Source organism: Ochotona princeps, chromosome 12 (assembly GCF_030435755.1).
Source record: "Ochotona princeps isolate mOchPri1 chromosome 12, mOchPri1.hap1, whole genome shotgun sequence".
Taxonomy (NCBI): domain Eukaryota; kingdom Metazoa; phylum Chordata; class Mammalia; order Lagomorpha; family Ochotonidae; genus Ochotona; species Ochotona princeps.
In genome coordinates, this window is record NC_080843.1 from 2,655,241 (window position 1) to 2,727,329 (window position 72,089).

At 44.4% G+C, this 72,089-nt stretch overlaps 2 protein-coding genes across 2 annotated transcripts; one reads left to right on the forward strand and one right to left on the reverse strand.

Annotated features, from left to right (window-relative positions):
- Nucleotides 1-531: 531 nt before the first annotated feature.
- ABHD13 (abhydrolase domain containing 13) lies at nucleotides 532-13,428 on the reverse strand. The gene is made up of 2 exons (XM_058670513.1): nucleotides 13,186-13,428; nucleotides 532-2,249 (listed from the first exon to the last, which is right to left on the reverse strand). The coding sequence occupies exon 2, from the start codon at nucleotides 2,227-2,229 to the stop codon at nucleotides 1,216-1,218; it is 1,014 nt and encodes a 337-aa protein (XP_058526496.1). The 5' UTR covers nucleotides 2,230-2,249; nucleotides 13,186-13,428; the 3' UTR covers nucleotides 532-1,215.
- A 2,138-nt stretch (nucleotides 13,429-15,566) lies between these two features.
- Nucleotides 15,567-22,572, forward strand: LIG4 (DNA ligase 4). The gene is made up of 2 exons (XM_004577357.2): nucleotides 15,567-15,717; nucleotides 19,600-22,572. The coding sequence occupies exon 2, from the start codon at nucleotides 19,628-19,630 to the stop codon at nucleotides 22,361-22,363; it is 2,736 nt and encodes a 911-aa protein (XP_004577414.2). The 5' UTR covers nucleotides 15,567-15,717; nucleotides 19,600-19,627; the 3' UTR covers nucleotides 22,364-22,572.
- The last annotated feature ends 49,517 nt before the right edge of the window (nucleotides 22,573-72,089 follow it).

Genomic DNA, 72,089 nt, shown 5'->3' on the forward strand with positions numbered 1-72,089 from the left:
AATTTAACAGTTAAATATGGCAATGGGTTCTGGATCAAAAAGTTCTAGAATTCCTTCCATATTCCTACAATTAAAATATTTTAAAGTAAGTAAATAAATAAGACTTTCTAAAAATTTCTTTTGATACAGGAACTCTATCTTACTATCACTGGAACATCAAGTCAAGAATAAATGATTTTATTTAACTTTTTGTTTTAAAAAGTTCAATGAGTGGTATATCTCATTTTTGGTTGGAGATATCTTAGATGCTGCAACTAAAGAATTACATATAAAAATTTTGTAAAACAGTATATACAGCAATGCAGTAAGACATCCTAACAGGTCTTAAGCGAGTTCTAGCCTCCTCTATGACCGCTATTAGTGTTTTGGCTGTAGACTTACAAAATGGACAGAAGCTAAAATTCTCTTTGCCACCAAAATTACAAATGTTAAAAAGTTCGAATATGCACATCAAAGCTGCAGTAAAATTCTAAATTTCTACTTCTACATGCTGTGGTCCAGAGTGTACCTAACAAAACACGGTACACTGACATCGGAAAACAGGGTCCCATTTATTGGTAAGAAAAAGCTGGGTCTCCGCATCTACCAGAGCTCAACTCAAGGGCAACCTGCACAGAGTTCTTGGGCTCACGTCTTGCCAACGACAAAATAGAATTTACATAAAAATAGATATAACCCAGGTAACCATATACACTGGTATAGAATCAGTGCTATTTACACTAAAAATGTTGCATTGCATAAGTCAAGGAATAAAATACCATCATGCATCTCATTTTAACTTTTAAGGTGAAAAATGCAGTTACAGAGTTCAGTTTGTTTATCATGATTGTCCCAATATTAACTACAGGATTAACGTCCGAAGGCTTCTTGCTTACATATATCCTTCCAAAGAGCCAGAACCCAAGTATAACTTAGATTACACCATTGCAGCAACAAGAAACTTTTGAATCATCTCTATTATAGTGACATAATAAAGATATGGATACATAATGACAGTGGAAGCTTTGATTAAAATGTATGAATTTATCTCAGGAATTACAGTTCTTCAAATTAGAAACAAAAACCATTTGGATCATAATAAAGGAACACTGAGATCCTTGAAGAGTTTAATGTCACTCTTGAGACTCTTACAGATATTAACACACTTCCGGAAGGAAACATTCTTCATCATCCTGCACAAATGAAAACACAACGCCTTAATCCAAAAGGGAAACCTCATATGATCGTGACACTGGATGACGTCTTGGCCATTTCTTCAGGAGAATGGCTCTTCATGACTTCTCTGATGAACTGTTCCAGTGCAGTAAAATAGCCTTGGCACTGCCATGTGTCATTGTGTGTCCCCTCTGGAAAAACAGCCAGTCTCTTAGTCCGCGATGGGGAGAGCTCATAAAGTTGCTTCATCATTACTGGTGGGATTAACTGGTCGGAGAGTCCAGAGATGAAAAGGGAAGGCATTCTGCATTGAGAGATTTTTCTGTAGGACAAGAATTTGTTTTTATAGCACCATAAAGGAAGGTAGCGCATCGGGAAGAATGAAAACAAAGTGCTGGCCATATGTGGTATGCTTAAAAACGTGTTCTCCACCAGAATGGCTGAAATCCTGTGTGAGTTCTCAGAAGCCAAATGAATAGCCACCGCTCCACCCAAGGAACGGCCGAAAAGAAAGATCTTTGTTTTGTCAAGGTCAGGTCTAGTCATCACGTAGTCCAGCACGGCTTCAGAATCTAGGTAGAGCCCTTCCTCGCTTGCTTCTCCTTCACTTTTTCCATACCCTCGGTAGTCGACAAGCAAAAGGTTAACTTTGAGGTTAACCAACATGAGCAATGCATTTGGTAACCTGTGACCTATGTTGCCTGCATTGCCATGAAAATAAATTATAGTTGGGGAATAGGGTGAGCTGTCCCCAGTGTACCTAATCAAAATAAGATTTAGACGTACTCCATCTTTGGTTCTGATGAAAATGTTTTCATGTGGAATTCCAGTAGGCATAGGAACATAAAGCCTTGAAGAGGAAGGTTGTTCTGGAAAATACAGCAAAACATCCTGGAATTTATACAGAATACCTGCTATAGATATGAATATTAACAGAAGCAAGATAATGCCTCCATACAGATGAAAAGTTACTATCAAAGGTAGAAGAGAAATACGGCAGAGCGCCCAAGACCAAGAAGCCAAGGCTACCAGCCATCTTTCCACAAAGCTCCACAGCATCCAGGACTTTTCCATTGTAGCTCTGTGGAAGTACCCTAGAGAGAGAGAGAGGAAGAGAAGGTCAGTAATTGAAGACCTGTGATGTAATAAACCTGTGTCTTCAGGACCGACCTCAATCTATGCTCTCAACCATTTCCTGTCCAGAGAACCCTCCAGAGAAATACCTGAGACATGTAAATACTCATAAAATTTATCCATGTTTAAGAAAGTGCTTTTTGGGTCTGGTGCAGTGGCCTAGTGGCTGAAGTCCTTGCCTTGAATACACCAGGATCCCATATGGGTGCCGGTTCTAATCCCAGCAGCCCCGCTTCCCATCCAGCTCCCTGCTTGTGGCCTGGGAAGGCAGTGGAGGACGGCCCAAAGCCCTGGGACCCTGTGGAGGACCTGTGTGAGACCTGGAGGAAGTTCCTGGTTCCAGAATTTGGATCAGCGCAGCACCGGCCGTGTGGTCACTTGGGGAGTGAATTATCGGATGGAAGATTCCTTTCTGTCGCTCCTCCTCTCTGTATATCTGACTTTGCAATAAAAATAAATAAATCTTTATTTAAAAAAAAGGAAGTGCTTACTGTCAGGTGCCTTCATTCATACGTTTGCACTACATGACAGAAAAACAGTCTATCTCAAAATGCTGACAGATGAACTTCACGTATTTAAATGAATCACTAGATTCTAATATCAGCACAGTGTTCAGAAGAAGTTTAAATTCACCTTTGCATGATTAACATTAATGTTCGCAATGTCAGTGTCACGAGACATGCAACACAACATCAGGTCAGCACCAACTGAGCTGACGTGTTAAACAAGGCCACACACACACTTGGGGTCATGTTCAACAAAGGCACAGGTCATGTCAGAACCAGACGTGAATGGAGCAAAGTTATTTAGAGCAGAAAAGAAAACTGAGAAATAGAAATGAGTTAAAAGATAGACAAAAAGACAAATTTGCAATCAAATGAAACATTTCAGGGGACTGCGCTGTGGCACAGTAGGTGAAGACACTGCCCTCCCAGGCTGTGTGTGTCCTCACTGCTCCACTCGTCCTGTCCTGCTGGAGACCTGGGAAAAGCAGTGGGAGATGACACAAGCGCCTGGGACCCTGCCACCCTCACCAGGACCAGGACCAGGATGAAGCTCCTGGCACTGGGCTGGTGCAGGCCTGGTCACCACGGCCATCAGCCCTCACCAGGACCAGGACCAGCCTTCATCCTGGCACTGGCCTGGAGCAGGCCTGGTCACCATGGCCATCAGCCCTCACCAGGACCAGGATGAAGCTCCTGGCACTGGCCTGGCGCAGGCCTGGTCACCACGGCCATCAGCCCTCACCAGGACCAGGACCAGCCTTCATCCTGGCACTGGCCTGGAGCAGACCTGGTCACCAGGACCATCAGCCCTCACCAGGACCAGGATGAAGCTCCTGGCACTGGCCTGGAGCAGGCCTGGTCACCATGGCCATCAGCCCTCACCAGGACCAGGATGAAGCTCCTGGCACTGGCCTGGCGCAGGCCTGGCCATTGTGGTCATCTGCAGCCATCTGTGAAGCAATCCGAGAAAAGACATCTCTGTCTGTCCTTCTCTTTCTGCAACTCTTTCAAAGAAATCTCCAAAACAAATCATGTGTGTTGCCTTAACAGAATCAAACATCTAAGATAGTATTTACTTACAAGTTTAAAAAACACAAAATTCCCTTTCAGTTACAAAACCACCATGAACAAGCTACTGTTCATTTTAACTATTAGCAACTGATTCTTAGAACATTTTGCTGCTTAACAGATGTGGCTCTTTTGTATGTACTACATTAGATGCACAAAATGAAAACATTAAGTTAAATCAGACTGGTTATAAAGAGACAAGGAGTTCAGTTACAATAAACTTGTTTTTTTCACCATTATTTCACTGAACACTGACATTCACATTTGAGTTCTTATTGAAATGAGTCTCAATATAAACCAACACTATCTTTTCCAGTTTCACAGAAATCAATACTGCCACCCAGTTGTAGCAAATTTTATTACACGGAGAACCACCAGCAATCTGGGCGGAAAAACGCCAACAAAAGCCAAAGGAGCGGCAGCTCAACACTGCAGGTACTAAGCTCGGCTCAAAACATGAGACTAAGAGAAAGTAAAAGACAGCACCCAAGTCAAACACTATACAGAACTGCTATTTGACGTTCTTTTATCACTGTTAACTGTCAAAAGTTCAATCAAGGTCAACTTAAACCCTTCAAGTTACAGACCAATCTCAACATTATCTCTAGTTAGCTAAAACTCTCATCTAATTCTTACCTTTTTTTTTTTTTTAAACTACCAGTGACTTCTGAAAGATTTTGGTTTGGGTGCATAAGTTGCATTGGCAGATCTGAAACCACAGTGATGTTAAATTTATATATTGGAATAAGTGTAATATTAGGGAAAAAAAGGTTTGGGATCCTAAACATGTATTACAGCACTTCAATATTTTGCAAATCAGATATTCTTTAGCAACAAAGTCAGTAATTAATGGTTTTCAGTCAAGTCATTTTTTATGCCAGATGCAGTAGAGGTGAATAATTTAAACATCTTTTATTTGGTAATTTACAGAAAGAAGCATCCAAAGTCCCATCACCCTTCAAGACTTTCCATTGCCATACACTCCCTGAACCACTGCTTGTCACCTGCTTCCAAAGTCAATGTCCGAAACAGCAGGAATTGAAACTGAACAACAGAATTTGTAACAGTGCTAGCTTTATTAACTTCCTTTGCTTTGGTAACTAGTATTTCTGGCTGTATTCTTTCTTAACCATGTTTTACTAAAGCTAACATCAAAAATCAGAATCCAGCAAATACACACATAAGAAAAATCTGCACGTTTTATGAGGACACAGCAAAGCAGTCCTGTAACTGGGTGAACAGGGAGAACCGATTCAGTTTTCAAATCAAATAAAGTCCTCACTACAGAAAGTATTACAAACTGCAAAGCTCCCATGACACAGTGGCCAAAGCAGATTGTGCAATGCAAACCCTTCACTTACATCTGCACAAGTTAATACACTTAGAGCTTCAACTGTTAGAATTTCGCAAACATTTCTTCCAGTGTTGATTTTATCTGTTAAGTTTATTTGTTTTGAGTGTAAATACAGACACACAGATAAACCTTTCATCCGTTGGTTTACTTCCTAAACGCTTACAACAGCAGCAGCTGGCCCAGGCTGAGCTCCCTCCAGACCTCCCAAATGGAGGGCAGGACCCAAGGTGTTGAGGCCTGGTCTGCTGGCCAGGGTGTGCACCACCAGGAAGCTAGACTGCAAGCAGAGCTGGGACTCCACTCACGGTGCTCTGCTTTGAGACGCAGGCAGTAAGAGGTGACTTAGGGGCCCGGCAGCGTGGCCTAGCGGCTAAAGTCCTCGCCTTGAAAGCCCCGGGATCCCATGTGGGCGCCGGTTCTAATCCCGGCAGATCCACTTCCCATCCAGCTCCCTGCTTGTGGCCTGGGAAAGCAGTTGAGGACGGCCCAATGCATTGGGACCCTGCACCCGCGTGGGAGACCCGGAAGAGGTTCCAGGTTCCCGGCTTCGGATCGGCGCGCACCGGCCCGTTGCGGCTCACTTGGGGAGTGAATCATCCGACGGAAGATCTTCCTCTCTGTCTCTCCTCCTCTGTGTATATCTGGCTGTAATAAAATGAATAAATCTTAAAAAAAAAAAAAAAGAGGTGACTTAGGCTGCAATACAATAGCCAGCCTCAATGCTGAATTTAAATCTCTAAATCAAAACCCTACATTCTGGGCCCAGCGTGATAACGTAGTGGTTAAAGTCCTTCCCTTGCACGCGCTGGGATCCCATATGGGCGCCAGTTCTAATCCCGGCACCCCTGCTTCCCATCTAGCTCCCTGCTTTTGGCCTGGGAAAGCAGTCAAGGACAGCCCAAGGCCTTGGGACCCACAAGGGAGACCTGGAAGAGCTCCTGGCTCCTGGCTTCGGACTGGCTCAGCTCCAGCTGTTGCAGCCGCTTGGGGATTGAACCACTGGATGGAAGATCTTCCTCTCTGTCTCTCTTCCTCTCTGTATATCTGCCTTTCCAATAAAAATAAATCTTTATAAAAAAAAAAAAAACCTGCCTTCCCAAGGCATCCTTAAATGGCTGATGACTAAAATGCTTCTTGAACAAATACTCCAACAATACACCCAATTATTCTAAGAAAAACAGGTGGGGGGAGGGGAGAACGCTGTGGCACAGGAAATTGTTTCCACTTGTGGGGCCAGCATCCCATATGGAGCTGGTTCAAATCCCAGCTACTCCACTTCCCGCTCAGCTCCCTGCTAATGCACCCGGGAAAGCAGCAAAGGCAATGCCAGTCCATGATCCACTCCCCCATCTGGGAAAGTCAGCTACGTGTTCCTGACTTCGGACTGGCCCAGCTCTGGCCACGGCAGCCACTTGGGGAGTGCGCCAGCAGATGGAAGACCCCTCTCTCTCCTTCTCTCTGTAACTGTAAGTCCTAGAACAGAGAAGGGAAGGAAAGAAAAAAGAGAGATGCGTATCCTGAACAATTGGGCATATTTAGGACTGGATGCTGGAGAAACACAGAAATAACACAGTAAACTTGGAGTTTTCTACAAAACATTCCTGAAGTCATTTGAGCGTAATGGCTGTGGTAATCACTAAGGAAGTCAGAGAAGTCAGTTCATTTTAAACAACGTCCAGTGAGTTACTGTTAGGAAGAGGCTATGTGGAACCACGCCTTCCCTTTCTAACATGTTCTAGAATACCGACAGTCCACAACACATTGACTCTCAGACAGCCTTTTACTTCTCCAGCTTTCCGATAACTTCCACCCCTCCTCACGACACCTCCAACTCACATGGCCTGAGAACAAACTTGTCCTCAGCAAGGCCTTTTCATTTGCTCGATTCGCTTCAACCGCCCACAAAGCAGCAGGTGTGCGAGCCAGTGCCAGGATGAACCCCGACGTGGTCCCCGAGTGCAGTGGCTGAGGAGGACGGCCTGCACCCAAGTGGCCGGCAGCCATCCCAGCAGCACACGCGGGAACCTTTCACCTACTTCAGCAGTAAGTCCTGAATAAAAGGTTGACAAAATCTTCCACCTTCGGCACATAAAATGACTTCTACTTAACCTTGCAGGGCCGTTTCCCTGGAAACCTCTCATGGGCTGAGATGTCAGCTGTTTATAAGACACAGTGGGCCTCTGACGGGGACATGCCTTGGAATTCAACTTGCTCTTGGCTGGGCAGTGGGTGCCAGTCCACCTACATACTGCTGCTAGGGGTTCTGCTGTCAGTAGGGCAAGGAGTAGCCACGGCAGGGTGCTGCCCACTCCCACCTACATGCCCTCTTTCCACACACCTGTGCCACATCTTTCAATCATCCACAGAGCTTGCTGCCTAGTCCAGTGTTAAGTGCCACCAAGATGGTGCCAAGGAATGAGCAGGCAGTTAGATGTCCCTTAACGGACATCCTGTGCCACAGAGGTTAGGATTATCTGTCAGGCTGCTTTACACGCACGCTGAGACGCACGGGCCGGTAAGCACAGGAACTCAGGGTACGTGTAACTATGGTAGGTTGCTCAGCGGGAAAGAACCTGAGATCTCTTCTCTACTGTTACTGCATTTTTAACCTACCACTACATCTTGAACAAGTAACTGACTTAGTCTAATTTTACTAATTTTGCTTTTGTTGTAGTATAACTTAATCTCTCTAAAACTCACCCATCTGTGGCTTTACTTCAACCACCTCCAACGACTCATTAACACTTACCACCCGAGGAGAGTCTCAAGCTCAGAATGCTCCCTCCTAAAGCAAAGCTCTCTGCTACCGCATCCAAGGACCTTTCTCCACCCACACTGCAACAGCTCACCCCCCAGCGGCCACCCCGCAGGCTCCTCCTCCAGTGATGTCACCCCCACACCTGCACCCCCACACCCCCACAGCCACCACGCCTGCAGCTCCTGCAGGCTCAACTTCACTGACACCCCAAATGCTTCCGAATTAAACCTATCTTAACCCCACACAGTTTTACATTATGTTTTTTTATTAATTATGAAAACTTTTTTTCTAAAAATAGGTTTGATTGTGAAGCTCAACATGTAGATCAGTTTTAGAAATAATTTTCGTGCATTCAAAATGTAGTGGCTTGATGGACACTAGCGATGCTAGTAAATTCTCGAGGAAAAATTTATGGAAAGCACAATTCTTTGATTGTACAATACTTTGACTGTAATATACAAAGATGATACTTACAAGAACTCTAACCCTAGGCAGCAAATCATGTTGAGACGGCCCTCATTACCACCATCACCCAGGGCTCCAGAGGCCGCCCGTCTTCAGACTCACACCCTCACGGGTGAACAATCACCAACTCAGCAAGGAGAATGCAAACGCTCTCCTGCACACCGTGCCGTGGGCCAGCCAGGTGAGCCGTCAGTGGGAGGGCGGCCTCGGGCACCTCACCACTGACCATTTCACATGCGCTTCCCTTACCCGTGGTTGAGGGGCGTTCACAAACTTCCATTTTTATGGAAAAGTGTTTTCATTAATTATTTCATAAACCAGGTCAAAGCTGGCATAGGCCAAGCCCTCCCGTGAGGCCGTCTCAGGACGACTGTATTCCCACAGTGGACCCCAGTAGCGCTCCCATGCTGGGCCTCCGGGTAAGGCTATCAGACCCCAGGGCATCCTGCCACCTGTGGCCATGCCCAGATCTGCTAGGAGAAGCAGTGCCTAAGTTGTGACAAGGTGCTGTAGTTCTTGCTCCCACAGCGCTCGTGGCCTGCCCAGTAACTCCTGAGGAGCAGACGGTGTGGACACGGACAAGCTTCCGTTCCGACGAGAAGTCCACTTAAGCACGGAGGAGACAAAGTCAAAAAAGATCACGACTGTTCTACAATAAAATTCATGCAATGAATTTAACTTTATTTTCCACCAACTTTCTTTTAAACTTTTTTTTTTTTTAACTTGAAGTCAAAGACAGAGGGGGAGAGACAGAAAGAGATCTTTCATCCACTGGTTTACTCTTCAGATGGCTGCAACTGCCAAAGCTGGAACAGGCTCAATCCCAGAGCCAGGAGCTTAAAGTCTCCCACACGGGTGCAGGTGTGCAAAGCCTTGAGCCGTCCTCTGCTGCTTCCCAGGCCATGAGCAGGGAGCTGGATCAGGAAGTGGAGCAGCGGGGACTAGAACCAGCACCCACGTGGGATGCCAGTGCCACAGGATGAGGCAGGAGGGCTACTGAGCTGCGTCACCACTGGCTTCTCCGCCAACTTTTTAAGGCATGTTCATATAGCAAAGAAAAAGCCAAAGCTCAACTACTTCGCCATGTCTGAATTTCACCAAGGCCCAGCACCTGTTGGAACTGCGACTTGTACAAACTCTCTGAAACAGACAACGCCTGTCCCGTGGGTGAGATGTCCTTGCCACTTTTCATCCAGCAGCAGTCTATGCACAATTTATTCTGGAAACTTGAAGGATTCACCCTAGCCTAAGTAAGTACTCGATGAGGGTGGTCCAGAGGAAACGAGTCACAGAGCCACGTGCACTAACAAACCAGAGAACTTTCTATACCAATCACCCCGCCAAGGGGATTCCCTACTGCTCCTGAGCTGTGAGCTCCCTCCTCAGCGCTCAGACCACCCTGAGGGTGCACAGTGGGAACAGGCAGGGCTGGGTGCCTGTTCGGCAGCAGGGCTCACGCTCTTCACGCACGTGGGCTCACGGTGAAGCAGGAGAAGCACGCCCTCCAAGACGCCAGGGCAGACAGCAGGGAGCGCAGGACTGTGCCCTAAGGCCAGGCACCGTGGGCTGAATTCATCAGAGACAACGGACAAAGTCCGGTGATCCAAGTGTTTGGGAAACACTTTCTTAAAAAGGAAGAAATTTCCAACAGCTCCCCAGCACTTTGAGGTGTTTTTTTTGTTTTGTTTTTTATGGAGTTAGGTGGCTTGAGGTTAACCAACCTGACTTTTCACTACATTGTATCTATCTCCTGCTACTTTGAAAAAATCTTTATTAACTTATCAAACCAGTATTTACCAAGTAAGTTGGTAAACCAAATGAAAAGTAAGGGGCGTCACAGCCGTCACTCGGATAGGAGTGAAAATTCATCCTAGGAGGAATCACCAAGTTCTTGGATCTGGAGCTCCAGCGTCACGTGTGACTGCTGGGCGTCCCACAGACCAAAGAACTGTCACACCTCCAAGATCACAAAACACTCCTGCATTTACAACTAGAAATCCGTGTAAGCTTTCATGCATTCCGCCTCAAAGACCCTGAGTGCAGAAGCACACGATCATTTTCTAGTAAGCAGACATTAAATTATTTACAAAATATCAAACATGCCAACTCCTACTGTTTTTCAGTTGGTTGTTTCACATACAATGCTATTTACATATGTATATGTAACGTATTTTTGAATGAATGAAGTAATGTATGAACTGGTTCTATAGAGCACTATACAGGAGCGCACTGGGTCCTCGCTGTCTCCTTCTGAATGTCAGCGTCCACAGCGCAGCTCAGAATCCCTGTTGCCACTGGCCTTTCAAGCGAGGGTGCTGGGCAGGTGCTGCACGCTGGGGCTCCTCCCAGCGCGGCCGCGTTCTACGAAGAGTGCCTGGGCCAGCTGCAGTTCCAACTTCAGCTCCCTCTCAGGGCCCTGGGAGGCAGCAAGCGGCAGTTACCTGGGTCCCTGCGACCCACTCAGGAGACCCGGCTGCAGTTCCTTGTGCCAGCTCCTGGCCCAGGCTGCACTGCTCGGGCACCTGGAGTGAACCAGGTGGGAAATCCGTCTCTGTCTTCCAAAGAAATAACCTTTTTTTTTTCTTTACAAAAGGAATATTTTGTTAATATATTTCTTTCAATCATCTTCAATGTTCTCTGCTCAGCAGCATTTTATCTTAAAATTAAAAGAATGACTACTTAAATATATCTAGAACTGAAACTCAAATTATGGGAAAATATGTATTTTTTACTTACTTGTACCCTAACAAGTGAAAGAGTAAACTGGACAAATCTATTACTCTATCAGAGGTGAAAGTTAAACACAAATTAAATGATATTTTAAGAGAGGTCAGAATTCAATTCTGATTTTCACTGCGGAGCTGCCCACTACACATCTGATTCACCAGGTGCCAGGAGCACAAGCTCAGCCACACATGAACTAACACCAGGCGGTAAGCGGCGCGTCAGCCCTGCTGCTCGGCTCAGGGACCACACGCAGGAAGGCACACCCACGAGGCGCTGGGCACCGGCACGAGCCAGCCCACCCTGGGGCACGCGGGCTCAGGCCAATCACGCCGTGCAACACCCCTCTCCGCCTGCTTCCGCAGCATGCTGGAGACACCACAGAACCGAGTCTCCATTTCCCTAATGGCTGCCCACACGCCATCAATAATGAAAAAGTGTGTATTAATAGTCCCAGGGGACAGATGAACAGTAATTGCCTGTGGACATGCTGTGCAGCAACTCAACAGTTGAGAAAGCATGTGAAGCTGGCTTTGCCAGCGCAGGAGCAGAGCGCTCCAGAGCCATGCCCTTCTGTGCTTCCTGACAAGACGCCACTGCGCCTGCAGGAGCCCGGCCCGCCGCGTGCTGAGCTTCAGCTAAGAAAACACGAGCAAAACCAACCAAGCCACAAGCCTAAAAGCAGATAACGAAACTCAGCAGGTATGAAACGTCACCAACAGGTAATGCTCCACGAACTCCCTACAGCCTAGGTGAGTGAACCTGACACTTGGTCCACACACAGCCAATGCTCCCGCAGCGATGAGGTTCTCGGGCCAGCTCACACACTGGCTGCTGGCCTGAAGCACACTTCTCTTGGAATTTCAGCAGCATGCACTCCTGTGAGCGTTCCCAGCTCCACAGCCAAGTGACATAAAAGTGGCGTCTGCCATCTGAGAGGTCTACCCAAAAAGGGGGCGCAGCGCCCGACTGCTGAGGCCAGGAAGGAGAACACCAGGGTCTCTGAGCAGCGATTCTAGAAGCCTGCCGAGCGGCGGCAGAGGGCTCAGGGGGAGACGGGGCTCCTGCGGGCTCCTGTACCTGCTTGGCTGCAGCCGAGCAACCTGGCAACCTGTTCCGGGACGGCACAGCAGCAGAGGGGATGGCGGTGCCCGGGCACAGCTGCTGGCTCTGCCGGTCCCCCGCAGCTTCCTAGAGGGAGTCCTGCCCGAAGGAAGCCAGCAGGCTCGGGGCGTGGTCTGCTAATAGCCAGGTAGCTCTTAGAACCCACAGCCTTCCCAAATACGTTTCTCTCAAGAAACAAGCCCGAAATCTGCTGAGACCAGGCTTTTTTTTTTTTAAATGCGGCACATGCGTCGACTGTTTGATTAGGTAGTAGTGAAGATAAGCCAAAGTGGAAATCTTGCCACTGGGCAGCGATGCCTGGGCGGCCCAGCGGGTAAGAATTAGGGCAGATGCCTCAGTTTTATTTCAAAACCAAGTTCCCTGGATCGCTTTCCTGGGGCGCTTCCTCGCTGAGCACCCCATGCTCTGTGGCTCCTGCCCCACCGCGTCCAGCCGTGAGTTCCCAGGACGGAGCTGGGCTCCTAACAACGCACGGTGACTGTCCTCGCACCCGAGGGTCCGGGACCTGCTCGGGCGTCAGGCGTTCACGCCCACGGGCTCCCGTCTCCCCCTGCTGCTCCGCCGCCCTCAGCCTTCCAGAAAAGGGCTGCAAAAACGAGCACTTTATTTCCAGTCACCACACTCGGCCAGCCACCACACCGCAAATGCAGCGAGCGCCCAAGGAACGATGGGGAGGGCAGGGAACTCTGCAACCCGGACTGCCAACTCCGGGGGCTGCCCTCCTGCTGCTTCTTGAAGACACAGAGCCCAGAAGTTGCGTCCGGCGCCCCGTGCGTGGGAGGGCGCGGGGCAGCGGGTCGCTCCCGCACGGCCGCTCCCGCACCTGCCGCCCGCGCCCGCCCGGGAGGACGCCCGGCGAGCCGAGTTCGCCGCCCGGCCCGGGAGGCCGCACTTACTCAGACCGCAGGGCAGGCTGCGCCGTGGGCCGCGGACACGCGAGCGGGCCCCGCGCCGCTGCCGTCGCTCCTCATCGTCCCCCGCCAGCCCAGGGGCCGTCGCCGCGTCTAGCCCGGAGCCCCGGCGGCGCCGCTCGGGGCCGCCCCACTTCCGGCCTGCGCTCCGGTGTCGCCGGCAAATGCCCCCGCCGGCGGCCACATCACCTGCTCGCCGTCTTCCTCCGCCGCCTGGGAGCGCGGCCCGCCCTCGCGAGCATGCGCGGAAGCCGCGGCGCGCAGTGCTCCCGCGACGGTGGCCCGGCCGGGAAAAGGCAACGGCGGGGCGCTGTGGGGCCGGCTCCCAGCTCGGCGGCCGAGGGCTGGGGGAGCCCGGCCGTCCCGGGGCCGGATGGCTCCGGGGGACGCGGTTTTTAAGGAGGAAATGAGCGATGGCTTCTGTGCCTGGTTGGCACCGTCCACAGCAAATGCGGCCCTCGTCAGGGCCATTCGGAAACTGAATTTACCTATGGGGGATTTGAACCCACGCTTCAGGTCCCCGAGCCCAGGAGGTGGTCTCACAAGGAGGTCCTGCTCCCGGGAACCTGGGGCTTCCAGAAACCAAATGACCGGACTCTGTTGGCCTGCGTTTGTCTGCCTTCCGCCCTTGTCGCCCGGAGTAGCATTGGGGCGCTCCCCTCACCCTGGAAAACAGCCCCTCAGGGACTGGGTGTGCAGGGAACTCCGCCTGCCCCGGAGACCTCCTCGGGCTTGAGCTTGAGGCGTTGGCGGCACCCCAGGAGAGTGGGTCCCTGTGACCCGGCAACACCCTCCCTTAGCCATTCCCTATTGCAGGTACGCTATATTATCATTAAAGATGCCTTTAGAGAGTTACGGAGAGGGGCGACAGGAGTTCCATCTGCTGCTTCACTTCCCAAATGGCTGTACTGCCGAGAGCTGAGCTGAGCCGAAGTCAGGAGCTTCTTCCAGGCCTCCTTCGTGGGTGCAGGGTCTCAAGGCTTTGGGCCGTCCTCAACTGCTTTCCCAGGCCACAGGCAGGGAGCAGGATGGGAAGTGGAGCAGCTGGGACGAGAACCCGTGCCTATATAGGATGCCAGCTCTGCTGGGACTACACCACGGCGCATGCCGAATGTGCATTTCTTTATAGGTACAAGGTATTTCATACTTTTTGTTGTTTCTAAGCTCACTTGTCTTACAGACCCGAGAGCTCCTGGTGCAAGCTAGACTCTTGATACGCTACTGAACTTGCAAACTAGAACGTGTGTAAGTCATAGTAGCAGCAGCGCTACCAGGCACTTGGGCGACGGGAAGACGCGCCTTGTGTCCTGTGCACGGAGCAGGCAGAATCACCGGCTAACTCAGAGACCGTCTCGCGGTGTTGGCCTGCTCTCCTGAGTCGGCGGTTCCTCCCCTGCAGGGCAGGAGCCTACTGGAGGTCCAGCAAGCCCGATACACCCAGGCACCAAGGGTGCCTCAGAGCTGCTGGTGCTGCTCTGGTGAAGTTGAACAGCAACTTACAGGAATAATTTGCAAACTGCCATTTTAAGTGACTTCAGAGGGGGAAAACAACCTTAATTATGACTATCTCAATAAACCCCAGTTGCCCAGGAAATAGTCAAGGATTGAAGGTTGTTGGGCCAGCGGGCACGAAGGCCCTCCCACTGTGAATTACACCCCTTGAGTGAGCAGTGCTGGTTTCCTTGGTCAGACAACCTGTCAGCAGTGAGCAGGATCTGTTGCAGCAAGTTTAAACCAAGAGTTTCACACTCAAAGGGAACAGTTCTAGAAGCTGTTGTCCCCATGCTTCACGGGCAGTTTTCAGTTGTCCAGAGAGGCCACGGCAACATTCCTGTGGGAACCAGCAGGTCCCGGGGCGTGGGGCTGGGCTCGTTCTCATCCCTCCAATCCAGAGCCTCCTGCTCTGGGCGCTCACACAAAACTCAGCACATTTTATTCGGCGTCGTCGGGCCGGCTCTGGGAGAGGCTGTGACAGACGCGTGCACATGCGACTCCTCTGTATTATAAAGTATGATTATGGGCTGCGTCGTGGCCGCAGAGAACTAAACTCAGACCACAGGGTCCCATATGGAAAAAAGCCTTAGTCCATCCTGTAAAAGCTCACTTTCCCGTCTCAGAGAAACTGCAGACGTTCACAACTGACCAGCGCCGAGAGTGTAAGCGCTCCCGAGCCTAACGTGCCCAAAGTTGCGCTCCACGACGCACTCCCTGGCGCGTGTGGTCCCACTGCCGGCCAAAGCACCTACAGCGGCAGCCATGCACGGCCAGCCCGGTAACCGCGCCTGCGCGAGACGGCCGCTGACGTCACGGCCGGCCCTCCGCTCGCCGCTGCGCGCGCGCGGCGGACGGCTGGCGGAACCGGCCTCGGGGAGTGCGGGCTTCCGGCCTGGTGGCCGCGCCTCCGGCTTGACGTCGAGTGGGAGTCTGTGGTGGTGGATCTGTCCGGGAGCTGCGCGCGCGCGGCGGACAGCTGGCGGAACCGGCCTCGGGGAGTGCACGCTTCCGGCTTGATGTCAGGTGGGAGTGTGTGCGGGGTCTGCGCGTGGACGCGGCCGTGGCTGCCGGGGAGCGAGCCCTGGGCGCGGGCGGCGTATCTGAGGAGGACTCGGCTCTTTCCCACGCCGTCCAGGGCTGACTGGAAAGTTCGATTCTGTCCCGAAAGCTCGGGCTCTCTGCCTCCCGGGGAAGGGGTCGAGCCCGACCCCAGGTGCGCGCTGGGCCGCAGGGTGGGCTGCCGGCTTGCGTGTCCGCGTGGGGACCGTGTGCGGCTCGGGTCCTCGGCGTCCGGGTGCCCTCGTTGGCTCCCGCATCTCTGGAGGGTGGCGGGGACCCCGGGGTGCGGCTGTCGCCTCGCCAGGGATTGCAGGCGTGCAAGGAGCTGCGTGGGTTCGGTCCGCGTGTCCTCCCGGTGCCTGCCGGACCCCCGTTCCTTTCGGGGAGGTTCTCCCCAAGCTGCTGTCAGGATCGCATGGAGCAGTTCCCGTTTTCAGTTAATTATCCGTCCTGTGCATGGAGTGAATCCTGGTTTGTTGGTTGTCTCCTCGGGATGGGTGACAGGTCGTTATCTTACCGCTCTGCTCATCGCCGTTGAGTAATGAATTCTCCCCTTGACTCTGTCCCCATCTGCTTAGTAAATTCAACTGTTTATATCTGTATGTATTTTGTGGACAGTACGCATTGCGAGTGTAGCAACCAATGCATTAAAAACTTAATAAGGCCATGTAGTTTTCTCCCCATAGACATCTGCTTGTTGGTCCAACTGCAGATAGCTTCAGCTAAAAATTTCAAAATTCGAATAGTAAGGTTCCAGGTCAGGTGAATATTAGATATGCCGACCACCCGGAAAAGTATTACCAGGCAAATACAAAGGCCTTTATTATGCAAAGAGAAGTCCGATCCTGGGCGTTTCGAATGAACAGAGAAAGGACCGCAGTGGGAAGGACAAGCTGGGTGGCGCCAGATGTTGGGGTTCAGTGAGTCCGAGCGAGTCTCCAAGGCGAGTGAGATGATTTTATTGTCTAGTCCAAGGGGCAACCTCTTGCTATAAGCAAGAAGCGCCCCGAATGAAATAATCGTGGGGTTTTTATAGTAAGAGAATCAAAACCTATGTGACAATGAGCAAGTAGATGATTAGGGGCCAGCAGTGACACAAAACAGAAAGCATGGACAGGAATTTACAACATACAGGCTTGGGGGTCCTGATCACATCACTTCAACGCTGACAGTATGCCTCGAAGGTAGCAGTCTTTCCCGCAAATCCACAAACTCCAAGGCTCTCCCTGTCTCCTGCCTGCCTTCCGGTCTTTCAACAGGAGCTTGTAACGGGATGCAAGTGTCTCTTTGGAGAGTCCAGAGTTCCGGTCACCTTTACAGTCAGCGCTGTCAGCGGAGACAAAGGGCGTATATGCCCTCTGACATGGGTGCTGGCATCAGCGCTGCTTGGGTCCCAGAAGGACAGGGAATGTTGGTCTTTGTCTGTCACTGGCCTGTGCATGGCCTTGTCCGCTTTTGGGGCGTGCCAGATCTCTGGCTGAGGTCACTGTGGTGTCCACCCACTTCCTGTAACCACGGAAACCATCAGTGAAAGGCAAGGGAATCCCTACATTTGACTTTTTAGGCACCTGAAAAGAAAAAAATGTGTGTTTTATTCATTTTGTAATGATTTTGGAATCCTCTGTGTAGCCATTTTAGGATGCTTATGTAACCACCCCTAAATTAGGTCATTTTTATGAAGCGATTTGAGTCTTTTCCTAGGAATTGCCGAAGGAGGCTTTGAGCTATCCATACCTACATCTGTATCTGCATCACAGGCCATCCTGCATGCAGTGTCTGGGTTGCACACACAGCACTGTGTGCCGTGGTGGTGCAATGTGACTAAGTGCAGACTGCGTGTCCTCACTGTGGAGAGCAGCAGTACACACAACCAGCTGGTGCCGTCGGTTATACAAGCCAGGTGCAGCTGGGTCCTGCGATCAAGGAGCTCTCAGGGAAGTAGCCTCATGGGGGGTTATAGCTTGATCGCATCTGCTGGGTGGATGGTGGGTTTCCTTTGAAGATAAACAGAGACTTGAGGTGTTCTTTCTCTGTAGGCCACCAAATGGCTGTTGGAGGACAGCTGCTGCAGGCAGAGCTGCAGGGTGTTTTTAAGGTATTCAGTGTCTAGTCTCTGATTTTTTTTTTTTCACTGAAAGGCCCTGCCTCCAGTTATTACACTTATATTCTTTGTCAGACTACTTGACATTTTAGTATAATTAGTTCCCTGGACAGTACTTTCTCTTTACAGAATATATGCTGCTTTGGAGAACAGTCATGCTCTGTTTGCCTGTGGCACAGTAGCTGTATCTTATCTAATTATTACTTGGAGAAAGACTGGCATGGAAATGCTAAAAAAAGAAGTGTACTAATGAATCCCTAGGGCTGTAAGTGACTATGGTAAAGTAAACAGGGAAGTAAGGATGTTTTTTGAGTTGCGTTGGAGTGTTGTGGCACAGCCACCAGTGAAGGCGTGAGAAAGCACAGAGAACGGCCACGAACTTGGCCTGGAAGGTGAGGGGCCTTGGTTTTCTGATCTGATGTCTCAGGTATGGTTGGAGTCTCAAACTTCCCAGAAAGTCAGAATTCAGTTTAGTGAGCATGTGACTCACTGAAAACATGTTTTTACAAGGTTATTTCTCATGGAAGGTGGTAACATACAGAAGGGGTTATGCACGAAGGATTTTAACTCAGAACCTTTAATTAAATTTTTTGATTTATTTATATTACTTGAAAGGGTCACACAGCAAGAGAGAAAAACAGAGAGATTGTGCATCTGCTGGTTTACTTCCCAGATAGCTTCAGCAGCCAGAGCTGGGGAGCCAGGAGCCTGTCCTGGATCTCCCACGCACAGGTGGGGGCCCAAGGACTTGGGTGTCCCCCACTGCTTCTCCAGGCCACAAACAAGGAGCTGGGCCGGAACCTGAGACATGAAGTGACTCCTACCCAGTTCTCTTTTTCGTCCCTATTAATGATGTTGTTTTGCACTAATGGTACTATTTTGCATTTCTGCTAAATAATTAAAAAGTAAAATAAGTCAGTGAATGTTGAAGTTAAGGAAGAAAAATAATAGATTTTTTGAATGTTATGAGAAATAAGGATAATGGCTCTTTGCAATTTTTTGTATTTATTTTTCTAAGAGTTATTTAGCTTTATTTTAAAGGCAGATTTACAGAGAGAAGAGACAGAAAGGTCTTTCATCCACTGGTTCACTCTCTAAATGGCTGCAATGACCAGAGCAGGACCAGGTTGAAGCCAGGAGCTTCTTCCAGGTCTCCCACATGGGTGCAGGAACTCAAGAACTTGCGCCATCTTTCGTGCCTTTCCCAGACCATAAATAGGGAGCTGCATAGAAGTGGAGCAGCCTCTGTGGGAGCTGCTGCCTCGATGGAATCCCAGCATTAGCAGGTGTAAGATTAGCCTGTTGAGCCACCAGGACAGCCCCAGTGGTGGCCCTTTAGATCAGGAATGAGGAACATTTTGCCAAGGTTCCATTTAGATATGTATGACATCATTAATGGGCCGGACAAACTGATCAACTGAAGAATCACCTCCTGCAGATGGACTGAATTTCCAGTACCCCCTGTGATGGGTCACCTTTGCAGGGCCAGACCGGTTGATTTTGCAGGCCTTACACAGCATTGGGGCTGGCGCTCCCCACCCTGGCTTTGGATACTAAATACTAATTTGTATTGAAGAACAAAACTTGTTGAAAGTACAGGTTGAAATGATACATCATTTATAGCACTAATATGTTTTCATTTAGCAAACATTAATAAACATTTATTATGATCTACTTGTTGTGAGCTATTCCCATGGAATGATTGAAGTTTGCCTTTTTCTGAAGTTGTTTTCCTTTTGCCTTAGTTAAGCCAAAGGATCCACCAGCGCTTCAATGGCTGCCTCACACACTTCACAAACCGCTGCGTCTCACGTTCCTTTCGCAGATTTATGTTCAACTTTAGAACGAATACAGAGGAGTAAAGGACGTGCAGAGAAAATCAGACATTTTAGTGAGTTTTTAGCTTCTTGGAGGAAATTTCATGATGCCCTTCACAAGAACCAAAAAGACGTCACAGACTCATTTTATCCTGCCATGAGACTCATCCTTCCTCAGCTTGAAAGAGAGAGAATGGCCTATGGCATAAAGGAAACGATGCTTGCCAAGCTTTATATAGAGTTACTCAACCTACCTAGAGAGGGGAGAGACGCCCTGAAGCTGTTGAACTACAGAGCGCCCACTGCAGCACACGGCGATGCGGGGGACTTCGCCATGACCGCGTACTTTGTGTTGAAGCCTAGATGTTCCCAGAAGGGAAGCCTAAGTGTGCAGCAGGTCAACGAGCTTCTGGACTCGGTTGCCAGCAGTAACGCTGCGAGAAGGAAAGACCTCATCAAGAAGAGTCTTCTCCAGCTGATAGTGCAGAGCTCCGCACTGGAGCAGAAGTGGCTCATCCGCATGATCGTCAAGGACTTAAAGCTCGGTGTCAGTCAGCAAACGATATTGAACGCTTTTCACACCGATGCTGTGGAGTTGCATAACGTCACCACGGACCTGGAGAGGGTCTGTAGGCAACTGCATGATCCTTCGGTGGGACTCACTGATATCTCCATCACTCTGTTCTCTGCCTTTAAACCCATGTTAGCCGCTGTCGCCGACGTGGAGCGCATTGAGAAGGACATGAAGCAGCAGAGCTTCTACATTGAGACCAAGCTGGACGGCGAGCGCATGCAGATGCACAAGGATGGGGATGTGTACCGGTACTTCTCCCGCAATGGCTACAACTACACGGAGCAGTTTGGCGCCTCCCCGCAGGAAGGCTCCCTCAGCCCCTTCGTCCACAGTGCCTTCAGAGCAGACGCACAGGTGTGTATCCTGGATGGCGAGATGATGGCCTACAGCCCGCACACGCAGACTTTTATGCAAAAGGGGAATAAGTTTGACATTAAACGGATGGTAGAAGATTCTGATCTGCAGACATGTTACTGTGTGTTTGATGTCTTGATGGTTAACAATAAAAAGCTTGGACGGGAGACCCTGAGAAACAGGTATGAGATTCTTAGTAGTCTTTTTACACCAATACCAGGTAGAATAGAAATCGTGCACAAAGCGCTAGCTCATACCAAGAATGAAGTGATTGATGCATTGAACGAAGCCATAGATAAGAGAGAAGAGGGAATCATGATAAAACATCCGCTGTCCATTTACAAACCGGACAAAAGGGGTGAAGGGTGGCTGAAAATTAAGCCGGAGTATGTCAGCGGCCTGATGGACGAGCTGGACATCCTGATAGTCGGGGGCTACTGGGGGAAGGGCTTGCGGGGTGGAATGATGTCTCATTTTCTGTGTGCAGTCGCAGAGAAGCCCCCTCCTGGTGAAAAGCCATCTGTGTTTCACACTCTGTGTCGTGTTGGCTCAGGATACACCATGAAAGAACTCTATGATCTGGGTTTGAAGTTGAACAAATGCTGGAAGCCATTCTACAGGAAAGCTCCTCCAGGTAGTATTTTATGTGGGACAGAGAAGCCAGAAGTGTACATTGAGCCTTGTAATTCTGTGATTGTCCAAGTTAAAGCAGCTGAGATTGTCCCCAGCAGTATGTATAAAACTGGGTGCACCCTACGTTTTCCACGAATTGAAAAGATCAGAGATGACAAAGAGTGGCACGAGTGCATGACTCTGGATGACTTAGAACAACTTCGGGGGAAGGCGTTGGGGAAGCTCGCCACCAGGCACCTCTGTGTAGGTGCTGATGACGAACCCCAAGAAAAAAAGCGGAAATCGGCCCCCAAAATAAAGAAAGTTATTGGAATTATTGAACATTTAAAAGCACCGAACCTTTCTAATGTAAACAAAGTCTCTAGCGTATTTGAGGATGTCGAGTTTTGTGTCATGAGTGGAACAGACAGCCACCCAAAACCTGACCTAGAGAACAGAATTGCAGAATTGGGTGGTTGTATAACACAGAACCCAGGCCCAGACACGTACTGTGTAATTGCAGGGACTGAGAACATCAGGGTGAAAAACATCATTTCTTCAAATAAGCATGATGTTGTCAAGCCTGCGTGGCTCCTGGAGTGTTTCAGGACCAAAAGCTGTGTGCCTTGGCAGCCACGCTTCATGATCCACATGTGTCCATCAACTAAAGAACATTTTGCCCGTGAGTATGATCGCTATGGAGACAGTTATTTTGTTGACACAGATTTGAACCAACTGAAGGAAGTATTTTCAGGAATGAAGAATTCTCATGAGCAGACTCCTGAAGAAATGGCTTCCGTGATTGCTGAGTTAGAATGTCGCTATTCCTGGGACCAGTCTCCTCTCAGTCTGTTCCGACACCATACTGTTTATTTGGACTTGTATACTGTTATTAATGACCTGAGCACCAAAATCGAGGGAACAAGATTAGCTACGAAGGCCTTGGAGCTTCGATTCCATGGAGCCAGAGTGGTTTCTTGTTTAGCTGAGGGAGTGTCTCATGTCATCATTGGGGAGGATCGTAGCCGAGTTCCAGATTTTAAAGCTTTTAGAAGAACTCTTAAGAGGAAGTTTAAGATCCTGCAAGAAGGTTGGGTGACCGATTCAGTATGCAAGTCTGAACTGCAAGAAGAAAATCAGTATTTGCTTTAAAGTTGGCCGTCACAGTGAGGAAAGCCTGTGTTCTGGTGAAGTCAGTGGTCAGGTGGCAATGACAAAACACTAAACTTTGTAAGCATAGATTTTAAAAGACAAAAAGCATTATTAGATGTAAGAAAATAATTTTATGCCTTAAGATTGAGAAGACAGCATGAACAAAGCAGTAGCATAATATTTGATGATTAAAAATGAGATGAAATAAGTATTTGCACAATGAAGAAAGTAATTGTATAATTATTGTCTAGAAATCTGGAATTTTTAATCATTGAAAATATTAACTTTCTAAACAGTTTTTTGAAGTAAAAAATTCTGATAGTTATTATTCAGTGAAAACACTAAGAAAAAGTTATGAAACATAATTGGATCTGTAAAAATATGGATTTCTTTTTTGTTTACTGAAGGCTGAATTCTATCTTTGGAAAAATGTATAAACCTTTTAAAGCCTTCAGTCAAATGTGTTAAAGCATGTCAATAGTGATTTTTAGCTTAGATCAAGTTTTAACTTTAAATAATTACAAGTGGAAAAAAGCTTGGAACTTAAAAAATGCCCCAAATTAATTTTTTTTTTTCTAAAATAAGGTATTTTAATGTGAATTCGTCCTTGAATTAACTGTATTCCCAAAGAATAGTTGTGCAGGATATAACTCATTGAGCAGGTTTTACAGTGGCATGCACATTGTAACTTTCAAAAAGGAAGGCAAATTGTTTTAGCATTTTAGGGTGACTTTAAAATTAGGTTATTTAAATAAAATGATTGTCTAATAGGCTGAATTTTTATATCAAATTTTAGATTGTAACCTGAACATTTGAAAAATGTATTTTCTTGACAGTATTGAAAAGTAGAGAATTTGGTGCCTAGAAACTGTGGAAATGAGTTGAAAGAAAAAGTTTTAGTTAAGTAGTGGAACAAATATGTTTAATTTTATTATATTTCTTAAATAAAATGTTTAATATATTCTTAACATTTCTTGCGTTGAATCAGGTTTCGCTTTGAGATCCTTTATATTTTACCTCAATAAATGAGCTTTATTGAAAAACTTAAGCTTGTAGATTTTTATGTCTATAAAAGCAGAAATTACAAGTAAGTGTAATGGGGAAAAATGTCTATAATTTTGTTCTCCAAGGCAAAAACATTTCAAATTATCACTGATAAGGAAAGTGCATACTGAGCATTTATTATGACAAATAAGCATAAAGCCAACCATAATGCTTTATTCAGATTTTCTTACCTTAGTGTATTTACATACTGCTAAAATATGTTATTGTTAATTATTTCACCATATCCCACTGAAAACTGTAATAGATCTCACTAGCCCAAAAGTATTTGTCATTTCAACATGCTGCTTCTTAGTTTTTTAATTTTTCCAATAAGCGTCCACTAGCCGCAGCTTTGTTGGATACATTCCCAAAAGTTGTGATTCTGAAGTAACTATTTGTAGTGACTTGATAAACACTGAGAAACCCCGGATTCTCCTGATTCCCTGGGTCTTCCGCATTGCTAGCTGCTGGAGAGCTCATTTGCACATTTCTCTGTTTTTTTACTTTTTTTTTTGTATTCTCACCTTTATGGCTTTTTTCCCTTTATATAAACCAATTTAATGTGTTTTATACACAGTTTTAAGCCCAAAATGGTAATTGCCTCCTTTCTCCTTTCTTTGAATTTTTGTGACAACATACTTTCAGTTTACTTTACAGTTAAAGACGTAATCCTCTCTACATGTGGAATGCATCGAGCAACAGGTGGACTGCTTTCCCACGCGAGTGTAGACGAGGCTGGGGCATCAGGCGGACCTCACGGTGGCAGCCTCTGATTCGCACTGCGTTGTGTTCTGTGTACTAGCTGCCATGGAGAAGACATGATGTTAGTCCTTTTAGGTCTGTGGTGGATCACCGAGCTTAATGGTCTTCAGCTGCATCCATTTTGCTGCAAAATGACCAGAATTCATGATTTTTAATGCTGGAGAATATTTGCTCATGCACATGTACCACACCATTCATCAGTTGGTGGGCATCTGGGTTGTTTCTGTGTCTCGGCTATTGCGAGCGTACAGATAACCCTTTTGTATGCTGATTTCATTCCCAGGAGGCAGATGGTAGATCAGTCTTGAGGTCTTTAAAGAACGCAGAGCCGTCTCTCCTCACAGGGCTTCATTTTCTCTGCCTCCATCTCAGTGTCTGTTATTATGATCAGTATTATTATTGGGTGACAGCCGTTCTAACTAGGCTGGGGTAAAACCTCATCGTGCTTTTTATTCACATTTTCTAGACAGATAGGGATTCTGAGGAATTTTACGTGTATCTGTTGGCTATTTGAATTTTATCCTTTTAAATTCCACCTAATTCCAAGTGAGATTGGCCTACACTCAGTACTCTAGTAACAGTACCTGCTGGCATGGATATGGGGAGTCAAGTGCCCCACGCCGTGTTGTTGGGACTGCCAGCTGTACAGCCTCTGTGGAGATCAGTGTGAAGAGTGCTAAGAGAACTGGAAAGTGATCTGCCATTTAACCCAGCTATTCCACTTCTGGGAATGTACAGAAAGGACATGAAATGTGTATGTGAGAAAGGGGTCTGTAATCCTGTTTACAGCAGCATAATCTACAATTGCGAGGACATGGAAACAACCCAGATGTCCATTGAAAGAGGAATGTATAAAGAAACATCTACCCCCATAGAATAATACTCAGCCATTAAAAAGAATGAGATTTAGCCATTTGCAATCAAATAGTCCCAACCAGAAACCATTATTCTCAGTGAAGTAAGTCAGTCCCAAAAGGGCAATTATCATGTGTTCTCTCTGATATAAAGTAAGTTCCATGCAAAACACAAAACACATATATAAACATGTATATACATGATTCACCTATAGGAACTGTAGAATGGAAACTTGCATGCCGAGAAGCGAAGATATATTGCAATATATTGCAATATAATATTATATATTATATTCTGAATAAAAGATGAACTCCCAATGAAACTGCTAATATATCTTGGTAATAGGATGCTGAATTTTCTACCACTGTCGATAACTTACAATGCCACGATACACTTAAATAGCAGAATGATGTACTTGTGACTTGCTGAAGGTCAGTGCTGTTGTAACAATAGGGGGGAAACAGTGTGAGAGGGAGAATCCCTGAACCTAACTATATCATGAAAAATAAACATAATTTTTTTAAAACAGTAAATTAGGTCATGAATCAGTACTCAAGTGGGCAGCTGGATTCACAGCTGACAGTCCAACTTGCTGTGCCACAAAGTCAGCCCCTACTTATAAAAAATAGCCAACTCTGGGGTCTGCTGTGGTGATACAGCATACCAATCCTCTGCCTGCAGCATCTGCATCCCATGTGGTACTAGTTCATGTTCTGGCTGCCACACTCCTGGTCTAGCTCCCTTTCCCTTAGGGCCTGGGGAAACAGTTGAGAATGAGCCAAGTCTTTGGGCCCCTGTACCCACGAGGGAGACCTGGAGGAGGGGAGAAAGGCTTGTGTACTTTCTTAGCCTCATGGTGTCCACTCTGCTGTTAATTCCCTACCAGTTGGTTTGGGGCAAGACCTGTGATTTTCTCAGAATTATTAGAGAAGTTAGCTCAGTCTCCTCTTTCCCTCAGCCTTCCTCATGGACTCTTACAGAGACCAACAGGCCTGTTTCCTGTGCCTTCCAGGGACAGAAAGCTGCATGGAAGCAGCTGCTTGCCCCGTGGAGCTTCCACGTGAGAATAGTGAGGGACAGCTAACTCGCCTCTCATACTATGTTCCTACTTCAGAGTGTTCCTCACTCTGTATTACATAGGAGGCACCAACGAAATGCTTCTTTGTTTTTGTCCTTTCAGTCTAACCCGATTATAATTTATTTGTGGCTCAACCTCAAGTTAATTTGTCGTTCCTCTATCTCCTGCAGTTAGCCGATCGCAGCTTCATTTCCTGCAGTACCTGCTCACTTTCCTGAATATGCTGTCTCCTCCACACCACAGCCACGGTTGTCCTCAGACTCTGTTTCTGTTCTCTCAATCACTGACCTTGTGCCATTTTTATCCACTCAATCCCTGCCGATATCCTAGTCATGAAAGGCAATCCCCTGCTCTCTGTCACGTGTGAATTCGGATTTGTGTGTGTGTGTACTGCTGAGCCGATTCGAAAATTTCTGCTTCACGGTCTGTTTGTCTAAAGTCTGTTAGTCCTTTTGTGCAGCTAACTCATTTTGGGGATGAGTTTGCCACATAAAGCTGAATACCAGACGCAACTAGGAACCTAGAAGGTCCTTTATTCCAGCAGGAATGGGATAGGAACAGAGATAGAGGGACAGAGAGAGGAGGGGACATCTGCCTGGTGGCAGGAGGGGGCTGCAAGGGAAAGGGGGAGGGCAAGATGAAGGAGGACGGGGAAGAGAGACACATGCAGGAATTTGCCTCTTTTGTGGCCAGGAGCGGGTGTCATGGGGCCTTGAGGGATTAATGGAGAGGGTTGTTGGAGCTGCCGGGGGTTAATAAGTGGGTACGGATCAGTGGGAAGAGCCACCAGGGGTTGGTGGATAGGGTTGGCAGCTACAACCCCATGACCTTACAGCAGATTGGTGAGAGCAGAATTACAAAGTTACAGCGGATTGGCAGGCGTCAAAATTTGAATCTGAAGGGTGAGCAAATCTTAAGGAAGCCAACCTAGGGGAAGCAGATGTTTAAAATAGTACCGAGTCCAAAGTGGCGGGGGCCTTCAGGGCTGATGCTTAAGTCATTCCGCACAGTCATCCCATGTTTATACTCTCTTGTGCTTCAGTACATCTTGTGTGTGCTGCACTTTTGATAAATACCCTTGGAGAATAACTGCACTATGTTGTTTGGCCCATTCCTTCTTAGAATTCTCCTCCTTTCCTCTTCTACAGCACCAGTCTAGTTCCTTATATATTTAATGCCATCACACAAGATTTTTGCCATTCAGCCTGGCGTGGTGGCCTAGCGGCTAAAGTCCTCATCTTGAGCGTGCCAGGATCCCATATGGGCACTGGTTCTAATCATAGCGGCTCTGCTTCCCATCCAGCTCCCTGCTTGTGGCATGGGAAGGCAATCAAGGAAGGCCCAAAGCCTTGGGACCCTGCACCCGCATGGGAGACCCGGAAAAGCTCCTGGCTCCTTGCCTCAGATCAACACAGCACCAGCCGTTGTGGTCACAGGAGGAGTGAATCATCAGACAGAAGATCTTCCTCTCTGCCTCTCCTCCTCTATTGTATATCTGACCTTGCAATAAAAAAAACAAACCTTTTTTTAAGACTTATTTATTTTTATTGGAAAATCAGATATACAGAGAGGAGGAGAGACAGAGAGGAAGATCTTCCATCCAGCTATAATGTCTGGAACTGAACCAATCCAAAGCCAGGAGCCTGGAGCTTTTTCCAGGTCTCCCACATGGGTGCAGGATCAGAAGGTTTGGGCTGTCTTCGACTGCTTCCCAGGCCACAAGCAGGGAGCTGGATGGGAAGTGGGGCTGCCGGGATTAGAACCGGCACCCATATGGAATCCCGGTGTGTTCTAGGCGAGGACTTTAACCATTACACTATCGCACTGGGCCCTAAAATAAATCTTAAAAAAAAAAAGAATCTTTGCCATCTCCAGTAATGGAAATTCCTTTGGTTGCAAACAACAGCATCCCTGCATGGCTTTGTAACTCACTGCTTTGGAGCACGAGCGTGACACCCAAACACCTCGGTTTCACATCTGCCTGTCTGCTTGGGCAAGTTACACGATTTGGCCATGTTTTGACTTCCACTTCCAGCAATAGGATAATAATGGTATCTATTTTATAGAGGTGTTTTGAGGGCTAAATACATGCGTATTAGAATGATGCTTACCTGGAAAGGGGAATGTGGGCTCCCCTGCTGGACAACCACTCCCACTGGAGAGCATGAGTTGGGATGGGGGCAGACCAGACCAGGCAGGGCTACAACACCTGTGGGCCTCATGTGAGCTAGATCAGGGAAAAGCCAGGATGGGCTTACTGTTCTGACTGGTGCAAGCAAAAACTGGAGAGGATGAGGATTGGTTGGGCTTTGCCACAGCATCAGTTGGCAGAGGCTGGCACTGGGGGCTAATTATGTCAAGTTAAACTCCAGAACCACCTGGAGAGTGCATAATCTGGGAGTGGGAGTGACTTAGTAGGGAGATAGTGGGCACCTCCCTCGTGGGTTACCACTCCCACTGGAGAGCATGAAAACCAGGACAGGGGCAGGGGTGGCTAGACAGAAAGGCACCTGCCAGTATGTGTGTGGGCTGGGTTGTACGGTTGGTTGGGTTGAACTAGGCTTCAATGCCCATTGACATGTGTGAGAGCTAAATGGGATGTGGGACAGACTGAATACGTCTGCGGTACATACTGGCATGCATGGGAACCAGGGTAGGGGCAGGCCTGGTGGGTATTATGGGGAGTCGCCCCAACTGGGCTGCAGCTCCCACTGGTTTGTGTGAGGACCGAGTATGAAGTGGGTAGCATCGAGCTGGACTACAACACCCATCGGTTTATGTGGAAGACAGGGCTGGAAACAGAACTGACCCAGTAATTGCAACCACCAGCGTATATATCAGCTGATTGGGGCAACGGACTGTGCCAGACTCTGAACTGGCAAACTTACACAAGAATCAGGTTTGGGATCACCTCAGATGAAGTTTCTTTGGAGATCCCTTCAACTGAACTGCTGATCTCAGAACCCCAACCATGAAGAGACTATGTCAGACAGTGGATTCTGAATAGATTTTATCATGCTTAGAATGGCGAGATTGGCAGCAATTCAGAACTGTTGAACTATCAAAACTGCTTGAGCAGGACCCTCGGAGTATGCCTCACAACGAGTACCTGGGATGGGTGGGAGGCTGGGTGGGCCTTCTCCCTTTGTTTCTCCCCTGACCCCAGATACAGGGGGAAAAAGTGATGATATTAGTGTGGAAACAATGGCATAACCCACTTTCCTGCAAAAAAAAAAAAAGAAAAAGAAAAAAGATTGGCATATATGGCAAAGCACAACTAATGCACCTCTTGAAGCAGGAAGCAGCGTCTGGATAAGCTGAAATGCATCTTTACATGATTAAAAAATTATAGAACAGAGAAAAAAGAAAAACAAGAACAAATCAAATCCAAAGTTACTAGAAGGAAACAAATGATAAAACTGAGAGCATAATAAACAGAAGACTAGAAAATACTCCACATAAATGAAATAAATAGATTGTTCTGTGCAAAACAATTTTTAAAAATGGGACAAAACTTTTAGCTAAACTAAGAAAGAGGGAGGAAGAAAAACTTCAAATAAATAAAATCAGAGACATAGAAAATAAAAAAAAAAGAATGATGCTTACAATGCTGTACTGTAGCCACAATTCTGGAGTGTGGTATGAGAGAAGTGATGGTAGCAGAGGTGCTGTGAGCCATGGTAGTAACACAAGAGGAGATGAAGGGGGAAATGTGACGATCCAGGCTTGCCTGCTTTCCAGACCATGATTCACGAGGAAGGATGACTTTGGATTTTGATTGCCACGATCAGGGTGGCATTCCCACTGAATGCTGTGAACCACCTGGCAGCAAACAGAACAACCCCCCACAGCAAGACACTCTCCGGACACAAGCTGGAGAAACATGTTCTAGAATGGTCTGGAATGTAATGGGAAAAGACCTTACTTTCAAGTAACCCCTTTAGTCCACGTGTAATCATAACTTTATCGCAGACAATTTTCGTTTCATAAAACAAATGCTAATTCCCACTTACTTTGTTTAAAAGGGTTAGTGTGTGGGTTAATTAGTGTTTACAAAGTGCTTTGAGGATAGGAAGCCTCATGTAAAATGCTACTGATTATTAGTTCCCCTTTTGGCAGAGCCAAGCTGTGACCCTGCTTGTTAACAGTCAAGCCTCAAGCCTGAGCAATATTAAATAATTTTTGATAAGCTGGATGTTTAGACACAAGGACTTGCAGCCAATTTTATGCAGCTAGGATATGACTGTATATAAATTGACTCATTAAGATCTGGAAAATTATCGGACCTGCTGTGAAACATTTTTGCTACTTTGGAGTACATTTTTTTCAGATTTCGTTTATCATATGTATGTATGAAAAGGAGAGATCAAGAATACATGATCTACTTTTAAATGATTATAATAAAATGAATAATTCACAAGAATTTATTCCTGTTACTTTTAAGTTGACTTACTCTGGTTAACAAATCATGTTAATTGGATCATCTGGTAAAGATAATTTAGAAAAACCTGGAAAAATATTGGCAGTGATACGATATTTTTTATCTGGATGTGAATCACGTGCTGTAAGTACAATTTTATATTGGTATAAATGCCTCTGATCCTTAACATACTCTGATCAGGATGTTTTCCTGCTAAGGTTAACAACAGCACTTCCGCAGGGTTCTTCTGAAACTCGTGTAGTGTTGTCTTTAACTCTGTGTCAGCCTGGAGAAGCATTTACTGGTGATGTACTGCGGGAGATCTCAACTGGCTGGCCTTGTGCGGTTGCCTTGGAGAGATTCTGAACAACTCACAAATGAGCAACAGCTTCCCGTCCACACTGCAGTCTTCACCTTCACTGCAGGTGCCTCGTTCTGGGAGTGACATTTAGTTAATTGAAAAGACTGAAAAGTTAACTGAAAAGATGGGAGTTGCCTGGGAAGCGCTGAGGCTCGGGATGCCTGCCAAGTGCGGTCCTGAAGCTTGGGGGCAGGCACTGTTTGCTAACTTAGCAGTGATGCATGCTTCTCCACCAGTGTCTGTGTCCACCTGCGCTGCTGCTCACTCGGTGAATCCTCCAAGTGATCTGGAAGTTAATCTGTTTGGTAGGAAGTTAAGGATCACAAGGAAAGGAAGCCCAGCAGGTCCGAAGCACACCGTAGCAGGAGCTGGATTTTGCACCACCAAATCCTGCCCTCAGCCTGACAGCGTGCCCGGAGGAAGGTACTCTGGGAATCCTTCCTGCCAAGGAGCTCCTCAGTAAGATAATACTGAGTAATAAACCCGGGCAGCAGATTTTTACCTGTTTTACACTCAGCAAACCTGTTGTCTAGGAGGAAGGAGGAAGGGGGAATGGTGGGAAGAACTGAGCTCCAGTCTGAATACAGCCCGTGCACGCCAGCGTCAGCTCTTTGCTCAGACCCCTGCCTCGTCCGTCCGTCTGCGTATTTCTCACATTCAGCACGCGACCGTTCTTTCCCCACTGGGAATGGGCAGACACTGGCTCTCAGGTTCCGTCTGCGGATGTGCCCATCCGTCCCTGGTGGATGCCCCACGGTCCTGCTCTTTGGAACCCTGGGAACTTGCTTCTTCCACAACTCCCTCCATGTGTGAGCAGATGAGATAGCCATTCTGTTTTAGTAGTTGGTTGAAAAAGGAAAGCTACAGAAACTCCTACACCTGACAGGCCAGCCGTCATCTCAGAGACTGGGCGCCCAGGCTGTACCCAGGCTGTGAGCCTGGGTCCGTGGTCCTCTTCCTGCTCCCTCTCAGTGCTGCTGCTGGGTAGAGGGCTGTCCTTCCTGTACTTCTCAGCATGGAGGAGTTTCCTCTGAGCTACCCCCAGGCAGAGAGGGCTGACACCTGGGGTACAGGGTTAAGAAGCCAGGTCAGTTGCGACAGATGCAGAATTGCCCTGGGCAAAAGATACTGGCCATCCTTCAGTCCAGTGATCAGAAGCGGAATTCTGTGTCCTTTGGCCTCTCTTACACACACAGACGTCTTCCTGTCATGCTGCCTAACTTGGCCCTCAGATCTGGCTGCTCGACTGACCGTGCCTCCTTGGCTCATGCGGGAGAGGATTCTTTCTTACACCAAGAAAAGAGTCCACCCAGAGAGTGCTCCACCCTCCAATCCTTTCCTCAGGTTTACGCTCCTGGATGGCAGTCACCACGTCTTCACACTTCCACAACTTGGATGAATATTATCGTTTTAGTCAGGAAAAATGAAAGATTTTAAAACGAAGTGATGTGTGTATGTGTAAACTCTAGAAAACAAAATTGAAATATTGGAAAATATTATGGAAGAATATGAAGGAAAATAAATGAAGTGGGTTACTATAAACAAGTTTATACGAAATTGACTTTCTCTAATGAAAACAAGACAGTGTAATGCCTTGGTAACTAAAACAGTGTTTTCTGTTGACTTGGCTAAATCCGAGCGTTGAAAGGTCACAGCAAAGACTCACTCCTCCCTGGCTTCTGTCTGTGAGCAAGGCAGCGCTTGATGTCAAAGTGGGAAACATGGATTACTGCACCGGTTGTCTGGGAACATCTGTGTAGTCACTGAGAAAACTGAATTTGGGGTCATCCAAATAGTTGAAACTGTACAAATAATAAAAGTTTAGTAGAAGACAATTTGAAGGGTTAACAACAACAATAAAAAAGCAAAAAAAAAAAAGGCTGCCAAGAAGTGAAAATATAAAAACTCAGAAAATATGGATAAGTCAAAAGATACAACACATAAGGGGAAGTATTTGCAATAAAACAGAACAATGGTTTCTTCCCTTATAGGTTCTGGGGACTTAATAGAAAAGATATGAGCAAAGGACCAATAGCCAAAATAAGTGTGTATAATGTACAGAAACAAAATATAGAGGTCCAGGGAAGCCAATGGCTCTAAGTTTTCAAGATAGTCACTTCCTGCAAATAAGGTGATTTTTATTTTCAAGTTTGCAAACCAAAACTGGGGCAGTGTTTTGTCTTGGTAATGAGGTGAGTGAATATTCTCGTGAATTTTTGACATTATATTCATATTTTGTTGTGTGTTTCTGGATGCTGTGTATGGGGCACAAGACAACATCTGTCAATTTATTTATTTATTTATTTATTTATTTATTATTATTTTTAAAAAGATTTTATTGTTATTGGAAAGCCGGATATACAGAGAGGAGAGACAGAGAGGAAGATCTTCCATCCGATGTTTCACTCCCCAAGTGAGCCGCAACGGGCCGGTGCGCGCCAATCCGATACCGGGACCAAGAACCTCTTCCGGGTCTCCCACGCGGGTGCAGGGTCCCAAAGCTTTGGGCCGTCCTCGACTGCTTTCCCAGGCCACAAGCAGGGAGCTGGATGGGAAGTGGATCTGCCGGGATTAGAACCGGCGCCCATATGGGATCCCGGGGCTTTCAAGGCGAGGACTTTAGCTGCTAGGCCATGCCACCGGGCCCTATTTATTTATTTTTAAAGATTTATTTATTTTTATAGGAAGGGCAGATATATAGAGAGAGGAGGAGAGACAGAGAACAAGATCTGTCTGATGATTCACTCCCCAAGTGACTGCAATGGCCAGTGCTGTGCCGATCTGAAGCCAGGAGCCAGGAAATTCTTTCCAGGTCTCCCACGTGAGTGCAGGGTCCCAATCCTCTGGGCCGTCCTTGACTGCTTACCCAGACCACAAGCAGGGAGCTCGAGAGGAAGTGGAGCTGCTGGAATTAGAACTGGGGCCCATATGGGAGCCTGGTGTGTTCAAGGTGAGGACCCTAACTGCTGTGCTATCACACCGGTCCCCAGAAATTGTATCTTTGTATTGGTTTTCATATTACAGTAATATGAAATGTGGCTATTCTAGAAATGGGAATTAAAATGATAAAATGTGTTTATCACATAGAAAATCTGCTGGGTTTGAGGATGTCATTTGATTGGACAGTCAAGTAACAAAGTCTGGACTGTATTCTTGATATAGTTCACAGTGATTCAATTTGTCTGGCATTCATATTTGGTGTGAGAACAAACTAAATTATCTTGCCTTTGTTTTCTAAGAACTTAGACCAATTACAGCAGAGATTATTCACTTTCTTGTTATTACACCAACATCAAACCTCATGGGCTGTTGGTCCTCGAATTGCACACATGAATACTAAGCTGAGATAGCATGTCCAAAATGGGTTCTTATGCCTAAACAGAGTTAAAGAGTTCAGCCCTTGTGAACAATCAGTACTGCTGTTTGCCTAGCCAGAGTGAGTTGCCTCAGCTGTACCATCACAAATGGATTTCTTCCACAGTGGCCTTTTTTTTTTTTTTAATACAAATTTGTCAATTAAAGGACCTTCCCCTTTTGCATAGAAAATGCCATTGAAAAACTTAACTTGAGCCTTTTTTAAAAAAAATAAAGAAGTTTAGTGATGTGTTTCTTATAATAACGTCTTCAAGCAATGAGTTATTAGAAGATAAGTAGCAGGAGGCCGGTGTCGTGGCTCAACAAGCTAATCGTCCCTTTGCAGTGTTGGCCTCCATGGGTGCTCGTCCCCCTCACAGAGGCTCCACTTCTGATCCAGCTCCTTGCTGATGGTCGGGAAAAGCAGTGTAGAATGGCTCATGTCCTGGGACCCTTGCCCCCAGGTGGGAGACCCAGAGGAAGCTCCTGGTTTGTGGTCATTTGGGGAGAGCACCAGCAGAGGGAAGATCTCTCGTTTTCTGTGTCTCCTTTCTGTAAATCTGCCTTTCAAATAAAAATGAATAAATCTTTTAAAGAAGAAGCAGCACAATGCCTTTTTCTGACATTCTGGTGACAGGCAGAAATGCTTGCCCTGGTCGTAACAGCTGTGAGACTCACGAGTCACTGAACGGGACAATGAATTTCAACCTGATTTGATTTTGTTAGTTAGTGTAAATGAGATCATGGTAGGTGCAGTTGCTAATTATCAGTTACTACCAAATTCCTGATGGGAGAGGTGGAGATGATATGCATAATTTTAATTATATTCATTTACTTGAATATAATGAAATGAAGGAGTGATAGTTTTCATAGTCATGGTTAACATCAATGTTTAAAGAGAAACTGCACTTCAGTGGAAAGAAGTGTAAACAGGATGTTGGCCTCTGTATTACAGTTGAGGAAGATTTGGTGATGTGAAATGTATGTAAAAGTATTAATTGAACATATGGTTTAAAAAAGCATAGTCTAAATGTATGGCAGAATAACCTTGTATGTCATATATGAAGATGTGCACATCGATTACGTGTAAGTGGAGTAGTTATGAGTAGTGTCTCTCCTTTGCGTGTGTCTGAGTTCCTCCAGTACTTTTGTACCAAGAAGAGAGTTGTAATGAAAAGGGAACGACATGAATTTAAAAGGAATTTATTTACAAAGAGCGATCAAATATGAAACCTTAATTTGTGTTCCTGATGGAACTTATGAGATATGTCGGTCTTTTCCCTTTGACTAATTTTAATTTTGCTCAGGTGTGTCCCTGTCATTCGCTCACTAGCTTCAAGGTCAGTACCAATGGTAAAGGGGGCGTTGTGCTCTCATGTAAGTGTAAGTCTGGTATAATGTAGCTCCACTTCTTCGCTCGTCTCACCAACACGGAGTAGATTGGAGTTTGACAGATCCTCACACAGTTCCCTTTGCAAAGTTACTGTTCACAAGGCAGCACTGTGGGAATGAGGCCTGGGGCACATGTGTTCCTACAGCCTTTAAAAGCAAGGTTACAAGGAACAATTCACCAGATGTGTGTGACTTGGCAATCTGGCAGCATGTTCGTTGGAACTGATACGCGTGATGACAGGTTTCTTCCGTGCTCCTTCAGGAGTGGCGTTGACAGCTAGTTGGCTCCACATCCCAGTCCCTTGTGTACATCATACATCTTGGTGTGGACTTGTACCTAATAAGGAGAACAAAAGCATGGAGCCAAGAGAACGGAGAAGCTCGTCTCCCAGTGTAAATAAAAGCTACCCCTGGTTCCTCCATGATCTCCACCCCTCCTCTAATCCTCAAATCATGTTCCCATCTGTCAGCAAAGCATCTTTACTCTTATCCTATTGTAAGTTGCTTCCAGGAAAGAAGCAGGAATATCCATGTTGTTGCTAGTTGTTCCTCGCCTGTATTCACGATGTGTCCCAAGTGTCCCCTACCCACTTGAGCGTTAGTGGTGTTTTATGCTGCTCATTCTGGCCTCATATGTTTTATATGTACCCGCCAGTCTTTCCGTTCTTTGAATTCCTACTTCTGAACTGTAGTATAGCCATGTAATATGGTACTGAATTATAATTTTTCGCTAGTCTTAATAGTTCTTTCAGGGAAAATCAACTTCTTAGCCATAGTTTTACAGTTTCCGCCCACTTCAATTATACTTTCTGTAATTTTTGGTAAATATCTGTCAGCGAGTTGATTGGATGCATTGTATTATTGGACTTTATGCTTGTATTTTTGCTTAGCAATGTTTCAGTAAAACTAGAACCAGTGCTGTAAAGTTGGTAAGCAAATATTTCCTTGGATTGCTGGTGAATAATTTGTGTAAACGATCATTGCTTTAATGGATGTTTGGAAGAAAGAGAGCAGAGCCATGGCGGGCGATCACTTCTGCTTTTGAAAGAAAACACGCCCAGACTCAGCAAAAGTGGGCGAGGGGAGAACTGAGACCGCCTCTAGAAGACATGCAAATCCCAGTGGCAGGAAGCGTTGGCAGCATTTCCAGCTGTCGTCTGTGAGCTGGGACCTTGGAGTCCGAGTGCCTGACTCACAGGGCTGGCTGGCTGACCTTGCATTGCCCACTGAGGAAGTTGTCATGACTTTGAGCTGTCAGCTTGGTAACCCTGATCTTAAGTCCACTTCTAGATAAAACTGTGATCATGCGAGTTCTCCCTTGTGAGATTGGGCTAAAGATTAAGTAGTTAATATCTGTAAAGGACTGATTGGTTGGCTCTGGAGACAGGTACGCTTTAGTGATACCTGAAGGTTATATAACGATTTCCCAGCACTTCTGTAAGAAAAGCATACTTTCAAAATTGAGAATGCAGAATTGAATTAAGAGATTGGGGGGAAAAGTGAACTGCACATTTCAAAAATACTTTTTTTCCATGAAAGTAATAATAATAATAATGATGAAAATAGCAGAACTTGTCAGAATCAGCTTTTTGATTAGTCTAATAATTAACTGAAGGCTCACAACTGCCCAGAGATGTTTATTCAAGACAACCGAGTCTTGGCCAGCTCGTGGTGCTGAGCTGCCCTGTTGCTATTCTGCTCTCCCTGATTCTGAGTTAGCCTTGACAAGCCACAGCTTGCAGTTAGTTCTTAGAAAAACTCCTCAAACTGTGTGAGACAATATGCCTCATATTTTTAGAACAAAGTGAAGTCTTCAAGGGTTACATTTTGCACTGTTACACAGGAAGGGGGAGACTGGCATTACAGGGGTGAGGCTGGCAAGCCAGTCCGGTCGAGGACTAAGATCAACAGCAGTGTGATGACCTCTGATGGACGTCTTCCTTCTGTGGCCTTCCTCCAAAACCTCAAGGAAAAGGTGAGACAGATCCCAGCACACAGACATCCCGACCCCACCAGTGGCATCGAAGAGGAGACGGGGAAGAGGGCCACAGCCTCAGGAGACACGAGGAGTCGCTGACATGTGTGTGACATGGAATCTGGAACACAAGACCTTCTGGGAAGAACTAAGATAATTCAGATGAAGCATAAAAGTCAATAGAAATGTCTCAACCTAGGTTCATCAGTTCTGAAGATTAATATCACTGTCAATAGCATCATACTAGTGTAATATGCTCATAACAGGAATATTGAATTTTGGGTTGTGGAGACTCTGTACTAACTTTGCACATTTTCTGTAAGCCTTTTTAAGCTTATTGTTATAAGTATGGTTGAGATGAAACTGAGATTCATAATCACAGACTGTGCAGTGTCCTGGGGCTGCACAGGACATGCTGGGTCTAAGCTACGGAGACTTCCTGTCCACAGTGCTGGAGAGGAGATTCCATGGTCGAGGTCTTGGTGGGTTTGTTTACATTCGCAGCCCTTCTCCTTGGCTCACAGGCCCTCCTTTTCTCTCTGCACACCCCTGCCATCCCTCTGTGTGGAAATTCCCTGTCAGATTAGTTTAAGGACCACCCTTTTCATCACCTCTGCAGAGCCCCTGAATCCAAATACAATCATATGCAATCAAATACAACCGTGTTTTGGGGCAATGGGCTTGATTGAGGGAAACAACTCGGTCTGTAATATTGAGGGATAAATCGTGTATATTTGAGCATTTTCTGAGATATAATTCCGGTTTTCTCTTTAAAGGGGATGAGGATAGGTAGTTCGATGGGGATTAGGTCACACTTGGGGAGCAGAAGGCATTCCGTGCTCGACTGCACTGCACGGTGATCATGGATAAAGATAATGAATGTTCTATGTATATTTTTAAAGCTGGAAGAGTGGATTTTGAATATTTTTTCCTCAAAGAAATAATAAATGTTACTCATTTGAACATCACACAACACAAATTTTGAAATATCACATGTGTCCATACAAATGTTCCCGACATTACTAATGTTCCCATATGGGATGCGTGCATTGTGGATGGTGACTTAACTCTACACAACACTGGTCCTATGTTTCTGCAATGCCTATGGGTCAATATAAACAACTAATTAACATTTCTCTGGGAAGGGTGATACATTTGGCACATCTAAGAGAACAGAACTCTTACCTGGGGCAGCAGTTCCTGATTTTTTTTCCTGTGAAGTGCCTGTTAACTTGTGGGTCTCTTCTTCAATCCTGCAGCTCCCACCTGGCCTCAGATGCTTAGCCCCACACCTCAGGCCCCCAGGTTCCCTTCTTTCCTACTACACACACAGTTTCATTTCTATTACCTTTCCTCTCCCGTTTGGTTGTATTTGCATTTACTATCTGAAGCCTGGCCTGTAAGGAAGGCATATAAATAAACCTTCTTTTCTAATTTCAGTCTTCTTTTCTTGAACTCTACAGGTTAGTCATGAATAGGCATTTATTATTATTTTTTGCTTTTCTAAATTAATTGATTAATATGGATGGAAAGAGGGATAGAGATAGAATGGGAGAAGGAGAACTTTCAGATTTTCCATTCTTGGCTCGACTCCCCAAATGGCAACTTACACACGATGCTAGATCTCCAACTACTGGAATTATCTCCCCCAATGTTCTTTTTTAAAAAATAGTTATTTCTACTTGAAAGTGAGAGGGAGGGTGGAAGGTAGGATGGAAGGGAAAGAGGCAGAGATCTTCGTGATCGTCAGGCTCTTCTGTGGTTTACTCTGCTAGCACCTGTAAGAGCCAGGGCTGGGCCAGCCTGAAGCCAAGAGCCCAGAACTCCATGCAGATCTCCAGTGTGTATGACAGGGGCCCAAGAACCGAGCCACTGTCCCCTGCTTCCCACGGTGCACTTTAGCAGGCATCTGGAATGGAGGTGGAGGAACCAGTATTCCAACTGGCACTCCAGTATGGGATGATGGCTTCTCAACTGGTTGTTTCACACACTTGCCTTTAATTCCTTTAAAGGTTAGTATGTTATAGCAGTTTTCAAAAATTTTTTGGAAATAGTAATGACCTTTTTATGATAATGTAATTATTTTCTTCCCTTGCCCTAAGTCCTTGATATCAATTCAAAGAGTCACCATCATCCATTTTTTAGAATAGGCCAGAGATAGCACCTTGGCACTTTTTTCTGATATCCTAATATTTTAGAAGTGGTCACCACAAGGCAATGTTAATAGGGAAATAAAAGAATCAAATGATTTAATTTAGCCAATAACAATTTGAGCCAGGGACTGTTTTAGTTAAGTTTTAAAAACATGTCATCTAAATCAATTACATGGTATGAATGTGCAATAAGTTACTCCTAAACAGCTAAGAAATTTTCAGAGGGAATGACGTCTCTAATTAAAGTGATAAATCTTTAAATAAGGAGTAAATTATGCATAAGATCTTGAAGAACCTGTTGGAAATAAAGATGATTCAGGGGTTAGGTTATAGACGCTAATGAGGTGTGTGTAGGCATACACTGTTTGGCTGGGCAAGTGTTTGAAATGCTAAAGATATTAAAGATTTAAAAATCACTATAAAGTTATTACATAGGAGACAGTAGAATACATTACGTATGTATTTCAAGAAGACTTAGTCACTGCAATTTCTTAGTGACTCTAAATTTCATAAATAAGAAGTGGGACACCTGAGAGATTATATACATTTCACAAATGAAGCAAACATATTTCCAAGCCTCATATGTTTCCTATTATGAGAGCAATAGTCAAGTGAAAGCAAAAGAGATCTACAAAAATTCAACTTGACATATGTGGCCAGTAATATAAAGGAAAAATCAACATTAATACTTTAGTGCTTGCACCCCTCCCCACCCCTCTATCCAGGTGTGTCTTCTCACAGGTGTTAGCTAACTGGGGGTCCAGGAAAGCTCTGTCAGCCTTGACATACTGTTGGGAGGAAGAGTCTGTTTTTCTTTCTCTGAAACTTGGCTAGCCTATAGTAGCCTTGACAACTGGAATTTGCTTTGGTTCTGGGACCTGAGCCACCACATGAGGTGTCCAGGGAGACCGTGAAGTGTAGAATGAAAAGAAGTGCAGAGTAAGCTTGATTTTCTAGCCGCTGCCTCTTGACTGTCCACAGGAAGCCACCTGGGAATCTCCAGCCCAGATTAGCGGCCACTGTGACATTGTGCGATGGAGTGAAATTATTGCTTAGAAGCCACAGGATTATGAGAAATATGTGACAATAGATAACAATACTACATTTAGGATCAACTTCAGAAGACATACATAGTGCTAACTTCAGGAAACAATTTTTAACAGAAATTAGCACGAGAACTCAGTTAAGTTAAGATATCATTAAAATATATTCATACATCAAGAATCAATCCTAGGTTGTCAGACACCTGCTAGTTTACAGGCACAGATTATATAATTATGTTTGTCCACCTTTTGGAAACAATTGTGGCCCTAGCCCAGCACAAGTGACCTCTTCCTATGCAGCCTGTGCACGCGGGAGCCTTGGTGTCTTCATTGGAGGCAATGGGGCGTTGCTCAAGTAACCATCAGAACATGCAAGCTGCTCTTGGGTGGCGCAGGAAGAGTGTCCCAGGAGTTTTCTTCTTCCTTGCCTGGCAGCTATTATTCTACTCTTGGATGACATTGCTTTCCGCCAATGTCAGAAAATCTTCAAACCACAAATGTTCAAGAACAGGAAAACATGCTTCCAGTCCATGCTATGTATTGTATGTGTCCAAATTAAAGTTTGACTCAGTGAATGAAATACATAAATCTGTTTTTCTCCTTTAAAAAAATAATTTAGGATAGTGTAAAAATAATTCCCACAGGAATATTATGACCTAAAGAATAGTGAAATCAGTTCTGATTTCTGGTGCCAGAGGAGAGGAAGTAAATCTACCAGCACAGTAGGTGACTTTGCTCATGAATAGTAAGCCCAGTAGCTGCCTTCCTGGGCAGGTTTCCAGGGGCCATGCCTTCCACGGTCACCACCTTGTGCTCAAGGAGGTATATTCGTTTGGTCTTCCTGATTTGATCTGTGATTTGTGTATTTCTCTTTCAGCAATTCAGTGCAGTTGACGCTCCAGAAGAACATTAAACTTACAAAGTGTCCCCAGGATCTCACACCGGGGGAGGAGAGGGTGGCAGGAGGGATACAGGTTGGTCTGCAGTAGTGGGGCGGGGAGCTCTGGAAGACTTGGGCACTACAGTCCTGTCAGGACGTTGTGAGAAGTGGCTGAGAGGAAGAGGATGAGGAAGGCCGCACAGTATGTGCCATCTCAGCCCCAGGGAGGAGAGCCTGCTCCTTGTTTAGTGCCCTCACATGATCCCCACATCCTGGGGCTCTGAGACTTGATTTTCTTGAAGACGTTTTGTGTGTGTGTGTGTGTGTAATTTGAATATTTTTGCACCAGGCGAGTTTGTTTCTTTATTTATTTTAAGAAAATACTTATTACAGAGAGACAGGGAAAGAGACAGTTTCCACCCATCACTTCACTCACAGATGCCCCAGTGGTTGGCTGCTGCTGTGCTGGGGCTGAACTCAGGCCAGGGACTCAATCCGGGTCTCCCACAAGCCGTCACTGCTGTTTCCACATCAGTGTTGGCAGGAAACTGAATGGGGAGAGGGAACTGTGAATCCACCCTAGGCACTGGTGCCTTAAGCACCTCTAAACTTACTTTCTAAAGTTGTTTATGAATTTATTTTGGTTTTATTTGAGAAACAGAGCTGCTCCATCTGGTGGCCCACTTATCTTTGAATTCCATTTTGTTTTCATGAGCATTTTGAGATACATTTGTATTTGATACTCCTTGGGGAGGAGAGGGGCTCACCGAGTAATAAGGAGTCCACACCTGGAGCAGCTGTCTCGGGTTGGAAACCCAAGTGGAGTCAGCCCCGAGAAACAGCAACACTAAAGCCAGGTGGGACACGGACGGCGTAGGTGGAGTCCGAGCACAGCGTCTGCTCACCTCTTGGCTTGCTGTCCGAGGGTGCAGAAGGTCTCTGGGAATGAAGGAAGGGGCCTTGCTTTGTGTCTGTTGCTGTTCCTCTGTATGGTTTGGGCAAGTCCGTCAGCGTGTATCTCCTCTGTGCTGTGAGATACACCGTCATTTCTAGCGACATCTGTGCCCATCCCTGCTTCCCACCCAGCTCCCTGCTTGTGGCCTGGGAAAGCAGTTGAGGACGGCCCAAAGCCTTGGGACCCTGCACCCACGTGGGAGACCTGGAAGAGGCTCCTGGCTCCTGGCTTTGGATCAGTGTGGCTCCAGCCACGGTAACCACTTGGAGAGTGAATCATCAGACAGAAGATCTTCCTCTCTGTCCCACCTCATCTCTATATATCTGACTTTCCAATAAAAATAAAATGAATAGTTTTTACAATTGCGAAAAATAAACTTGTCTTTAAAAAAATAAACTTGCTTTTGATTCCATCTTTCCCTTCTGTGTTGCAGTTTGTTTGTGTTACGAGACATTGCGGACTTGGGCCTAGTCACCCATTCTTGAGGACTTGTAGATTCATATAAACACCTCTGACGTTCAGAGTCACAGTGTGCCTGAAGTGCAAAGGTACTTAATTATGGAATTTCATCATCTTAGACATTCAATGGAAGAAAATCATTGTTTTTTAAAAAATTTCGGTTTCCATTAAGTCATCTCATTTAGGCTTTTCTGTATCAACAAATGCACAAAAGCAAATGAAACGTGTTCTTATTAGCTTCAAAGCTGAGTGTTTCAAAATGAGGCCTTGGATGAAATGTAGGCAGTTTGTTTTGAACTGAGCGTTTGCTCAGAGTGCTGGGGTCATCTTGTTTCCCTGGCACTGACTGTGTCACAGGGCTGCAGCGCTCACTGGCCTTGGGCCACTTCCTGTGACACGTGCAAGGTCGGTGTTGACATTGCAAGCTGTGAGGTTAGACTGTGGGTAGAAGAGTGGCCTCATCTAGGAAACGAAGGCAGACCTGTGCTAGAGAATTACTTGGCCGTGAGATCATGTTGGGTCCTAAGGGCACACTCACAGCATGGACTCCAGCTGAACGGTGTGCGGGTCTCTTTGGAATGCTTCATACACTTCCAGGGACTCTGTCCCGGCTGTGTTGATTTGCTGCGTAACCGGAAGGCAGGATCTTGTCTTACTTTCAGTGCCTTCTTCTCATTCTCCTCACCACCACTTCTATATTATTAATACATATATTTCCACTTTGGGGTCTTAGTAACTTGTCTCAAATATAAACAAGATGACCAGTAGGTGTGCAAATTAGTGAGCTTTATGAATCATTTGTAGGATATTGGGAGTGAAACGTCTAAAATTAAAATTTCAGAATTGGCATTTGGCACCGTGAGTAAGACAGTGCTTGGGAGATGCCCACATCCTAAGCTGATGCGTATGGGGTCAAGTCCACACTGTTTCTGATGCAGCTTTTCCTGATGTGCACCTGACGGGAGAGCAAGTGATGCCTCAAGTACTTGTGTCCATGTCACACATGTGGGAGACCAGACTGAATTCCTGGCTCCTGGCTTCAGCCCTCAACCCCGTGCCTAAGGGGTCCAACATGGGACCCTTTAGCAGTTATCACTTATTCTGCTATTTTCAGTCTTATTTTGTTATGCTTAACCTTATCTCTTCCGGGTAATGTAAAAATATGTGGCTTCTTGGTCCTCCCATCGTACCCTGGAGGTATATAATGTCTTTTTGATTGTACAGGTTCACAGCTATGGGTCTCAGATGTGACTTTGTATTTTCGAACTAAATTTGGACTCAGTTAAAACCACTAGACTGTTGGAGATGGAATGTATATTGTATATAAGGAGGAAAGGTGTTTCAAGAAGCTAGGGGGAAATGCTGTGGTTTGAACATATGTTTGATACAGACATTTAAACCCCCATCTTCTATTCAGTTAGTCAGATTAGTTATTTATTGATGAGTTGAGACTGGCCCTTGGTATAATGATGCAGTCTGGGGTGGACCTTCAGTTTGCTCCGGGTTTGAGCTTGGAAGGAAGCTCTTACTGATGTGGTGAGCATGCTGGGGTCCTCCCGTTTCCTGCCGGGCTGTCCTCTGGCAGTCCTCCCCACCCCCCCCCAAATCCTTAAGGCACCACAGCTGGCTGATCTGACACTAAAATAAACCATTCCCTTCCTCCTCTGAGAAAGGACCTCCTATGAGGTATTTTAAAAGTAGTAAAAGGCTACTTTACAGAATACAGAAAGGCACACTGTCCTACTGACACCAACTCAACCCCCATTCTGTGACCCTTGAGGTTATGCTCTTCCTGCTGCATATTACTGCAGAGAGGTGACCCTCCCCAGAAGGCAGAGAAGTCCTAGAACTCACTGAAGCGTTATCCCTATTTGCATAACACTCATTGCATGTTAGGGATTAGCCTAATAGTGGAACCCTACATCAGAAAATCATGTCACCTTTCCTTTGAAATGAGATCTCCATCTTTATTGTAACCACCCTGCTCACACAGGCTGCTGCCTTAGAACCTGCACTCCTGAAGAGGAGGTCTCAAGATGCAGAAAATAGATTTTTCAAATAAAAGGAGAAACCCAGAAATGATGATCTGCCAAAGTCAGCTAAAACTTTAAGCTGAGAGCTTGAGCATTCTTCCCTTCTTCACTGAAATTTCCTTCAATTCCTAAAAGTTAAAAGTGTGTCTCACCTTTCAAATATCTGCTTTCCTATAAAGTGGGAAGGATTCTATGTATTGATTCATTTCCATATCAGTATTCATTTTATTTGTACGTTTGTCTTACTGTGTCTCAGAAGTGTCTCTCGTGTGGGAATTTTCCTCTTGTAGTTGGGAAATGAGATAACCTTGGATACTGCCATTGCCAAGGACTTGGTGTCTCCAGAAAGGGAGGAGTGACTCTCAGTGTCACTACAGAGTGACTCAGGAGCAGAGCGTAGAACTTGGTGCACCTGCTGAGAGGTAATAATAACATCTGCGTTACCACATGCGTCAGGGCTGATCTAGCATGTACTCTCCTGTCTCGGAAAAGTCAGGCTATTACACTTACGTAAGAAAGCCAGAGTGGAAATCAATATTGGAACAAGCAGAAGATGTGTATAACAGAGCCTTTAAAGAGAGTCTCAGGGCAATCTGCCATGTCAAGCGATACATCGTGGAGGCATTTTGCTTCTCACAATACTTGGTCCTTAATCTGAATTTTCACGTTGATTCCATTGCATGGATCTTCTCTTCTGAAATGGAAACAGATCAGTCTCTGCAGTTACAATTGCAGCTGTGATGACGAAAGACAGAAGATTGTTCCCCGGGGGCTTCCAGGATCCAAACACTTAGGGACAGTGGGGAGAAGCTCCCAGGAAACAGAACCTGTCCTGGTGAAGTTCCTACAAGCCACTTTAAATCTGAAACCATGCATCAACATTGGCGCTGCTGGAAAAAGGGATGATTAGCATTGGCTAAGAGAAGCATTTTAGCCAGTTTCTCCAAAATTCACATTTGAAAATGGAACATAGAATAGAATGTGTGACAAAATCAAGCATCCAGTACTGTGAGAGGTCGCTGTGTGGTTCTCGTGCAACTTCTTGCTCTGAGCAGGTGACTGGTACCTTCTGCACTGGAGCTGAAGGAGCAGTGGGACAAGCACACAGAGGAGCTCACTCCTCCAAAGAGCTCAGCTGCTTGGCTGTAGGCGAGGACAGGCTGTGGGAGTGTGGGCACCAGGCTCACCTAGAATACTCCCTAATTCAGCAATTTCCAAATCATTTGACTTCAAGGAGAATGTCAAACACCCTGAGCCCCAGTTTGGTCACTTGTAATAGCTCCTATTAGGATTGTTGTAAGATTTAAAGTTAATATGTGTGCAAATCTATCTGCATCTATTTTGCTTTTCATTATTTATTTATATAAAGTAGATTCACATATTTGAGATGCAGACTGAGAAGCACGGTGATACCTTCCATGCTACCTTCCCTCCTTCTGTCCTGCCTGCATTTCCCATCCTCCCACCTTCCTCCTTCGTTTTTTGTTTTTTATTATTTTTTACAATGGCATATTTTCACTTCACTTTGCAATCACAGATTTGGGTACATCTATCCAAACACAGCAAGCAGAAAACAACCCTGCTACTCCTCGGGAGTGCAGACTAAGCATGTAAACAATGATCGAATCCCAGCATGTCCATCTCACGCCTACTGATTACATCTTTTTTTTGTAACCTGTGTGCTAATCACAGATCAAGAAAAACATATGATGTTTGTCTTTTTGGGTCTGACTTAGTTCACGGAGTGTGATGGTTTCCAACTGGGTCCATTTAGTTGCAGAAGATTTCATTTTTTCTTGTGGCTCAGTAGTATTCCATAGTGTGTAAATACCATCTTTTCTTGGCTCAGTCCTCAGTCCTCAGGCATCCGGGTTGATCACATTCTTTAGCGACTGTGAACTGAGATGCTGTAAGCATGGGGTGCAGAGAACTCTCTCAGATGCCGATTTCACTTCATTGGGATGTTTTTCTTGTACAGGGGTGATGTGTTCAGAGTGATCCAATTAGCATGACGACTGGGCCACATTTTGAGTAACTTCGTGCTATGCGTCTCTTGGGAGTAGAGCACAGGTTCAGTGGGAGCTGCACAGCTGTTATATAATATGTGATGTCTAGTATATAATTATAATAACAGGCCTGCTTCTTATTCCTTCACCTGAGTTCAGGTTTCTTTGTGATGTGCCTGGTTGCTGGAGAGTGGAAGTGTCTCAGGTTCAAGGGTGGTCAAGCACAGTGGAGCCAGAATGCTTTGGGATGGCAGAACTGGGGATGTAGGCTCTCATTTTTATCACCTGGAAATGGACCCCACAAAAGGGATCCTAAGTATAGAAGTCCATTGTGCATTCACAGCAGATACCCAAGTGGAAGGCAGGAGGAAACTGGGGCCTTTGCTTTAGGATAGCTTTGTGAAGAAAAAGCAAAACCCATTGCCTGATAACTCTGGGCAAAATTAGAGCAGTGACGGGGGCAGCCCTACTTCTGAGAAGCCTGTGTTCTCTGGCTTTAGTCACCATGGCTTTGGCATCCTCTGGTCGTGGGCACAAGTTCTTAGCTGCCCTGGAGATGCGAGTGCTACCCTGGCAATCCCGCCTTTCTGCCCAAGACAAAGGGCGACAAACAGCCGCACTGCTGGGTTGGCACAAAGGGCGACAAACAGCCGCACTGCTGGGTTGGCACAAAGGGCGACAAACAGCCGCACTGCTGGGTTGGCGCTGCTCTTCACTGCGGATGCAGTTCTACCCCTCTCACCTGCTGCCGAGAACTCAAGTTGCTGTGGAAGGAAGCTTCCAGGGAATCAAAGGGAACCATCAACCACAAGCTCTTAACTTCTGTTCCCACACCACGTGGGAAGCAGCTCCAGCAACACATTCCAGCTCTGGCCTGAATCCAAATGCGCAGTGGAGTCGTGAGCGTAGCTCCTGCGGTTCCTGTGGCCTCTGTGCGGCCGCTCCTACCGCACTCTTGTCCTCCGTTTCAGCAAGAAGAGCCCCAAGTCGGAAACCAGAACATGGATGTGGTCACTCTGGGATGGTTACCTGGCTTTTCCCAAGCTGGCTTTTGCATCCCTAAAGCAACACAAAACATTTCTTTTATCTGTGAAGCATCGCCCTTGAGCCTTGAAGTTCAATGGCTCCTGTTCCCAGTTTCTCTGTTTTCATTTCAGGCGCCAGGGGCCCCAGTGTCCTCAAGCCAGTTCACACGAAGTTAGGGTTTAAACCATCGTGCTCCACGTCCGTCCTCACCCCCAAGCCTTGCAACAAGCACCTGAGGTTTTCTTGTCTACCTTCAAAGACAAGGACAGAGGCTGAGGCTTGGAGCAGGTGGCTGCCAAGGTGCTGAGGAGTGGTGGAAGGTTCCCCCACTGAACCGGTCGTTCTCACTACGGATGACGGGGGTTAGTGACAAGAGAGACCTGTCCCCCGGAAAGCCTCACTGCAGGCTAGGAAGAATTCTGTGCCCCGTGCCGGGCCAGCTGGGCACTCAGGGAGTGACGGCAAGCAGTGGCTTTCAGGAAGTTGTCAGGTAGCGCCCACATGGCCCTCATTAACTCTTGATGTGCATTTGTTTTATTTTTCATGTCCTGAGCATTGAAAGCCTAGAGTTTTGAATTTCTGAGGATGAGGAGGCGATCTTTCGGGGACTCTGGCGGTGCCCTGTGCTGTGGGCAATGCTCTCCCTATTAAAGCTGTCGCCCTTCTGGCTTCAGAGCGCGCAGCCCTGTCCTCTTCTCTCCTTCGGCTCTTGCTCCTGGCCGCCAGGCGCAGGCCCACCCACTCCCCCTCAGGCCTCGCAGGCCCTCCAACATGCACGCCCCATCCTGCTAGTGGCTACTGTCGCAAACGGAAGCATCTAGAATTCTAACTGTGCACACTGCTAGTGGAAGTCACCCTAAATATCCAGTTGGTCACATCCCATCTCCCTGTGAGAACCCGCTGTTCCTTGCTGTACTTAACATAATCAAGTTCACACTTTTATGCTTGGATTTCAGGACTTGATATATAACTGGATTGATTGATGGTTGGATTGGTTAGCCCGATTTTCACTTATATCCAAGCCTTTATGTAATACCATATATGTAACACTATAGTAGTAGTTTTCAGTGATTATGTAGCACATAGAAAGATTCAAACGGCTGTCCTGTTTTGTGAGTAAGGGTATTTCAGGACATAACTTGGGCTAGAATATCCTGTGATAGAAAAGGTGGAAGTTTTAAAAGGAATATTTCTGGCTTGCAAAAAAACAAAAACAAAAACAAAAATAAAAGACTAGATTCAAACAGCTATTCATAAGTCACGTCTTGAGAATACAGGAACACCCATCAGCCTGCATAGCTACGACATGGTTCCTTCTTCTGAAATTTCTAAAACCTAGCATGATCTATTCTCAAAATTTTCATGAATTTTTTAAAGCCAAGATCAAATTTAGTGTTAGGAATTTCTTTGGATACGATATGGTTAATGGGTTATTCACCATTAAAAGCCCAAAGAAGAGATTTAAGGGTCAGGCAGTCTCTCTCTCTCAGGACAGGACTCACACAGGACTTTTGGCAACGTGTCGCAGCCCCCACTGCTTGGGACTGGCTGTCCTGAGGGTCACTGACTTAAACACTTGTGCTATGCAAGCTCTCATCTGTTCCCAGCCTCTATTTGGGGCTATGCACTTTAAAATCACAAGAAGTTGTATTTTCCAAGCTTTATTTAGGAATTTCTGTCTGTCATGTTCTGGGCTCTCATGTGAATTTATCTCTGACTTTAGGCCCAATCTTAGAAATAGTGCATAACCAAAAATATGCCTCTCATTGCAGGACTCTCCACTGGGAAACAGAAGCCGGGGGAAGGATTTAAAATGCATTTATTCTTGACTATTCTGACTTTAGTTTCAGTGTGACCTGATGTAGGATCATTAAAAAACTTCTATTTGAGAGTATTTGTGAGGAAAACTATATTATGACACCAATATTTTAAATGCATTTTAAATGAAAACTGGTACTTTAAGTGCAACATGTATGTCCGCGTTCCGCTTCAGCACCGTTCTGCCCACAGTGTGCCTTTTGTAACTACGATCTTGATGATCATTGAGTCTTTACCATAAATACCACAAACCTCATTGTCACGTCAATGAATTGTGGCAAGCTATGCAGCCTTTCTTAGGGTTTCAAGATTACACTTGGTTATTCATTTATTATTTTTATTGAAAAGTCAGATATACAGAGAGGAGGAGAGACAGAGAGGAAGATCTTCTATCCGTTGATTCATTCCCCGAGTGGTCCCAGTGGCCATAGCTGAGCCAATCCGAAATCAGGAACCCGGAGCCTCTTCTGGATCTCCCACGCGGGTGCAGGGTCCCAAAGCTATAGGCCATCCTCAACTGCTTTGCAAGGCCACAAGCAGGGAGCTGGATGGGAAGCGGGGGTGCCTGGATTAGAACTGGCACCCATATGGGATCCAGGAGCGTGCAAGGCGAGGACTTTAGCTTCTGGACTACCTCGCCGGGCCCAGGTTTAGGTATTAAAAGACCCACTAATAGGGAGAAATCACTTGAATGTCACTTGGAAGTTTTCCATAACATATTTTGCTTTTGCTAATTTTATAAAAACGCACAATTGGACCAAACCATGCAGTCAATGACCTCCTGCTTTGGGAGCAATTCCAAAATGTTCCAGCAGGTGGTGGTAGTATAATTCCATAAAAACGAAACATCCTTGCAATCGATTTTAAATGTGACTTAGTTTTCTTCCGTCTTTAACTTGAAGTAACGTGTATGTACATGCAAAGGGGAAATAACTTCAGCATGGAGATAACAAATCATTCGAATAATGAGTAAAGTGTGTTCAGTACTTATTCTGTGTGATTCTTACTGGTATAACTTGATATGCGTCATCTTATTTAATGCCCACCACCTTTCTTAGACAACAGATGAGACAGGGATTTTGTCCAAGGTTTTGCAGCTGCTAAATAAAGGAGGTGAGATTTTTAAACCAGGAATTCTGACTCCAGGTGATTAATTGCTCGTAAAGTAATATCTGCTTAAAGTTTCAAGCATTTGGTAAAATACAGCACATTTTCAGAAAAAGAGATGTCGTTCGAGAGAACTGCACAATGAAGTCATTGGTTGCACACTCAGATCACTAAGGCCATCAGATCATTGAGAAGCCAAGCAATAACAAAGGAACTTATGGCTCAAACTGCAAATCATGTAAGTAGGAGGAAAATGGGCTGTGGTATCCCCAGGAGCTGTGGTATCGCTGTGAGCAGCCTGCCGGAGGAGGAAGACAGGGGACACGTGGGGTTCCAGAGGCCAGGGAAGCCGAGCCCAGGCAGTGTAACAGAAGGCCCTGTGTCTGCGCGTGTGGTTCCCGAGCTGCGGTCGTCCCTTGCCCGAGTTCCACCTGAGACATAACTTGATCACAGAACCCCAGGCCTGGGGACCTGGACAGCATTTCCAGAGTATTCTAATCCATAGTTCCCTCTTTGCATAAACATTAGGAGGAAGAGGAATCTAGTGATGACCTTCTATACAATTTCTAAGAATTTTAGGTAACACGTAGACTCTCATACCGATAGGGTTCCGTATGGCTTATTCTGTGTACTGTTCAAATCAGGCTGGTTGTATGTATCTCCTGGAATATTTTTCTTTCTTTTTTTTTTTTTTTTTTGGAGAAAACTTTCACAATCCTTGGTTCTACATTAAAAACGTGCAATACATTATCCAGGCACATTATCCAAAAAAGATGGTTAAATCTTACTTGTATGTGAAATCTAAAAATATTGACTTTCTAGAAACTGATTTTCAGGGCTATAAGAGTAGGTGGGGGAACGGCTGATTGAGATGTAATCAATTTCAGTTAGGAGTAAGCAGCTTTGTGGGTTTTTTAGCCCATTACAGTGGTTTGAAAATGAGAGCGTTAAGCAGCCACGTGCAGTGTTGACATCCTCCGGGCTGCAGTGCTGGCTTGCGTGCACTGTTGGCATCCCAATGGCCACCATTCCTTGTGTTGCTGTCCTACTTCTAACTGGGGAACCAGAAGCGGGTGGCCCACGCTGCTGAGGCCCTGCACTCACATGGGAGACCCCAGTGAGACTCTAGGCTTCCGACTCAGCCTCGCTCAGCCCTGGCCATTGCAGTCATGCAGGGAGTGAGCCAGCAGGAGGAGGATCTCTGTGTGTCTCTCCCTTTCTCTCTGTAACTCTGCTTTTCAAACAAATAACTACATCTTCTATTTTTAAGGAGATCTCCTGTCTTTTGGTCCATTCTGCCAAGTTGCTGCAATGGCGACAGCTAAGCTCACTCAAAGCTAGGAACCAGGAGCTTCTTCCCACGTACTTGGGACATTTTCCACTGCTTTCCCAGGTGCACCAACAGGATACTGGTTTGGAAGTGAAATATCCAGGACTTGAAATGACCCCCATATGGGATACCATTGCAGGCTGGGGCTTTAGACCCTCTGTGACATATCCCTGGCTCCTGCATACATCTTTTAAAAAGATAATGTGCTATGCATGTAATTTCAATGCCTAATATTTGCTGATATATTTGCTAATATTATCTCTTCCTGAAACTTTACTCTCAGCTGGGAGTACATGCATTTATCTGACTATGTCTCTAACTTCTGTCTTTCTATGTGTCTGCTGTGTTAAGAAAATATAACTGGGGCTTGATGTAATAGCCTAATGGCTAAAGTCCTCACCTTGCACCTGCCAGTTCATGTCCTGGCTGCTCCACTTCCCATTCAGCTCCCTGCTTCTGGAATGGGAAAGCAGTCAAGGATGGCCCAAAACCTTGGGACCCTGCAGCGAGACCCAGAGGAAGCTCCTGGCTTCTGGCTTCAGATTGGCTCAGCTCTGGCTGCTGTAACCACTTGGGGAGTGAACCAGCAGACGAAAGAGCTCTGTCTCTCCTTCTCTCTATAAATCTGCCTTTCCAATAAAAATAAATTATCTTTTAAAAAGAAAACATATCTGTTAGTACTACAGATGTAGATATTTTTAGGCAAAATGGTGTGTTAACTGACATTTACCTTAAATTGCTCCTGTGGAATTTCTATTTCCAGCTATAGTGAATTGTTATTTTTGACAAAACAAAAACCAAAAAAGCGCACCTCTGGCGAGCATGAAAAACACATAGGTCGGGGACTGGCACTATCGGACAGCCAGCTAACCTACCAGCTGCAGTAGGCCGGGGACTGGCACTATCGGACAGCCAGCTAACCTACCAGCTGCAGTAGGCCGGGGACTGGCACTATCGGACAGCCAGCTAACCTACCAGCTGCAGTAGGCCGGGGACTGGCACTATCGGACAGCCAGCTAACCTACCAGCTGCAGTAGGCCGGGGACTGGCACTATCGGACAGCCAGCTAACCTACCAGCTGCAGTAGGCCGGGGACTGGCACTATCGGACAGCCAGCTAACCTACCAGCTGCAGTAGGCCGGGGACTGGCACTATCGGACAGCCAGCTAACCTACCAGCTGCAGTAGGCCGGGGACTGGCACTATCGGACAGCCAGCTAACCTACCAGCTGCAGTAGGCCGGGGACTGGCACTATCGGACAGCCAGCTAACCTACCAGCTGCAGTAGGCCGGGGACTGGCACTATCGGACAGCCAGTTAACCTACCAGCTGCAGCTCCAGCATCCGTATCACTGTTGGCTGCAGCCTTGGCTGCCCAGCTGCTGACTCAGCTTCCTGTTAATGGGCACAGGAAAGTGGTAGAAGATGACCCAAGACACCTAACATTGACGTTGGAGATCATGTTGGTGTTTCAGGCTCCTGGTTTCTAGCCTGGCCAGTGTGGCCATTTGGGTTGCAAACTAGTGAATGGCTCTCTTACCCACTTTCTTTCTGTTTGCCTTTTAAGCAAATAAAAGAAATCTTTAAAAGTCTTTTAAAGGGTACAATTATCCTGCAGTCTCTTCTGGGTCTCCCACATGGGTGCAGGGGCCCAAGGACTTGGGCCGTCCTCTGCTACTTTCCCATGGAGGGAAAGGCAGGGAGTTGTTTTGGGAAGTGGAGCAGCTGTTGCGTGAACCAGCACACGTATAGGATGCCAGCACCAGCAGGCAGAGGGTTACTTTCTTGTGCCATGATATCAGCCTGTTTTTGTTTTTTAACTTTTTATCTACTTTAATTCACAAATATATGTAGCCAATATACCTTTTAAGGGTCATAGTTAATCTGTGTGAATTTTCTGAAGTAGGGTAAAATTAATGTATTTCCCATCCAGTCTGCTTTCCTATTTCTACCTTCATAAAAAGCAAGAACAGCAAAATGTTAAAGTTTTTTTTCCTATTAAGGTTTACTGAGTTTTGTTATTAAAATTCTAAATTAGTATCTTTGACTCTCCTGTGCAAATGCTTTTCAATTGCTGATTCCTTTGCTAACTCAGTGCATATTAACAAACAATAACCAATGGGCTTTCTCAGTAATTTAATGTCAAGGTGCCAAGAAATTTTAGATGGTAGAACAGTGCAATTATTTCCTGTGAGGATTTTATTATTCTTTCAGTTGAATAGTCTGTAAGCTAGAGCTGCCCCACTCCCCTGTTTGCTGCAGAGAGAGCTGTATTTTTGGATATCTGTCTTCTGCAACCTGAGCGTGGTTGGCCAAACAAGACAGGAGGAATTTTACACAATCATCTCAGCATTGTAATTTCTGAGTTTATCCACGGATAAGGGATTGCTGTATTGTGATGCCATGACCAAGACGACGTAGACTCTGGAATCCCCCATTCTGAAGCCTGGTGTGCTGAGGTTACTGTCCCTCAGTGTAAATAGCAATCACTTTGCAGTCATTCTGTGCTTGCTTGCAGAGGTTCCTGGAATTCAGTCCATCTTCTTTCTCCCCCCTTCTTGCCATTTTGTGTTTGCTATCTCTCAGTACCCTCATATTCATGCTTAGAGTGTGCTTAGGAATATAATCATAGTCTTCGTCTACTCAGAAATACAAAACAAGTAGTTCCACTCTGTTTGGAGACCTACACTTCTGAGAGTTGCTTGGAAGTTTCATCTATTTTTGTCCCCATATCCCTGGCACGGGGTAGTTTATTTCCTGAAAGAAAAGAGTTTATGATTCAAGTTTCCCAACCATTTTTGCAGCAGCAATGGCAGCATCTTCTTCCTGATTTTGCTCATAGGGTCCTTCTGACCAGCAACTTTCTTTCTGGTTCTAATTTAAAAACCTGTCAGGTACAAGGACAGGAAGCTAAATGAGAGGAGCTGTGTTCTGTTTGGTAAGCACCGGGCATTTGTGAAGAGTTCAATGAGCCTGTCATGTTGAGTTAATCTCCAGGGCAAACCTTTGAATTAAACAGCTCTGCCTTCTTCTTCGCCTAGCCAGTTCCTGATAACCATTGTTCTATCCCTTGGGAGGCTAGCTTTTCCAGTCTCACGGACAAGGGGGTCGCAAGTCCTGACCTTCCTGTGTGTGCCTTGCTTCGCTTAATGGAGTGTCTCACTATATTGTCATGAATGACAGGTTTTCAGTCTTTTTATGATTAACTGGTTTTCCTGTGTATCTGCATCTATATCTTTATTTATATGTCACATTTTTAAATCTGTTTAGCCTGTATCTGATACCTAGGTTGCTTCTGAATCTTGGCTATTGCAAATAGTGCTGTAATGAAAATGCAGGAAGAGATAGCTCTCACATACGCTGATTCCATGTGTGTGTCTGTGTCCAGTAGTGTGATTGCTGGATCATATGGTAATTCTACTTAAACTACTGTACTAAACTGTTTCCCAAAATGGATGCAACATTTATTGCTCAATAGTGTACAAATGTTTCCTTTTATCCACATCCTTGCTCACACTTGCTGTATTTTATCTTTTTGATAATAGCCAACCTGACGAAAGAGGAGTTATAGCTGTTATTATTTTGATTTTCATTTCCTTGTTGATTAGTGATTTTTTTCTGTTGGATATTTGCATATCTTTTCAAAGATATCTATTAAGAATTTTTTTATGTGTTTAAATATTGACAACGTCTGGGATTTCTAACTTGGCTAGCTAAAACTTGGAGTCTGGAACTCCAGCCAGATCTCTCATGTGGCAGCATGGACTCACCCACCTTAGATAACATCTGGTGTTACAAGGGTGTTGTTCATGAAAGGAAATTAGAATCAGGAGAGAAACATCTGCTAGAATGCCAGCATGTGAAACAACATCTTAACCACTGCTCCGAATGGTCACTCCCTCTGCCTAATGCGTATGTGTACACATGTGTGTACATTTATGTGCGTATGTGTATATATGTGTATATATTTAGCTATTGAATTGTTTTAGTTTTTCATAGTTTTCACATATTAATCTCTTGTCAAATGTTTAGCTTACTAATGCTTCTCCCATTTCATGAGTTGTTTATTCACTCTAAAAAGTTTTCAGTTTGACATAATCTCATTTGCTTTCTTCTTTTGTTGCTCATTCATATCCTGTGAAATGTCTTCCCTGTTTCCTGCAGTAATATTATAGTTCCAGATCCTCCACTGAAATCTTTGGTCCATTCCCAGGTAAATATCGTGTCAACTGAGATAGGGTCTGGCTTCATTTGTCTGCGTGTGAATATTCAATTTTCCCAGCACCATTTACTGTTGAGACTATCCTTTTTCCAGTGTGTGTCTTGGCACCTTTGTTGGAAGAATAGTTGGCTTTGGCTATTTGAATTCATTTCTGTTATCCTGTATTCTATTCCACTGGCCTGCATATCTGTTTTTATGCCATAAAAATAGCATTGGACAAAATTCAATATCCTTCTTGATAAAAATGCCAGAAAACATATGGAAGGTACATTCCTGAACATAATAAAGTTTTTTTATTTTAAATCTATAAATGGCATCATGTTGGTAAATCCGTCGAGAGCATTATCTTAAACAGGGAAAAGTTGAAAGCGTTTCCTGTAAGATGTGAAACAAAATGAAATCTGAAGTCCATCACTGCCATTCGACATGGCTGCAGGAACTAGTGAAACAATTCAAAAGTTAAAGCATGCAAAATAAACACAGAGAAATCATCAGTATTTCTGTCTGATGATGGTGAACTGTCTAAAAATAAAATCAAGACAATCCCCTTAGCTACAGAATGATATACCTTAAATAATTGTAAAGACGCAATCAGAAGAGGATTACATCAAAATCAATAAATATTGAAGACAGAAACTGAGAAGCAGTCTACCTGTAAACTTATTTTAGAAAAAGCTTTACCAAGGACCTAAATCTGCACCCAGAAACCATCAACTGTTAAAGCAAAACAGAGGAAGCACTCTCCAGGATACAGGAATTGAAAAAGACTTCTTGGAAAAGCCACCAAAAGCACAGGCAGTCAAAGCCACAATGCACAATTGGAACTACAGCAAGCAGAGAAGCTTCTTTACTGCAAAAGAGATGAACAGCAAAGTGAAGATTCAATCAATGAAATGGGAGAAAATCTTTGCACACGAAACAATAGATAGGGGACCAATATCCAGGATTTACAAAGAGCTTCAGAAACTCAATGGCAGCAGAACAGACGACCCTGTGAAGAAATGGGCAAAGCAAATGAACAGACATTTTTCAAAAGAAAAGATTCAAACACCTAACAGACATGTGAAAAGATTCTCAGGCTCCCTAGCCATCAGGGAAATACAAATGAAAACCACACTGAGGTACCACCTAACTGCAGTGAGGTTGGCCTACATTCAGAACTCTGCTAACAACACCTGCTGGCATGAAATATGAAGTTAAAACAAAAATTTACAGCACTGTGGACTTGAAAAATGCGCCACTGAATAAGCAATGTGTGGGTGAAGAAAAGAAAAAGATAACACAAAAGCCTTTTGGGTAAAATGATGACCCTGTGTGATCTATAAGCCAGTGATGTATTCAAGAAGAGGAAAGAAACTATTTGGAAGAAGTTAAAATAAAAACAAAAACATTAAAATATATGGGCTGCAGCAAAAACAGTATGGAAAGGATTATTGGTCTTACAATTTGCATGAAGGCTGCCTTGTATCAGAGAGAACATATGGTATTTGTTCTTTTGGGATTGACTTATTTCACTGAGCATAATGGGATCTAGTTGGGACCATCTATTGCAAATGGTGTAATTTCATTCTTTTTAACGGCTGAGTAATATTCCACAGAGTAGATATACCACAATTTCTTTAACCATTCCTCTTTGAACAGGCATTTGGGGTTGTTTCCATGTCTTTGCTAATGCAGTGTTTGCTGTTGTGAATATATGATTACAGATCTCTTTCTCATGTATAGGCTTTGTTTCCTTTGGATGTATTCCCAGAAGTGGGATAGTTGGGTTATACGCAGATCAATTTTCAGTTGTCTTTAGGCACTCTCCAAACTGATTTCCATAGTAGTTGTACTAGCCTACACTCCCACCAACAGTTAAAGACGGTACTTTCTCCCCACATCCATGCCAGCAGGTGTTGTTAGCAGAGTTCTGAATGTAGGCCAACCTCACTGCAGTTAGGTGGTACCTCAGTGTGGTTTTCATTTGTATTTCCCTGATGGCTAGGGAGCCTGAGAATCTTTTCACATGTCTGTTAGGTGTTTGAATCTTTTCTTTTGAAAAATGTCTGTTCATTTGCTTTGCCCATTTCTTCACAGGGTCGTCTGTTCTGCTGCCATTGAGTTTCTGAAGCTCTTTGTAAATCCTGGATATTGGTCCCCTATCTATTGTTTCGTGTGCAAAGATTTTCTCCCATTTCATTGATTGAATCTTCACTTTGTTTATTGTTTCCTTTGATATAGTTCCAATTGTGCATTGTGGCTTTGACTGCCTGTGCTTTTGGTGGCTTTTCCAAGAAGTCTTTTTCAATTCCTGTATCCTGGAGAGTGCTTCCTCTGGTTTTCTTTGATAGTTGATGGTTTATGGGTGTAGATTTAGGGTCTTGATCCATTTAGAGCTGACTTTTGTATAATATTACAGGTGTGGGTCTTGTTTTTAAATTCTGCAAGCGGAAGATAAATAGCTTTTTCAATACTGTTTTTGCTACATCTCAGGGGGGTTGATATTGTTTTTATTTTCATGCACTCAAAAATGTTTTTTCTTATTAACCCCTCACTGACTCATAAGTAACACAGTAGCATCATTTGCTTCAACATGACTTTTGATTTTGTTTTTCATTTCTTCAGCAACACATTGTTCATTCTGTAGCATCTTATTTAACCTCCTGTTGTTGATTTTTTTTATGGCTTTGCGTTTAAGGGTATGTATAGTAACTGTGTGATAGAGACTATTGTATTCAGATGTGAAGATACAATGTAATATGTATCTCTACTTTTAAATTAAGGATGGACTCCCAATGAAACTGTGAAATATATCTTGACAATTTGATGACGGACTGTCTGCCATTGTCCATGCTTACAATGTCAAGATACACTAAAATAGCAGAATGATGGACTTATGATTGATTATGAAGGACTATACTATTGTAATGATATGCAGGAATCATTTGGGGGGGTCAGGGAGAGGGAAGACAAATGCAGGAGCCTATGGAACTGTATGATACAGTAATAAAATAAACAAAATAAAAAAAAAAAACTTGAGAAGCAAAAAGATGGTAAGGAGTCCTGTGTTCATGGACTGGAAATTAAATGCAATTCTTATCAAAGTGCCAGTGACGTTATTCACTGAAGTAGAAAAATAAATCTTAAGATCCATATGAAATTACCAAAGACCCCAACTAAGGAGAGCAATCTGGAGCCATTAAAAAGAAAGAAACCCTACTATTTGTTGCAAAATGGACCCAAGCAGACATGATTATGCTCAGTGAAATAAACCAATCCCAATATGACAAATGTCATTTGTTTTATCCAATATAAAGCAACCTTCATGCAAAATACAAAACAAATAAATATATAGGTGAACAAGCAGATACACATATTCTCACAGCTGAATTGCATAAATAATGAAGCTAGAATCCAGGAAATGAAGACATGTCGTAGAAGGCATTTCTACTCACTAATAAAAAGTGGACTTCCAGTGAGACAGTTAAATATCCTTTGTCAGTCTGATACAAGATTTTATGTCTTTGTCTATGCCATTAATTGCATGATGCATTCAACAGCAAATGCTAAATTAGTAACTCTTACTAAAGGACTATACTTGTGTAATAATATGGGGGAAACTGGTGGGAAGAGAAATTGGGGATGGAGAAAAGAGAGGGCAAAGGGGGGAATCCCTGTATCTACAAAAATGTATCATGGATAATAATAGAAGTAATTTTTAAAATGCTTCCTGCAGCAGATACTCTAATAAGAAGTTTCAAGGTGAATTGGGCCCTGATGGGCAAAGCATTCAGGTTGTAGTAAGCAGGATCTATCCTTGGAGCTCAGGACCTGGCACCAGGATTGGTGTGGCCCAAGGAACCAAGCAGCCCTGGACAACATGTAAGCAGTCAGATTTCAGCGAGGGAATAAAATGATCTAACTTTTAAACTAACAGCATAAGAACTTTTTTCATATTTTTTTTGATAGTAAGGTTGAATAGGACAAGACAGGTCAGAGAAAAAATGAAAAATGCAAAAAGAATTTTCTAGCTTGGTGCTTAAAATTTGTGATGTGGGTGTTTGTTATTCCCACTTTCACATGATAAATTGGAGACTCAGTGTTTAAATATCTTCTCCAAATGTTATATACTTAGTAAATGTGGGCAGTTTCAAGCTCAATCTGTCTCCAAGAACTCCTGGCTTGGCAGTGGGGCTGCTGAACTTCTGACTGTTAAACAGAAATATGGTGGGTAGACTGCCTTGTGTAGGCCGAGATGGGAATGGCAGGTGCAGTTGTTCTGGGTGTCTGACGCCGACTGGATATAGACGACAGCAAAGTGCATGCATATCAATGTCAGTGCAATGGGACTGCAGCCCCTGCTAACAGCATCCTCCCAGGATTCTGGCCATCTCAAGTCTCTCTTGGTTTCCTAGATTGAGTGAGATAATGTACCTAAAACAGCTACACACACTGTGAAATCAGAAGAGATCAAGGCTATTACTTTCGTGTTAGAAGAATATAAATTGTTTATAAGATACTTTCCATTTTAAGTGCACTAGGGTGGATTATATTCATCGGAGTTCCATGATGAATTATTTATAAAGCGAAGGATTTCTTCCTGATGCATAACTGTTGGTTTTCATACTTTGGGGACTGTCTGTGAATGACTCCAAAACCGTCTTAAAAATGCCTTGAGAACATATCTGTTATTTAAATGTGCATTATTTCTGGTGTTTTGTGCTACAAGCTGTGGAATGGTTTTAAACAACAAAGTGAGTTGCTTGTGTTTTGTAACTGGAAGCCTGCTACAGGAGGCTCTTGTGTGCACCGCCCCAGTGTTCCATGCTGAGGTTTCCTCTGCCACCCTCAGGTGGTTTCCTTCCAACCCTTCCAGCTCTGTCAGCTTCATGCCTTGTTCTGAGGACAGAAGGACTCTACTCTCAAATGCCCAGAAGGTCCTGGCCAACGCCTCCCGTCTTCTCTTGATGCTTTAGTGGCTTGGCATTCCCTGTGCCAACATTGTGACCAGCAGTGGGCGTCACAGACTGGAGTGAGGCATCAGCCCCCCTCCAGCCCACCTCAGTGGTAGAGTTGGTGCACTCTCATGCCAGTGTCTTGGGCACAGTGGTTTCCTGAAGAATGGGAACAATGTGGAAGCAGCCAAGGGCTCTTTCCTGCAAACCTCATTGTAAGTAGCTTTGTGCTTGGCCTGGTAGATTCCTTTGGAAGTATACGAACAGATTTATCCAGTTTCACCACAAAAGTAACCTTTTTTCTTTTGAGGTCTGCATGTAGTGTAGCATGCGTAAGCTGCCACCTGCAACTGACATCCCTTGTGGGCCAGTTTGAGTCCTTGCTGCCTCATTTCCATTCCTGTTCTTCCATAATGGATCAGGACACTGTTACGGGAGACCCTCCTGAAGCCCTGGCTCCTGATTTCGTCCTTGCCCAGTCCTGGCTGTTGTAGTTGTTTGGAGAGTGAAGCAGTGGGTGCAAGAGTCTCTCCCTCTCTTCAACTATTTTAAATTAAAAAAAAAAAGAAATTTTCTTTTGAATTAATCTGAAGTTTGTTATATCCTTCTCCAGTATTTTTTTAAAGAATCACATGTATTTTGATCAAATTATTCTATGGTTTACTTAATAGCTTATTATTTTGCTTAAGTAAGACTGGAGTTTGTCTAGAATTTAGTTTGGTTTAATGTGAAATAAAAAACCAAGCAGGATTCTCTTTTTGGATATTTTTGACTGTATTCTTATTCCCTTTATTGAATTTTTCCTTCTGTTTTATGTGTAAATGTGCACATGCATCTTTGATATCTGTTTTTCTCTGTTTTCTGGCTATCCTCTGTCATAATTAAAATTTTGCTAATTTTAACTACTAATCATTTTTTAATTCTTAGATTTACTTTTTATATAAATGTAAGATAATTATATGGTGATAAATATCACAAATATGTAACATAGAATCTCGTCTTTCTGATTGAAACTGTCCTGTGTCCCTGACTAGTAAGTTGTCATCTTTCTTGCTAGAATATCTGGTGCGATCATTCACATATTCATATCAAAATACACAAAAGAAGGTTTATCCTACACACTTTTTTAAACTGTGATCTTCACAGTTAACAATCTCTGTAAACTATTTCTATTTTAGCAAGAAAAGTATGCTTTTCTATTTGTAATAACTCCAGAATAAATTTCCTTCCTTCCTTCCTTCCTTCCTTCTTTTCTTTTCTTTTCTTTTCTTTTCTTTTCTTTTCTTTTCTTTTCTTTTCTTTTCTTTTCTTTTCTTTTCTTTTCTTTCTTTCTTTCTTTCTTTCTTTCTTTCTTTCTTTCTCTCTCTCTCTCTCTCTCTCTCTCTCTCTCTCCCTCTCTCTCTCTCTCTCTCTCTCCCTCTCTCTCCCTCTCTCCCTCTCTCCCTCTCTTCCTCTCTCCCTCTCTCCCTCTCTCCCTCTCTCCCTCTCCCCTTCCTAGCTTCCTTCCTTGCTTCCTTCCCTCCCTCCCTTCCTCCCTGTTCAGTATGCAAAACAAAATTTGTTGAAGAAAGAGAGCGAGGCCTCCTGCCACAGTGATAGGAAGGAGCTCCAAGAGAGGAAGAACCTGAGGAAATGTAAGAGAGAGAGGTCTCCTACCATAGTGACAAGAGGGCTTCCAAGGAAGGAAATACTGCACATTACTGTTCAACAGCAGTTAAGGCGTGTGATGCATCTGCACCTATCAAAGTCCCTGCTGTCCTTTCACTGTCCAGTGTCACAGGTGAGACAGAGGCATAAATTCCCCCCAGTGTGTAACTGGGTCAAACTGTATGAGTATTTAGGTTCTGGACAACTGATTTGTCCTCCAGAAAGGCGGTGCTCGTACTCTTCCAGTGAGGAGATACCACAGCACTGTCTTAGCCTACATTGATTCTGTTATAGCTGGGCAAACACTTAAGTGTTGCCAACACAAGGGGAAACAGTATATTATCTTTTAAATGCAGATCCAATTATATGCTTACAATAATATTATTTCAATATGTTATGTATTTGTTTGCTATTTGTCTTTGTTCTATGGGCTCTCTTGATGTAGAAGTTAGACTTTTTCCTGCAGATCCCTAAATTGATCTTTTTAGATTGTGGTGGTTGTTCCTTGGCCAGATCCATGCATTGAAAACAGTTATGAGGCCATTGCTGGTGCTGCCCTCTTGATTTGTTATGTGGTGGGCTTTGTCTTACGATGGTTTTTAAACCTGCCCATTCAAGTTTTACAGTATTTTCTTTCCTGCGATTGTTATTTGTTTCTGCTTTCTGACGTTATTGCGACTCTATCACTGTCTCCATTATTGTTGCACCACCGTGTGTTTTAGTATCTTGTCTCTCGTGTTCAATATCTTGTTCAGATTTCTTCTGGGTGTTTTGGCATGCTTCTTCTCTCTGAGCCCTTTGGAATTTCTCTAAGCTGAAGCTGATATTCTCATTCATAACATTAAAAGGCATAAAGGACTGAGAAACAAAACGGGGGTGGGAAAACACCAGAGAAGTTTTAGAAGCTAGAAGGAAGATGTACAACCGTGATGTTGCACAAGTAACGAACATTAATCCCAAATCATATGAGAGAGGCAAAGAAGCAATCAACGTGGTTCACACAGATAACCCACCACAGGTTGAGACTTGGAGGAATGAGATTATCTTAGAGTGGGAGATCAAAGGCTACATCTGAGAGGATTGGTGCTGAGGTCCTTAGCTCCCAGATCCGTAATTCATCTTGGGATAAAATTCTCTCAGGAGAGAGTTTCACCAAGATTTGCCTTAGGAGGAAAACCAGGCAACACTGAGAATCGTGAATTAATCAGAATGAGCTAATTCATGTAAATAAGTCTCAAAATATTGTCACTCCTTCAACTTATTGTTGTTAAATCTCTTTTGCAAAACCATATCCTTGATCTGTCCTCTGTCGTGGTACATTGTTGGAAAGGAGGTCAGCTTTGATGCTGATAAAATGTGGAGATTTCTCTTTAAGAACATGAAAATAAGGAGAATCAAGATGGTGGAATAGCATAAGGACACGTTTAAACAGATGGAGAAACAACAGCCAGTGTGAAGCAGAGATGGCACATTCCAGAAAATAGGAAAAGACAGAACAGCAGCAGAGGGGACCTGGAGACCGACAGACACAGGAGAGCAATGGATACAACCATGTGGTGTTAGAGTGACCGGTATACCCAGCAGCACTCAGCCAGTGCTGACCTGAACTACACCGGCAGCTAGAACTCTCCACCAGCCACCAGGTGGGAAGGCATGTTCTCCAGGAGCTCAGGAGGTGAACCCAGACAAAGAACTGCCCATCCTGCTGGTCTGTTTGATTTGACTAGGAGCAGAGACAGAGCAGCAGGCCACAGATGGGCGTGCGGGAACAGTGTAGATTTCACAGCCCAGCCTGGCCCTTAGAGCTGAATCAGGCACCATTTTGTATAGGACAGCAAAGACTATGGGACAGGACTGTGCATGCACTGAGCTGGGAGTGAACTCATTTCTGCTCAGTGAACTGCAACAGTTCCTAAAGGCTCCACCCAAGATAGGTCGGAGTAGCTCTCAGACATAATGGCCAGCAGATAAAGAACTCTAGTAGTGGCGCATCAGATGCCACTTTGTACAGTGTGGAAAGAATTTAAAACTGCAGGGCCTACAGTGAGCTGCACATGCACTGAGCTGGGAGGAAACTCACTGAGCTCAGTGCATTGAGCTGGTCCCACAGGGAAAATAATACTGACTTTGGCATCATACTGGTCAACATAGGCCCATGTGGCCCTCAGACCTAATGGCCAACATGTTCTGGCAAGGTCAGCACCACCAACAACCTAGTTATTTAGGACACCTGGTATCTTCCTAATCCTGGGACCCACTCCAACTGGAAGTGGGAGGAAGATTGTACAGACAATGGTGCAGCCTCAGCACGGTATCACAGGAGGTAGAGACCGGTGAGCCAGGAGCTGGAGCTATGGAGACCATGGTGGAAATCTGATGTAAAAATCTAGACCTGAAACTTGCTGGAGGAAGTGGCACAACTGACTGCAAACAAAGAGCCACGTACCAACTGCAATAAGTAAAATCAAACTGTGGACATGTGGGTGACACAGCTTGGAAATCTGCCCCAAGGAGAAGAATCTGATAACCAGAAGTACAATGACCAACAGCAAAAGTGGAGACAGAGACCCAGTGTATATTACTGTAGACTCCCCTGCAAAGGAGCAAACTCTTTCCAACTTCAGAGTTCACTGAGGAAGACATCAAGAAAATGGGGATACAGAATTCAAAACACTTGTTATAAAACTTGTTATCAACCACAAGAAGCACGTAATACAGGCCTTCAAGTAATTTAAGGAATATGTCACAGTGGAAATTAGTCAAATGAAAGCTGATATATCAGAAATGACGAATTCAGTGGAGCAAATTAAAAGTACAGTGGAGAGTCTCCAAAATAGAATGAAAGAGGCAGAAGAAAGACTCTCAAAATTAGAAGATATTTCCTGTCACCAGGAGGAAACAAACAAAAAGCTGAAAGCAGAGATGGATCAGGCCAAAAGAAGTATTCAAGAATTGAAAGACACTATTAAGAGGCCAAATGTAAGAGTTATGGGAGTCATAGAATGTGCAGAAAGAGAAGCTGGGTTTACAAATGTATTTAATGAAATAATAAGGGAAAATTTCCGTACTCTACAGAAAGAATTGGGAAACAACATCCAGGGGGCACAGAACTCCCAACATGCTTGACCAAAAGCGATTTTCACCAAGACACATGATCATCAAGCTCTCTTCAGTTGAACATAAGGAAAAAAATCCTTAAATGTGCACGTGAAAAAAATCAAATGACATATAGAGGAATGCCAATTAAACTCACAGGAGACCTCTTACGGGAAACACTACAGGCCAGAATAGGATGGAGCAACATATTCCAGTTTCTAAAACCAAAATATTGTTGGCCCAGGATAATGTGCCCAGCAAAACTTTCCTTTGTCTTTGAAAATGAAAGAAAATTCTTCCACAGTAAAAAAAAAAAAGCTAAAAGAATATGCCTCTTCCAAACCTGCCCTACAAGGGATACTTGAAAATGTTCTCTTGACAGAGAAAATGAAAATGAATAACATCCACCAAAACCAAAGGCAAATGCGAAGAACATCCCAGTAAAATAACAACGGAAGACTTAATCAGGGAACAACCCATTGCTAAAATGACAGGACCAAATTACCACCCATTTATATTAATCCTGAAAATAAGTTGTTTAAACTCATCAATCAAATATCATAGGTAAGTAGATTGGATTAAGAAAAACAAATTCCATCTATCTGTTGCCTACAGGAGACATATTTCACAAAGGTCAGCAGTAACTGTATCTCATGGATTTTGATTTTTTTTTTTAGTTTCATCTCTTCAAAATACTGTTTCTCATTAAATTCTTCACTGGCTCATGGGTTATACAGTAGCATAATTTTCTTCAAGAAGATTCTTGATTTTCTTTTTAATTTCTTCAACTACACATTATTCATTCAGTAGAATGTTATTTAACTTCATGCGTTCAAATTTCTTTTCTCCCTGTTGTTGATTTTGTTTTGTGACTTTTCATTTAAGTTGATGTATAGTAATTTTATAATGGAGGCTATCATGTCCAGTAGCATGCTATTTAACTTCATGGCACTGTAACTTTCTATTTTTCTTCCTGTTGGTGATTTGGTATTGTGACTTTTCATTTAAGGAGATATATAGTAATTGTGTAATGGATACTATCATATCCAGATTTGTGGATACAATGCAATATGAATCTTTACTTCCAAATCAAAGATGGACTCCCAATTAAACTGTTAACTATATGTTGACCATAGGATACTGGACTCTGCCATTGTCCATGCCTGCAATGATGGACATATGACTGTTTATGAAGAACTATACTATAGTAATAATATAGGGGAAATTGGGGTGGAAGGAAATTGGGGAGGGTAATGAAAATTCTAGGGTCTGTGGAAATATATTATAAAATGATGATAATAATAAAAGTTAAAATAGAAGAAGAAAGAACATGAGTATAAGAATATGCATTTCTAGGACCCCCTGACTTGGAGGGCCATGCCAATGAGGAGCTGAGTTCCATTTAATGTCACCATCCCCTGCTTTGTGCACCAGAACACCCTGAATCGGTGTGTGTATCTCATCCCATCTTCTCCAGGTTTGCTCCGTTTTACATTGTGTGCACTAGTTTAAGCCCTCTATATTTTGAATTTCAGGTACATTACCCAGGTCTTATTTCTATGTCTGAATTTTGTTATTTTTGCAGTTTGATTTTGACATCATTGGGAAAATAGCACATGCTACTCAGACCAGCAACTCTCCTCTTCATCTGGTTTCTGTGAGTTATTTATAACCAGCTAAGGGGTTGGAGGAAACTTTTGCATAAAATTACTAAGATCTTCAGAATAAAATAGTCTCAGGGAAATATATATGAGATGGAAATTTTCTAAATAATAAGAATTGAAATCCTTTTAAGGGTGGTAATCATTGGTTCTGAAAAATAGTATGAGTTTGGGATTACTTTTTATCTGCTGGTGTACTTTTCCCAGAATTTATTTTGCTCTTCTAATCTTGCTATCATGACAATATAAATTGTACTTAACTTTGACTCCATGTTAAAGAAAGTTGAAATCTTGTGTTCAGATTTGTTTCTCTGTCTTTGAATGGATTTGTATATTTTTGAGGTAAAAAAAGAACTTATAAATCATCCAGTTTTTGAAAGAATTCAGGTACCTCTTAAAGATCTTCATGGGAAGACATATTATTTATACATACTCAGCTGAAATCTGGAAGTCTGTTTTCTCCTAGTTTTTTCTCATTTTTCGGTGGGATGGTCTTAAGAGAGGAGGTCTTTTGGAGGTGATTAGATATTGAGGTGTCTGGTCACAGTGATGGGGTGATTTTCATAAGTATATAGGCCTGAAGGCACTTATTCTCCTGTCTGCAGTGTGAGACAGGAGAAGATACCAGTAGCATCTTGATTTTGGACTCCTGCCCTAGCAACATGAGCAATACATTTCCGCCTTTGAGAAATACCTAATGTGAGATAGTTTGCTGCAGCAGTCAGAACAGAATAAGGCACGTGGTCTGTGTGCATCATAACTATTCTCTTGGCATGAGTGCACATGTGCCATGCCCTGACATGCATTAGGTGAGTGTATTGTAACTGTTCTCTTGGCATGGGTGCGCATCTATGTGTGCCATGCCTTACATGCGTGTAGGTGTGTATTGTAGCTGTTCTCTTGGCATTAGTGCACATGTGCCATGCCTTACATGCGTGTAGGTGTGTGTATTGTAGCTGTTCTCTTGGCATGGGTGCACATATGCCGTGCCCTTATATGCTGTAGGTGTGTGTATAGTAACTGTTGTCTTGGCATGGGTGCACATATGCCGTGCCCTTATATGCTGTAGGTGTGTGTATAGTAACTGTTGTCTTGGCATGCGTGCACATATGCCATGCCTTACATGCGTGTAGGTGTGTGTATTGTAACTGTTCTCTTGGCATGCGTGCACATCTGTGTGTGTCATGCCCTTATATTGTGAAGAACCCACAGGATTTGCAACTTACTGACCAATTGCTTTTTCTTTTATCTGGCTTTCATTTCTTGTTTTAGTTTTAGTTTTTAAAAATTGTTCTTTTAAGACTTTCTCCTTATTCTTTCTTGTCAATGTAAAGCATATACCTGGAAGTATTAAGTTCATAGGAACAAAAAGTTCATTGCAGGTAAAGGAAGCAGGGGTGTTGTGACTGAGCGCATGAGGAGGACGTGGTTGTTTAGGACCAGGTGACCACAGCTGACATTGTGCCCATCCCTTGAAGGTAACAGGCTGGACGCACCAGTTTAGACCCTGGGGTTATTTTCTTTTGATTTTTAATTTTGCTTGAGTATGGACGATGTAATCATTCTTTTTCTTTCCTGCCTTCTGACTTATAATTAGACTGATTTCTCATTGCTTAATCATGATAATAAAATTAAAAAGATAGCTATGTTTGATTTCAGCAACTGAATTTAAAAATTATTTGTAATAAAATAATACCCATATATGGTCTAGAACGTTTCACATGTATGATTTTGTGTACTCCTTCTATAGCCTTCTAGATACGGTTATCTGGTCTGTTGTATAGGTGAGAGAATATAAATTCAGGGGAGTTGAATACAACTTCCATGACTTGCACAGTGTGGAGGGTATGTTGTCATCTAGGTTTTCTGATTTCTCAGCATGTTCCCCTAATTCAACTATTTCACCACAACCATTCTATTGGAAAAGCAATACTGCTTAAATTGCTAGAAAATGAAGAAAAGTTCCATTTTGATTTATATAATGCTTCAATAATAGACTATATACAAATGAATATGGTTATGTCATATGAAATTGGTCAACGTGGCATCATTAGGTAGCTAACTTAGCCTTATTTATTTTTTTAAGATTTATTTTATTTTTAATTGACCAGGCAAGCTTAGAGAGAAAATGCAAGACAGATTCCCCAAATGGGGACTGAGCCAAATCAAAGCCAGGAGCCTGGAGCTTGCTCCGGGTCTCCCTTCTGGTTACAGGGTCTCGAGACTTTGGGCCATCCTCCACTGCTCTTTTTGGCCACAAGCAGGGAAGTAGATGGGGATTGGAGCAGTGGGGACATGAACTGGCACCCATTTGGGATCCCAGTGCTTGCAAGGAGAGGGTTAGTCAATTAAACTATCATGCCAGGCCCAGTGTGCTTGCTTTATTGGGATTTTAGAGTAACATGAACCTGGTGCATTTAAAATAGTTATATACCTCGAGTAATACTCCCAGCTTTATTTATCACTACATATTAATATTTTGCTATTAGTAACGTGAGCACATCCCCATTTTTAGTTATCATTGGATATAGGTAATCACTCTAGACCCCTGCCTTGCTACTTGGGAGGCGTGGCTTAAAGCTTACTTCCCTATGGCCTTAGGCACACTTTCCAGGCATGCATGTGGAGTGTGACCTCCAACATGGCTAGAATATCAAGGGGAATACACATGAAACCTGACCAGAAGGTCAAGGGAAATAGACGTGTCATATAGCCAATGACAGTGTCTTTGATGGGTGGGGGGGTGTCTGCCGGAAGACGCCCTCCTGTCCTCCCTTCCCGAACCTGTATAACTCTGGGATCTGTATTGAATAAAAGGACATTCCTTACCAGCTTGTCTCCAGTGGTTTTTGCTGCGCTGTGGCCTCACCCTCATTGATCTCAGAGCCTGCTGGAAGGCCTAAATTTATATGTTAATGTCGTATGAGTTTAGTGTTTATTCATTTGTAAGTATGTGTCTATTCCCTGCTACAACAGATACTCTGTGTTGGCCTAGCTATTTGGATATGTTAGTGCAGATTCTAATTAATCAAATAGGGATTAAGTATAAGGCTATTACAGAATGAATAGATTGGAATTTGGTAGCACAGATGTAGTATAACTAGCACAAGATCATATATGGATAAGCCTTTGGAAGATAAGCATAATGAGTTTTTTATTTTTGCTAAATTAGCAGTTCATTTTGTTTAATATTTTTTTGCTGGTGTTTATTTGAAAGGTAGGGAGAGAGAATGCCTGCAGCAGCAGGTGTTGTTGCAGGCAATTCTGGGTTTCCCAGGTGGGTTCAGGAACCCAAGCAGTTGGGCTTTTGTTAGCCCAGGTGTGTTATCAGGGAACCAGATAGAAGCGGAGCAGGTGAATGCAGAACTGTTGTCCATATGGAATTCTGGCATTTCAGACTTTATTCACTATGCCACAACAACAGCTCCCTAAATTAGAAATTTACAGGCAACATGTTGTTTATTACTCTTTTATCTTGATTGTGATAATATTTTCACCCAGTCTCTAAAATGTACAAATGCCAAAAACTAGACCTACCTTTATTGAAGTATTGAAGTACCAGTATTGTGGGTAGTTGAGAATGTTTTGTTCGTCAAGCTACAAGTCAGTTATGTGATGAACTGTTATGTGGCTTTGTCCAAGAATGTGCTGTGTTAGACAGAGTCCACTGGAAGCACAACTAGAAGAATACATGAAGGAAACATAAAATCACATGTACTTCTGCCCTTACCAAGACATCAATGTCTTTGTAGATGGGAAGTCAAGCCAGTGAGTGATTTTTGTGGTCGAATTCTTAATAATGTGGTTTTCCTTTAAATTAGAGGCATTTCACAACAATTTCATATGAAGCTAATTTTGTAGTATACATTAGAGTTTGAGGTCTTTCAGGTGTCAACTTCCAGGACAATACGAGGAGCAATATGCATAAAAATGATAGATGCCTGTAGAGAAATAACAACTCCACAACTCTGCCATAGCCTAAGCAGCACTCTGTTATTGATATAGGTATGCTTTCATGGTGCATTCTCTGTAAATGAATGTGGAGTTCTATAAATTATATTTTATTCGTTCAGAAGAAAGCAGATGATGTAAGAAAGCATGTTGTTCCTTCCT

Bases quoted from the DNA above. Each gene is read 5' to 3' on its own strand.
- LIG4 (XM_004577357.2), top strand. From the start codon at position 19,628: ATGGCTGCCTCACACACTTCACAAACCGCTGCGTCTCACGTTCCTTTC.
- ABHD13 (XM_058670513.1), bottom strand. From the start codon at position 2,229: ATGGAAAAGTCCTGGATGCTGTGGAGCTTTGTGGAAAGATGGCTGGTA.